Source organism: Chlorocebus sabaeus, chromosome 7, assembly GCF_047675955.1.
Source record: "Chlorocebus sabaeus isolate Y175 chromosome 7, mChlSab1.0.hap1, whole genome shotgun sequence".
Taxonomy (NCBI): Eukaryota; Metazoa; Chordata; class Mammalia; order Primates; family Cercopithecidae; genus Chlorocebus; species Chlorocebus sabaeus.
In genome coordinates this window covers 83300635-83372723 of record NC_132910.1, presented here as the reverse complement: position 1 = coordinate 83372723, position 72089 = coordinate 83300635, and the positions used below count along the sequence as shown (strand labels likewise).

General features: G+C 35.9%; 1 pseudogene; it reads left to right on the top strand.

The window, feature by feature from the left end:
- Positions 1–15751: 15751 nt before the first annotated feature.
- On the top strand, positions 15752–32594 carry LOC140712129 (uncharacterized; annotated as a pseudogene).
- Positions 32595–72089: the final 39495 nt, after the last annotated feature.

Genomic DNA, 72089 nt, shown 5'->3' with positions numbered 1-72089 from the left:
TCCAATTAAACCTCTTTACTTTATTAATTACTCAGTCTCAGATATGTCCTATAGCACTGTGAGAATGAACTAACACAAGTATATTTTGATGCAATCTCAATTTCAAGCCACCTATGTGTCTTAAATCTCACTTTAAACCTTTTTATCTATTAAATTTTGTGTTTTATTTTTCTAGGTCATTCAGCCTGTTCCCAAACTCTGACAATTTTTAACCTCCACCAGCACCTTCAATCCATTATCTTACATTTTCACTTTCTTTATACTCCTCACTCTCTCTGCTACATTTTTCTGTCATTATTAGAATAAAAGTATTTAGAAATACTTTAAAACTCACTGTGCATTTTCTTTTATGATGTCTCTTAATTCAAGCCTACCTAGTATTCACCCCATGGTCATTCTACCACACAATGTTTTTGTTAGGATAACCACAACAACAAAAAAAAACCCTCCACATTGGAAAATTCATAGCTTCTTTTCAGTTTGAAGCTTACTCAAACTTTTAGCAACATTTAGCATTGCACGTCACTTCTTCCTCCTTGAATCACTGTCTTCTCTTAGCTTCTAACACAGCATTTCAGTATTTCTCTTTCATTTATTACAAGTGTACACACTGTTTTATTCTTATCTCTCTAAATTCTAAATATTAAAGCACCCAGGATTCAGTTTTTTGCCTTCTTCTCTTTTCTCACTACAATTATTGCTGTCAAGTTTGTTTCATTATTTCAAATATGCCACCTCCATGGTGATAATCTGCAAATTTATCACTTAAGCCTGGACCAATTTCATGAATCCCAGACTCACATATACAGCATCTGCAACTGATGTCTACACTGAATGTGTAACAAACATGACTTTAATTAAAATATTGGTCCTTCCCTCCAAACCTGCTTTTCTGTTTCTTTCTTTCTTTCTTTCTTTCTTTTTTTTTTTTAACCTAGAATCTCTAAGTTATCTTTGACTACTCTCTTTTTCTCATATTAAATATCCCATTTAAACAGGAATCCTCTTGTTCACACTTTCAAAATATTTCTGGAATAAAAAAAAAAAAGAAAAGAAAAGAAACATGCTTTTCTTCTAACTACATTTACAATATTCTACTTCCAAATATTGAATCATAAGCCAATCTAGTATTAGTCAACTATCTGGATAATTAAAATCACTGAGAATGATATCCATCTCTCTTTGCTCCTCAATTCTCTCTCTCTCTCTTTTTTTTTTTTTTTTTTTTTTTCTTTTTTGAGACGGAGTCTCACTCTGTCACCCAGGCTGGAGTGCAGTGGCACAATCTCGGCTCACTGCAAGCTCCACCTCCTAGGTTCACATCTTCCTCCTGCCTCAGGCTCCTAAGTAGCTGGGACTACAGGCGCCCACCACCACACTCGGCTAATTTTTTTCTACTTTTAGTGAAGACGGGGTTTCACTCTGTTAGCCAGGATGGCCTTGATTTCCTGACCTCATGATCCTACTGCCTCAGCCTCTCAAAGTGCTGGGATTACAGCTCAAATAATTGTTTCAGAAATCTCCAACCCATGGTTCTCATAAAACTAAATTTAACAAAAATAGGCCAGGAGCAGTGATTCACACCTGTAATCTCAGCTCTTTGGGAGGCCAACGTGAGCAGATCACTTGAGGTCAAGAGCTTGAGAATAGCCTGGCAAACATAGTCAAACCCTCTCTCTACTGAAAATCAAATAATAATAACAACTTCAGTCCATATTTAATATCTTAAACTATCTTTCTTAACAAAATGTTTTGTTCATTAAAATATTTTATGTGAAACTTCAATGTATATAAATGTAATTATGATGTACAAATTTTCTCCTTTCTATGAGACTTTGCCCTTCCCATGGTCTTAAAAAAAAACTAGTACACCCAGAGACTTAGAATTTTCAAGATGGTCATAAGTGTGTATATTTATTAAACATAACTTCACTCTTTGTTTTTTTCCTTTGTACAAATTAATAACCAAGGGCAGAAACCTGGTGAAAGCAGAATTCTTGCTCTGGAATTTGTAACTGGATCAACCAGTGAACGACCAATGATATTTGGACTGGATTGCTGTAGTGACCTGTCAGATCAAAGAGAATTGAGAAGTCTGAAAACCAAAGCTATTTTCAAGTTAGTTTTGAAGAAGTAGCAACAAAGAGGCTTGATGAGTAACACTGGCCTTCAAAGAGAAGTGTGCATCAGTTGTATAGGAAAACACAAAAATAATAAACTATAGAGCAGCTAAGACGAAATAATTAGTTGCCTGATTTTCCATTTTCCATTTGGCCTGGCTAAACTTCCTGATTTGGATTTTATAAGATTTCTGTGTATGGTATATTACAAATTTCTATTTATTTTGGCAAATTTAAGTGAATTTGTGACCTTTGATTTAGAATCTATTGGGTTTTTTTTTTTCTCTCTGTCATTTTACTTAAGGCAAACTTCAACAGAACCTTACTGCACGCTTCTTACAGTAGGTTTCTTGTCATCTACTCTGAAGTTTTCTTGTGATGCTGAATAGAGGGGCTTGATGGTAGACTCTTGGCAGACATTCATTCATATAGCTCACCTGAACAGACATAAATTCTATGGCTTTCACTATGGAGGCCTCTACTGTCGTATTTAGATATCAGTTTACAGTCAGATGTTAGGAAAACCAGACTAGAACTTCTAGAGGTGCAGGGGACTTATGACCCAATGGGTCCTGACCAATGGAGAATTGGTAGCAGTGTATAGGTTCTTATTTTTGTCTCCATAATCCATGGACTATTTCAAGAAGCAAAAGATAATACTGCCTCCTTAAAGACCTCCAATGAGATCAAACTTGTTACAAAGCTATATTCTGTGTTCACCATTTCCTGGCTTTATTTTCTTCATCCTCTCCTCCTGCTTCTTTGGGACTGTATTATTCAATGAAGTGCTAACAGATACGATTTTGCTTCAAGCTGTCTTTTCTACGGAAACAGGAAAAGTATATTAATCAAAATTAATATCACATTAGTGAACCCTAATGTAATAATGTAAACTGTAGATTTAGGGGTATAATGAATTATCAGGGTAGGTTCATCAGTTGCAATGAATACGCCACTCCGGTGGGAAATGTTGATATTGCGGGAGGGTATGCGTGTGTAGGGGCAGGTGGTATATATAAAATTTCTGTGTGTTTTTCTGAGTTTTGCTGTGAGCCCAATACTACTCTAAAAAATAAAGTGTATTTTAAAAAGCATATCCTTGAGATAGTTAATTGAATGTATAGTCACCATTATTGCTGCCACTCCATGAGGATTATTATATATTTTCACTTTGCTGAACTCTGGAATGTCCATGATTTGCTTTTCCATTGAAATGTAAGTAAAAATAAAATATGCACTTTCAGGAAGAAGCTGTGAAAGCCAGCAAATGCTTTGATGTTTTCTCCTTTCTCTCTGCCATGATAATGACAATTCTTCAGATAAAGGCTGTTTTGTCAGCCTGGGTCCAGAAAGAAAGGCATTAGACAGATCAGAACAATGGCCAAACTGCAATAAATCTCCAATACGAGAAAGAGACAAACTTTTTTTTTTTTTTTTTTCAGCCCCTGATATTTTTGCACATATAATCTAGTTTATATGGGCATAAATTAATATCGTAAATCTTTTTTACCTTAATCTAAACATGTAAACCAAAGAAAATAGAACTGGCTTCGGAGAAAAGTAGAAGGTAATGAGGAAACTGTTATTGGAGGATAGAAGGAGGACAATTCATGTTATTCTATGGTTTTAATGTAGTAAAGCCGATGTGCTATGTAATTTGGAAGGTAAACAGTGTATCTATTAAGTGCATAACTTAAAATGAAGTGTAGGAAACAGAACAGTGAAAGGAATGAAAGGAGCACATTTTAGATGAGCAAAAATTCTTGTAAGAGGAGAAGCAACTAATTTTATCTCACAATCAATAAAAAATAACATTGAGAAATTTATTAAATATTAAAGGCATACCAAACTCAGTCTTGTGGTAAAGACTAAATTATGCCATGCCCATTTTACACATGATTAGAATATCATAAAAAAATAAATACTTTCAATTAGACAAAAATGCCTTATGAAAACTTGCCTCTTCTGAGGAAGCTACGTAATCTCAAGTTATCTGAATATACGTTTAGAGAGAAAGGCCTATCTTCCAGAGCATTGGTAGTAGGAATTTTGGAACATAAACCTTATTGAAATAATTTTGTAAAGGCTACAAAATGAGTGAGACTGTACATTGAAAAGAGCGAGCTCAGGCCAGGCGCGGTGGCTCATACCTGTAATCCCAGCAATTTGGGAGGCCGAGACGGGCGGATCACGAGGTCAGGATAGCGAGACCATCCTGGCTTACACGGTGAAACCTCCTCTCTACTAAAAATACAAAAAATTAGCCGGGTGCAGTGGCGGGCGCCTGTAGTCCCATCTACCCGGGAGGCTGAGGCAGGAGAATGGCGTGAACCCGGGAGGCGGAGCTTGCAGTGAGCCGAGATTGCGCCACTGCACTCCAGCCTGGGAGAAAGAGCGAGACTCCGTCTAAAAAAATAAAAAACAAGAAAGAAAAAGAAAAGAGCCAGCTCTTGGACTAACAGACTGACCATTTGATTTCTAAAACAATTTTTGGGTCCCAAACTTTCTATGATAAGAGGAAAGAAAAGGAGCTGTTTGACCACCAACAAGAGTGAATTATCCAGTGCTTTCTTCAGATATAACCCAGACAGAAAGTGAAACAAAGAAAACTTCCAGAGGGTGGAGCTAAGAATGGCAGGAAAAAAAAAAAAAAAAAAAAAAAAAAAAAAAGAGTGGGAAAAATATTTCCAGGTAGTGATATTAGACTTTAATCAAGGAGCATTTCCTATTACTGAAGGTGGATTACGGGACAACAAAATTCTGAACAACAAAATTTTAGTATTTTTATAAACAGAGGAATACTGTGTGCCTTCCATTCCTTCTTTGAGAATGGGTTTGTTAATTGTGATTATCTTATCCTGGTCCCGCTCTTGTTTATTAAAAGTGTGGGGTGGAGCAAATAGCTTTGCTTTTTCTCTTATAGAATTATGTATCCAAAATTCACTCCCAAACCTGAACAAATTACTCTATCTACCCTTATATCATATGCTTTTAGAATAAAGCATTCCACCTAGATGGAATCATGGTTATAGGGAATGAAGATGTAGGGATTATAATCGGTCGGTGGGAGGGGGAAGGAACCAAATATTTGGAGACCAGAGGTATGCACTTTTATAAACTGTATATTCTTCACTAATATTCCATTCCCCCTTCAATAGGAGGAATATACATCGCTACCGTGTTAAACTCAGACTGTCCATGAAAATGGCATGTGTCACTTCTAGCCAGAAACTTTAATGTCCAGTGCATGGTTTCCATTTCATTTTTTTCTGCTGCTATGATTATGGAAGCATTTGATAAGATTTAATATTCTTGGCCCTCATTGGTGACAGTCCAAGATAAACAGAGGCCCATGTATTGACATGTCACATAAGAAAGAGACAAACTTCACTGCTGAGATGTTTCAGGTGGCTTCTTACCGTAACACAGTCTAACCAATTCTAAGTCACTCCATCCCTCCCCTCCCCTGTGTTCCTTATTAAAAATAATAAAAGTCATTTATATTTAATAAACCCTCTTTAGAGGATGTCATTAAAGTCTGGTCGGGATAAATTTAATTATTATAAGACAAGCATAGTGATCCTATTACTCTCATCAATTATTGCTTTTTTCTTGGGCGTTTGATGACATTCTAGTTAATGACTTACAAGGAAAACTGGCTCAGGGTTCTCAAAATGTTGCCTGTTTTAAAAATGAGACACATATGGTCTGGATACACGCTGGGTGTTCTACTATGGTATCCTTCTAGATACATTTCCACATCTTGCCCCCACCCCCCCACCCCCCAGGTAAGTTGCTAAGAAATCTGGCAGTAATCTTGCACACATAAGTGAAGTTAATAAAAATTTAAAGTCAGTAGCACTGATGAGCATGGTAGAGCGAAAGGTGGAAGGATATACTTGCTACTTTATAATCTTGTTGACCCATTGCACTGATTAACCAACTCAATAGCTGTTGTACCATGACCCTTTTTCTTGTGTTAGTCAAAAGGTATGTGTTAATTAAACCAGGTAGATTAGGATTTAGTTTATTTTGACTGATACAAAGTGATGAGATTAAAAAGAGCCCTTCCACTGTATTATAAAAAAATTAAAAGTGAAAATTGTTTTAGGTATCCTTTGTGGTCTTATAAATGATAAATGCATGAATCTTATTGATCTATAAAAATAGTATAGAAATTCATTTCTACTATCATACAATTAAAGGTAAATTCATACTTGAAACTAGGAACCACTAAATTATTGGTAAGTAAGAACTACATTAAACATAATAGTTTATACCCTCTAATAATTTTGAAAACAATTATCATTATTGTTTGATAATTATTATTTAATAATTTGATAATTACCATTGTTTTACTGTTTGAGAATTTTTAATTATAAATTCCATGAAATCATAGGTTTCCTGGTGAGAAAAAAATATATGTGTTTTAAGTACAGGGAACAATTTTTGCTGTTTAACAACTAAACAATCTGGGTTAGCTCTAGTGTTTTCATTAACATTGGTGTCTGTCAGCAGTGCTTTGATTATTTAACTGTTAAGAGATGAGAAGAAAGGTAGAACACATTTGGTTAGCTAGCCTATTGAGGGGGTTGTATTCGATCAATAGAGATAAAAAATAAACATAAATAAAGTACAAAAATATCACACTATTTCTCTCTCTTTCGCTCTCTATATTTATATGTGTGATATAGGTACTGTCTCTTTGTGGTGTGGTGTGTGTGTGGTGTGATGTGCTGTGGTGCACGTGTGTGTGAGAGAGAGTGTGTATGTGTGAGTGTGTGTGTGAGTAGAGAAAAGGAGTGAGGAGGAAGAAAGCAGAGCTAGTTCTTGCAGGTTCTGTCGATGGACTATTACATAAACTGCCAGCTAGTTGACTCTGGCCAATGGGAGACCCTAAGAGAAGCTTTGAGTGTGCACTGCAGGGAGAAGCCAAAATACTTCTTTGTTCCCCTCTACTTCAGGAAGCCTCTCTTGAAGCAGCACTGCCCTTTCCTTTCTTTGTTAAAACCTGGATAAATCCAGCTACAGCCTGGAAATAGTAATAGTCAGATCAGATAATATAGCTTCTTCATCTTTGCTCCACATCCTTGGGATAGTGACTCCCTCCTGTTGTTGATGTCTAGATTGCTTCCTAGTCTCAAGTTTGCTTAACTAATTAGTTAATGATTAAAATTCCTGTAATTCAATCCCATCGTTTGATATACACAGAGTGGTTTCTGTTTTTCTGGTTAGGCTCTGACTGACATCCATGACTTACAAAACTACACATGGTGGAGGTTCTGTGTACTGATCTGACTTATCGCTTGCTATTGTTTTCTTAACATAACATATTCTTCTCACCATAGTCTTATCATTTTTTCCTTTTTTCTCCTTTTCTTCCTTCCTTTATTTTTTATTTAATTTTCCCTGTTGCTGACTATACTGAGCATATTCCTACCATAGAGACTTTTAATTTGATAATTTCATGGCTTCAAATAATCTTCCGAAATTTGTTTTGCCATTCATATTATCTCTTAAATCTCAGATCAAATAGTAACCTCAAAAAGACTTCCTCTCAATGCTGTATCTAATGCCCCACACCAACACATGATTGAGGGTCATCCTACTTTGATATATCTTCCTAATATATTGCTATACATAATGCACTACTTTGATTAGAGATGTAAGACTATTATGACAGAAATATATCTCTTAACTTTGGTATCCCAAGTGCGCGGAAGAATGCTTAGCACACCATAAGTGTCACCAGTAGAGGGTTGTATCAGAAAGACCAGTAGGGTGACTATAGTTAACAATAATCTATTATGCATTTCTAAAATAGCTTGAAAAGAATAATTTTAATGTTCCTAGCATAAAGAAAACTATTTAAGATAATGGATATCCCAATTACCTAATTTAATCTTTACACATTATATGAACTTTATCAAAATACCACATGTACCCCAAAAATATATATGTGTGTATATATATGAGAATTTTAAAAAATGATATTAAAAAAATGTGGAAACTAAATCAAGTAAGAATAAGTTACAACTTGTTTAACATGCCCAAGAAAGATGAGTCATAAGTTATTGATAGAAAAAGCTGATAAAACAGCAAAACTTCACATATGTAAATCTAATTAAAAAAAAAAAAAAAGTACTTCTGGAAACAGAGGCAGTGAAGAGGAAGATGGAACTAAAATATTGTTTGTTTGTCTATTTAAAAAAATAAATTAGTCCCCTATGACTCCATAATCACCTGGTGATCGATTGTAACCTTGGCAAAAACTTAAGCAACTGGATGAAAATGAGGTTAGGTCACAGAAGCTTTACCAGGAAGTAGAAGAAGAAGTGGGATCAGGGACCTTAGGATGGAGGCAGGGCCATCAAGGCCTTCGGAGGGCAGCACCTGCTGTGAGTGAACCAGACAACAACACCTTAATCCATGTGAAGCTCACCAAGACAGTGAGCCAAGTGCTCCAAATTTACCAGAGCCACAAAATGTAATTCCTTTGCAGTCTTCAATTCAGTTCTAGGGGTCAAAGGACATGTCTAAATTCCCCCAAAGTGACCCCTTTAGAGAAGTAAATCACTTTAACCACTATTTGTCAAATAAGGGTAAAGATAACCCTCAGAGAAGCTTTGCTTCCATCGGTATTCTTAAACTCTAGAGATGCAAAGCTTAATCGCCTGAGAATTTATGCAAGATAAAATTGGTGTGGGCAACCAATGACTTGTATCAGCTGAGATGAAAAGAGAATAAATTGCCCACAGAGAAGAAGAATTCTGCAATAGAAACAAGCAAAAATCATTAAGCCTAATGGGTTATATGTATGGTAAATAATTCAAATTGGAAAAAAAAAAATCAAAAACTTGTTTCAGACAAGGTAAACCTGTAATGAAAAGTTTAATTCCCACAAACTCTACAAATACAATTAAAACAAAAAAACAAAACAAAACAAAAAACCACATGCCAACAGCAGTGCTTCACAGTGGTTTTATATAAACAGGGTTATTTGCTTACCAGCACTTAAGTCTGATAAGAAAAATGAGCTGCTTGAAGCCTGACCATGTGGTAGAAAAGAAAAAAAACATTTTCTGGGGAGGAATTTAAGCCAGCTGCAGAAATTTGCATAAGTAAAGAGGAGTCAAATGTTGATAGGCAAGACAATGGGAAAAATTCCTCAAAGACATTTCAAATACCTTTACAGCAGCCCCTGCCATCAAAGGCCTGGAGGCATAGGAGGGAAGAATGATTTTTTGGGCCAGTCCCGAGGACCAGTTTCTCTGTGCAGCCTAGGGACATGGCACCCTGCATCACAACCACTCCAGCTCTAGCCATGGCTAAAATGGACCAAAGTACAGCTAAAACATTTGCTTCAGAGGATGCAGGCCGTAAGCCCTAGTGTCTTCCAGGTAGTATTAAGGTCTGTGGGCATGCAGATTGTGAGAATTGAGGCTTGGGAACCTCCACCTAGATTTCAAAGGATGTGTGGAAACACCTGGATGTCCAGGCAGAAGTCTGCTGCAGGGGTGGAGCACTCATGGAGAACCTCTACTAGGGCAGCATGGAGGGAAAATGTGGGATTGTAGTCCCCACACAGAATCCACACTAGGGAACTGCCTAATGGAGCTATGAGAAGAGGGCCACCATCATTCTGACCCCAGAGTGATAGATTCACCAACATCTTGCATCATGCACCTGGAAAAGCCTCAATCACTCAACACCAGGACACCAGCTGCTGAAAGCAGCTGCAGGGGCTGTACCCTGCAGAGCCACAGTGGTGGAACTGCCCAAGGTCTTAGAAGTCCACCCCTTGCATCAGTGTTTCCTGGATGTGAAGCATGAAGTCAAAGAGATTATTTTGGAACTTTAAGTTTTAATGACTGGGTTTCAGACTTTCATGGTGCCTGTAACCCCTTAGTTTTGGCTGATTTCTCCCTTTTGGAACAATAATATTTGGCCAATGTCTGTACCCCCATGATATGTTGGAAGTCACTAACTAGTTTTGATTTCACAGGCTCACAAATAGAAGGGACTTGCCTTGTCTCAGATGTGACTTTGGACTGTTGTCTTTTGAGTTAATGTTGAAATTAGTTAAGACTTGGGTGGCTATTGAGAAGGCTTGAATGAATTTTGAAATGTGAGAAGAACATGAGATTCGGGAGAGGTCTGGTACAGAGTGATTCGGTTTGGATTTGTGTCCCAGCCCATGTCTTATATTGAACTGTCATCCTCAATGTTGAAGGAGGGGCCTGGTGGGAAGTGATTAGATCATGGGGGTGGATATCTCCTTTACTGTTCTCATGATATGAGTGAGTTTTCACAAGATCCAGTTGCTTAAAAGTTTGTAGCACCTCCCCGTTTACTCTCTTCCTCCTGCTCTGACCATGTAAGATGTGCCAGATTTCTCTTCACCTTCTGCCATGATTGTAGTCTTCCCAAGACCTCCCTAGAAGGAAAAGCCTATGTAGCCTGCAGAACCATGAGCCAATTAAACCTCTTTTCTTTATAAATTACCAAATCTCAGGTAGTTCCTTATAGAAATTTGAGAATAGACTAATACAGATTGTGTCCACACCCAGGAGCAATTCTGCAACAGGTAGCTAATCTGAATCTTATAAAATATGTTGTGCCTTGAAGCTGCCAAGGAAAGACTCTATGGATATGAAATAGATGAACAAGATGGAGCAGAATTAAGAGGAGGAGAAAGAGGACGTTAGCAGGAGGAGGTAAAACAGGAGAAAATCCCAACTTTAAGAGTATTAAAACTGACTTTCTCTATAAAATAAACTGGAAAAATTTAAATTTCACTTTTAAAACTTATGTATTGTGTGAGATGGACTATATTACGATAACTACACACTCAGTGTAAAGATTAACAAGGAAAAAACATACTCCCAAAAGGGAAGTAAGAAAAAGCACTTTTGTTTATCTTGGTATTGATGAAGAAAAAGAAACAAACAAAAATATAACTTAGAATTTGCAAATCAAAACCAGCTACCCGTAAGTTTTAGGCCCAAGTGCATACTATTGTGTCATGGAAGACCACAAACAGAATATGTAATATAAAATGATGCCAAATCGATAATATCCTTAAGTGTCTGGCAGAAGAAAATGCAAATCTAATTAGAAAGAATACAGCTTCAATTCAAGCAGCAAAACGTTTATATAGATGAAAATCTCACAGTCAAAATATCACAAACACACAAAGAAATGTAATAAGTTAGAGTAAAATCAGAAGAAACTATATGATAAGACTCATACATCTTTCTGTATTGCCATAATCAGATATAGCAAATAAAATAACTGTGCTTAATGTTTCATAATGCAATAGAGAGAACTGAATATATGTCAAGTGAAAGTAACTGTAAAAAAAAAAAAAATCAAGTTGATTGGAAAACAGACATAAAACCTCTCAAAGTTAAAGAAACAATTAAAATAAAAACGCAATCAATTGGCTAAATAATCAGATTAGACAGGGTTGGGAAGCTTATTAGTTAACTAAAAGATCAGAAATTATCAAAGCATGCAACACAGAGAGGCATCAACATTAAACTTATGAAAGACTGATTAAGATAAACGGCAGAGCCAGTTGGTAGAATATTAAAAAGAAATCAAGTTGGCCAGGTATGGTGACTCACACCTGTAATCCCAGCATTTTGAGAGGCTGAGGTGGGCAGATCACCTGAGGTCAGGAGTTCGAGACCAGCCTGACCAACTTGGTGAAACCCTATGCGTACTAAAAATACAAAAAAAAAAAAAAAAATTAGCTGGGCATGGTGGCACGTACTTGTAGTCCCAGCTACATGGGAGACTGAGTCATAAGAATCACTTGAACCAGGGAAGTGGCAGTTGCAGTGAGCCAAGATTGTGCCACTCCACACCAGCCTAGGTGGCAGAGTGAGATTTTGTCTTAGAAAAAAAAAAAAAAAAAAGGAAATCAAGTCCTAATTTAGATTTATCAGAATGAGAACATGGAAAACAAACAGATCTTTGAAAAGCTTATATGGTTGTACAAGGAACAAGCAGACAAAAACATAGATTGACAGACAAATGATGCACGCACATATGCCTATCATTGTTTATTAAAAAACACAACATAAAAAGCTTTACTTACAGAAGAGACAGGAAAAAATGGAAGAAACTAGAACTATAATATTTTATCTATTGTACTTTTACTCTAAATTTAGCATTGAAAACAAATATTTAATATTTTAAAAATAAAATTTAAAAACTAAAATTTAACTGTACATAAGCTTTTGATACAGCCACATGTATTAGTTTTCTGGTTCTGTTGTAATAAATTACTGGTTTAAAACAGCACAAATTCATTATTTTATAGTTCTATAGTTCTGAAGTCTAGTATAGGTATCACTAGAATAAAGTCAAGATGACAGCATGTTTTGTTCCTCTCTGAAGTGTTTAAGATATAATTCTTGGCCTGATTATTTTTGTTGTTAGCCAAATTCACTTCCTTGCAGTGATAAGAATAAAGTCTCTTGTGTTTTTTGCTGTCTGTACCAGAGGGCTGTTTCCAGTATCTAGAAGTGTCAGATTTTTTGACATATGGACTCATTCACCCATCTTCAACTTCAGTTGAGTTCTGCTCATCACACATGTTTCTACCCAGTGTTCTGCACCCTCTTCTTATTCTAAGAACTCATAGGATTGCATTGGGACCATCCACATAATACAGAATATCTCCCAATTTCAAAGTTTTTAATGTTGACTGCTTATCAACCTTAATTTTAATTGCTACTTTAATTCCATTTCACAATGTAAGGTAATATATTCACAAGTTATTAGAATTACAATACAGACATCTTTGAGACTCTGTTATTCTGTCTAACATACTACACAAAGAGGAATTTATTTTACCTTACTGTAGAACACAGCATTTTGATTATTTCTACTTGGAGTGACATATTCTAAAAACAAATAATAGAAATGAATTTGAAGTTTTATTCTTTCTTTGTATTGTTATTAGTGATAATGCTATTATTTTCAAACAATTTTACATAAATACATATTAGTATTTATACATATATACATGATAGATTAACAATACATTTATGTTGTTAGCTACAAGATTTTTGGTAAAACAGAAAACTATGCAGAAAACTATAATAATCTAAGAAGTTACATTACAAACACTGTAATGTTATTAATTGGAAATAATGTAAACATTATTTTTAGTATTATAATACAAACTTATGAATGCACACACAGGCACAAATACTTATAAACTGCTAAGTATGTGGCATTCTTATAAACTGCTAAACAATAAAAAATCCAAAGAGCAATGATTATCTTATTCTTAAATAATGATTACAAAATATCACTATCCATGAAAAAGCAAACAGAAAGAAAACCGGGTTTCTTGAAAGAAGTTGCTGATTCTAAGTCATGTACAGAATGTTGACAGTAAGGAACTTAGGATGTTTTGTGACATAAAATATTAAAGAAGTTATTAAAAATATTTTGGCTTTATCAAAAGAACACAAAAACAATATAAAAGGGATCCCACTGAACTTTAAAAAATACTTCTCCAGTTGGACTGATTGAAATATATATATTTACAAAAATGAGTTCTTAATGTTATGAGAGGCAGAGAGTGGGAATAAAACCAGAATAAATTGGATACCTGTTGATGTAATTAGTCTCATTGTTTGAAAAATAATTAGAAATTTCTCACATTTTTTGTATGAGTTGTATTTCAGATTAAATATATGACTAGTTCATGAGAGAAAATAATCATTATAGATAAATTTTAATTAACAGTTTTACAAGTAAATATTGTACCAGAAAATCACTGTTTTTCAACCTTTAAATAATTTGTTGATTCAAGGTAAGATTATCCATGGATTAAACCACTAGATGTACAGTTGATGAAATTTAATGTAGTCACAAGGCTGTCATTACTTGAACCACTCATTTATTCACAACAGATATTATATGTGCTTCTAGATATGACATAATATGAAGTTCAAATAGACCATGTATGAATATTCTAATGGAAAGGAACACAATTAAATCCAATTAAGCCTTTGGAGTTAATATCTTATTTTACAGGATATACAAAAGCAACAGAACAAGTTAAGTGGCAATACAAGTAAAGAATGTAGAGAGTGGGACATTCAACAGGGTGAATGACCAAATTTCTTCAAAAAGTCAATGGCATTATTAAAATACAAGTAGATGGCCAGACATCGTGGCTCACGCCTGTGATCTCAGCACTTCGGGAGGCCAAGGCAGGTAGATCACTTGAGGTCAGGAGTCTGATATATGCCTGGTTAACATGGCAAAACCCCCTTTACTAAAAACACAAAAATTAGCATAGTGGTGTGTACTTGTAATTCCAGCTACTCAGGAGGCTGAGGCACGAGAATCGCTTGGACCTGAGAGGTGGAGGTTGCAGTGAGACAAGATTGTACCACTGCACTACAGCCTGGGTGACAGAGTGAGATTCTGTCTCAACAATAATAATAATAATAATAATAATAATGATAATAATAATAATAATACAAGTAGGGGCTGTTTATTTAGGAGAGACTTAAAAGATATAACAAGTAAATGAAACATGAATATGAACTACATATTATAAGGTATTAAGAAAAGTATTGTTAATGGAATTGTGTTTAATTATTAAAAAAAAAAAAAAAGGACAAATTGCTCAGAAATGCCTACTAAAGTGTAGTAAAATGAAGTGACATAAGATTTGGGCCTTGATTTAAAATAATATACAAAAGAAATAAAGTGGTTTCGGCAAATTTTTGATAAAATTTTGAATTTAAATTATGGGTATGTGGTGTCCAGTTATATTACCTATGTTTATGCATATATTTACAATTTTTATAATTAAAATAAAACATACAAGCATGATATGAATATTGTGTTAGTTAGTCCTTGTGTTGCTATAGAGACCTGGGGCTGGGTGATTCATTAAAAAAAAGAGAGATTTATTGGCTCACAGTTCTGTAGTCTGTTGGGAGCAGGCCCCCCAAAATCTGTCCATAAACTTGCCCCAAAACTGGCCATAAACAAAATATTTGCAGCACTGTAACATGTTCATAATGGCCCTAACGCCCAAGCTGGAAGGTTGTGGATTTACGGGAATGAGGTCAAGGAACACCTGGCCCGCCCAGGGCAGAAAACCACTTAAAGGCATTCTTAAACTACAAACAATAACATGAGCGATCTGTGCCTTAAGGACATGCTCCTGCTGCAGTTAACTAGCCAAACATATTCCTTCGATTTGGCCCATCCCTTGGTTTCCCATAAGGGACACTTTTAGTTAATTTCATATATATAGAAACAATGCTAATTACTGGTTTGCTGTTAATAAATATGTGGGTAAATCTCTGTTTAGGGCTCTCAGCTCTGAAGGCTATAAGACCCCTGATTTCCACTTCATACCTCTATATTTCTGTGTGTGTGTCTTTAATTCCTCTGGTGCCACTGGGTTAGGGTCTCCCTGACTGAGCTGATCTCGGCAAGTGGCATCCGGGGTGGGGGCTCGAATCCAGGTCAGAGGGTCACTGGAATGACAATGGGAACGAAAAACTAGCTGGAGGACACCTGAGTACTCTTAAAGCAATTCCCGTGGTGAGTAAGAAGAGGAGCTCAGAAGCGTCAGGGTTACAATGGGACAAGTTTGGGGTCTGGTTCGTTTCACCTTGGAACTTTTTCAAACTGATGATGAGGAGGAACGAGAGTATGATGAAGTAACAGAAGAAGTTACAGACCAGGTTTATTTGCCAGCTAAAGCTAAAGCAGCAAAGGAGGGAGAGGTTCATCCTTACCCTTCTGCATCCCCTCGTTATTATTTTGAAGAAAAAGACCCTCTAAATCTTTCTTTTCTGGAGGACACTGGGTGAAAATTGGTTTCCCCAGTGACTGTTCGAGCAGCATCTCGTGCGACTGCTCTTAGTTTTATTCAGACAGGAATTCAGCAAGTTGGACGAGAAAGTGATTTAGAGGCTTGGCAGTTCCCTGTTAGAATATATCCCCCAGATCAACAGGGAAATATTACAGCTACTTTTGAGCCTTTTCCTTTTAAATTACTCAAAGAATTTAAACAAGCTATAAATCAGTATGGACCAGGTTCTCCTTTTGTAATAGGACTGTTAAAGAATGATGCTGTTTTCAGTCAGATGATTCCTACTGACTGGGACGCTCTTACTCGAGCTTGTCTAACTCCTGCTCAGTTCTTACAATTTAAAACTTAGTGGGCAGAAGAAGCTTCCATTCAGGCTGCTCGCAATGCCCAGGCTCAACCCCAAATTAATATAACTGCAGACAAGCTCTTGGGGGTTGGCAGCTGAGTTGGTTTAGATACACAAGTGGTTATGCAGGATGATACCATAGAACAGCTTAGAGGAGTGTGCATTAGTGCTTGGGAAAATATCACTTCAGGAGGAGAACAACACCCTTCTTTTAGTGCTATAAAACAGGGATCAAGATAACCATAGGTTGATTTTATAGCTCGGTTACAGGAGTTTCTCTTAAAAAGATGATTGCAGATTCAACTGCTCAGGATATAGTGTTGCAGTTATTAGCTTTCAACAATGCTAATCCCAATTGCTAGACTTCTCTGTGACCTATTAGAGGGAAAGCACATTTAGTTGATTATATCAAGGTCTGTGATGGTATCAGAGGTGATCTGCATAAAGCTGCCATGTTGGCACAGACAATGGCAGGACTGAGAGTGGATAAAGGGAAATACTCCATTTCCTGGAACTTGTTTTAACTGTGGGAAGCATGGTCATACTAAAAATTAATGTAGAAAAAATCAGCAAGCCAGGCCGCCAGATAGAGGAAAAAAGAAAACCGTTGAGCCTGAAATATGTCCAAAATGGAAAAAAGCAAAACATTGGGCTAATCAATGTCACTCTAAGTTTGATAAAGAGGGGAACCTGATTTTGGGAAATGCCATGAGGGGCCCGTCCTGGACCCTGTTCCAAACTGGGACATTTCCATCTCAGGCCATTCCCTCATCCCTGTACAATGTCTGTTCACTGCCACATCTGGCAGTGCCACAGTAGATTTATGTGGCACAAAAGCTGTGAGCCTTCTGCCTGGGGAATCCCTGCAAAATGTCCCAACAGGAGTCTGTGGACCCTTGCCAGTGGGGACAATAGAATTACTTTTAGGAAGGTCTAGTTTAGGTTTAAAAGGGGTACAAATACATGCAGGAGTCATTGATTCAGATTGCAATGGGGAAATTCAAATTGTTATATCTACTTCTGTTCCCTGGAAAGCAGAGCCAGGAGAGCGCATAGCACAGCTCCTGATTGTGCCGTATGTGGGAATGGGGAAAAGTGAAATTAAACGAACAGGAGGATTTGGAAGCACAAATAAACAAGGCAAAGCAGCTTATTGGGTAAATGAAATTACTGATAAAGGCCCTACCTGTGAAATAACTATTCCGAGAAAGAAATTTAAAGGTTTGGTAGATACAGGAGTGGACATTACAGTCATTTATCTACAGCACTGGCTCTCTGTGTTGCCAATTCAACCTGCTCAAGTTAACATAGTTGGAGTTGGTAAAGCCTCTGAAGTATATCAAAATAGTTATATTTTGCATTGTGAAGGACCTGATGGACAACCTGGGACTATTCAACCAATTATAACTTTTGTACCTATAAATTTATGGGAAGGAGATTTATTACAACAATGGGGAGCACAAGTTCTAATTCCAGAACAATTATATAGCTCTCAAAGTCAACATACAATGCATTAAATGGGATATGTCCCTGGTATGGGACTAGAAAAAAAAATTGCAAGGTTTGAAATAACCACTTCAAGCTGAAAAACAAAATTCCCGTCAAAGATTAGGAAATAATTTTTGATGGTGGCCATTGTTAAGCCTCCAGAACCTATACCTTTAAAATGGTTAACAAATAAGCCAATTTGGATAGAATAATGACCACTAAGTAAAGAGAAACTGGATGCTTTAGAGAGATTAGTTACTGAGCAATTAGAAAATGGGCACATACCTCCAACATTTTCCCCTTGAAATTCTCATATTCGTAATTAAGAAAAAATCAGGTAAATGGAGAATGTTAACTGACCTAAGAACCGTCAATTCAGTTATACAACCTATGAGAGCATTACAGCCAAGATTGCCTTCTCCTGCTATAATTCCAAAAACTGGCCTTTAACAGTCATAGATTTAAAACACTGTTTCTTTACTATCCCTTTAGCTGAGCAGAACCATAAATGGTTTGCATTTACAATTCCTGCAGTAAACAACTGGCAGCCTGCTAAGTATTTTCATTGTTTTACAGATGAGTCTAGTAATGGTAAAGCTTCTTATTTTGGTTTGAAAATTAAAGTTTTCCAGATGTCTTATAATGCAGCTCAAAAAGTGGAGCCTGTAGCGGTAATTGATATAATTTTGATATGCCTATTAATGTGATTTCTGCTTCTTCATACATGGTTCATTCCACACAGTTAATTGAAAATGCTCAGTTACAATTTCATACAGATGAATAACTGATGACTTTATTTACCCAATTGCAAACAGCAGTTAGGAGGAGAATGCCTCCTTTTTACATCACTCACATTAGATCTCATACACCTCTTCCAGGACCTTTGACTGCAAGGAATCAAATGGCTGATAACTTAGTTGCTACCACAATATCTAATGCTAGACACTTTCACAATTTAACCCATGTTAATGTCTCTGGTGTCACATGCAGATACAGCATTACCTGGAAAGAAGTTAGCGCTATTATCCAACAATGCCCAACTTGCCAAGTGGTACATTATTCATCTTTTACAGGAGGAGTTAATCCTCGAGAATTGGAACACAACTCTCTTTGGCAAATGGATGTCACACATCTTGTCTCATTTGGGAGACTAGCTTATGTACATGTATGTGTGGGCACCTTTTCTCACTTTGTCTGGGCTACATGCCAATCAGGAGAGTCTTCTGCCTGTGTTAAACATCATCTTTTGCAGTGTTTTGCAGTGATGGGCATTCCAGTTTCTATTAAAGCAGATAATGCCCCAGGCTATACTAGCCAAGCTCTAGCTATATTTTTCTCTATGTGGAATATTGAGCACATTACTGGTATCCCATACAATTATCAAGGACAAACCACAGTGGAAAGAATGAATCTCTCCCTAGAACAGCAGTTGCAAAAGCAGAAAAGGGGAGACCGAAAATATGGAACACTTCGGATACAACTGAATCTAGCATTATTAACGTTAAATTTTTTGAGCCTGCCCAAAAGCCAGATGTTATCAGCAGCTGAACAGCATCTACAGAAACCAGATGCAAAGATAGAAACAGAAAAACTGATTTGGTGGAGATATCTAATAACAAAAAGTTTGGAAAAAGGTAAAATAATAACTTGGGGTAGAGGTTATGCTTGTGTTTCTCCAGACCAAAATCAATAGCCTATTTGGATACCATCAAGACACCTGAAACCTTATCAGGAGCCAGATGCTGAGGAAGAGACTGCAGGAGGATCCTGAGGACCCCCCGGTTGCAGCCATGTCGAGGCTGATGCTGAGGAGGACCCCAACTGTCACAAACAACACCCATCGAACACAGCCACCCCTCTGGGGACAGATCAAGAAGCTGTCACAGATGGCGGAAGAAAACCTGAGGAAAGTGGGACAGTCTGTCACAATGAGTAATTTAATGGTAGCTACGATCATGGTTATCACCACTGCCAGGAGTATTCCTTCAATAAAGGCTGAAACAGAGAACAATTATACTTTTTGGGCATATTGATCAATCATGGCTGACAATAATGTCTAGATGCAATCACTTTATGACACAATTACACATGCTTTCTGATCTCAGTATTTACCATAATAAATCTGCTCCTATAATTGAGAAATACTGCCCTCAAAAACCTATTTGTAAGCAGGATTGGACCCAGTTAGAAAAAATGAACCTACTTGTTTAGGAAGATTGCATTGCAGAAGAGGCAGAGGTGCTGCACGCTTCCTATGGAATCATTATTAATTGGTCCCCTAAGGGGATGTTTAGCTTAAATTGCACCTCTCTGTCTGTGTGCCACTGTCACATTAAGTTCAGATGATCTGAACGAAACGGTCACATGGTAGAAATAAGAAGTGTGGCAAAAGTTCCTGTTTTCTGGAACCATGACAGTATATTGGCACCTCAATCTCAAATGATATTGCCCATATCATTTGAGGAGCTAAACACAAGGATTTGTGGAAACTATTAATCGCTCTTAATAAGATCAAAATTTGGGAAAGAATAAAAAAGCATCCAGAAGGACATTCTACAAACTTGTCTTTGGATACTGCAAAATTAAAGAACAAATATTTAAAGTTTCCCAGACACATGTAACATTAATGCCAGGAACTCGAGTGCTAAAAGGAGCTGAAAATGGATAAAAACACTTGGAAGCTCTGTGATTTCAATGACGATTGTGCTTTTAATCTGTGTTGTTTGTCTTTGTATAGTCTGCAGATGTGGATCCTGACTCCTGCAAGAAGTAGCTCGCTGTGACAAAGCTGCCTTTGTTTTTTCAATTTGCAAATCAGAGAAGGGGGACATGTTGGGATTAGGCCCCCAAAATCTGGATATAAACTGGCCCAAAAACTGGCCATAAACAAAATCTTTGCAGCACTGTAACATGTTCATAATGGCCCTAACACCCACGCTGGAAGGTTGTGGGTTTACGGGAATGAGGGCAAGGAATACCTGGCCTGCCCAGGGCAGAAAACCACTTAAATACATTCTTAAGCCACAAACAATAGCATGAGCGATCTGTGCCTTAAGGACATACTCCTGCTGCAGTTAGCTAGCCCAACCTATTCCTTTAATTCAGCCCATCACTTCGTTTCCCACAAAGGATACTTTTAGTTAATTTCATATATATAGAAACAATGCTAATGACTGGTTTGCTGTTAATAAATATGTGGGTAAATCTCTGTTTGGGTCTCTCAGCTCTGAAGGCTATGAGACCCCTGATTTCCCACTTCACACCTCTATATTTCTCTGTGTCTTTAATTCCTTTAGCACTGTTGGGTTAGGGTCTCGCTGACCAAGCAGGTCTTGGCACAGGCTGTATAGGAAACATGGTACCAGGCATCTGCTGTGCTTCTAGGGAGGCCTCAGGAAGCTGACAATTATGGCAGAAGGCAAAAGAGGGAGCTGACATATACCTTGGCAAAGCAGGAGCAAGAGAGAGGGAGGAGGGTGATGTCACACGCTTTTAAACAGTCAAATATCCAGATGTTCCAAGAACTCACTAATGCAAGGGCAGCACCAATGGGATGGCACTAAACCATTCATGAGAAATCCACCATGATCCAATCACCTCCCACCAGGCCTGACCTCTAACATTGGGAATTAAAACTCAGTATGAGATTTAGAGGAAACTAGATTCAAACTATAATAAACATACTATTTTAATAGATTTGAGAAGGTGCGTGATAAGTTCCTATAAAAATACAATTTCTCAAGTAAGACACACAAATAAATAGAAAACCTGCATGTCCTATAACCACCAAATATACCTGAATTGAAAGTGAGAGTCTTCCCACAGAGAAAGCAACAGGTTTAGACCATTTTCCTGGTGAGTTCTATAAAATATTCAAGAAATATATAACTTTGATTTACACAAAACCTTTCACAGAAGAGAATAAGATGGAATACAATCTTTTTGTTTATGATGCTGGCCATACTTTGAAAGCAACAAAGCAAGAAGAGTATAAAAAATGAAAATTATGAGTCAGTCTCATTTACAAATATATGTGTAAAAACTGTAAACAAACATTTATAAACCAAATTTGTCAATCCACGAAATAATTATCTAAACTCCTTAGACTCTATATTTTAGGAAAACTGGGCTAAGTTTCTACCTTACACTACACAGAAAACAAACACTATTTTATTAGACTTAAATGTAGATGAAAAAAACTATTTTAAAATATGTAATGAAATAATTATAATGTAATTTTATAATAGTTTGTGGCTGGGCAAGGTGGCTCATGGCTGTGATCCCAAAACTTTTGGATGCCAAGGTATGAATCACTTGAGCCTGGGTGTTCAAGACCTGCATGAGCAACACAGACAGATCCCATCTCTACAAAAAATAAAAACAAAAATAACCTGGAGTGGTGGCACACACTTGAGAAAAGGTTGAGGTGGAGAATTGCTTCAGTTTGGAAGATTGAAGCTGAAACAAGCCATAGTTGTGCCACATTCCAGTCTGGGTGACAGAACAAGTCCCTGTCTAAAAGAAAAAATAAAGGAAAGGAAAATATATGTGAATATTTCAAGATTAATTAATATAATATTTTAATATTAACTCAGCATATAAGATATCTCTTAAACAAGATAAAATAACAAAAATTATAAAAGAAAACACATGTTTCCATATGGATTTAGAATGAAACCTAGTCATCAAACAATATAAGACGATGAGAGCACCTAAAAACTTGTAGAAGACATCTTAAACACACAAATACACTGAATTATTAGTTTTTAGAATCTTCAAAGAAAGTTTAAAGCCAAAAGTAAAACAATAATTAATAAATGAGCAAAATACCTGAAAAACACATCAAAGAGAAGAAATGCTAAATATATAAAACATGTTAAGCTAATATTCAGAGTATGCAAATTAAATTACCATTTTTTTTTTTAACAATCAAGACAATAAAAGTAAATTTCTGATAATATCAAGTATTAAAGGTCATGTGAAACAACTAAAATGCTTATACAACATTAGGAAGTGTGTACAGTTTGAAAACACCTAAAATTATGTAATACAGTGAAATAGATTCAGATCCTAAAATTTTACTCCAAGACATAAGCCTGTCAACACTGTTGTTTATGACACAAAGAGACAAGTAAAAGGACGGTAAGAGTTGCATAATTTTTAATTCTGAAAACCTGTCACCTGTGTCTTTCAGCATGGAAATAAATTATTTGTGGTACATTTATAAAATTGATTAGTATATGGCAATTGAAATTAGGTGTCTTGGAGATTTTTCTGATAGGATGATCAAATGGGGACACAAAGTCTGTGACAAATTAAAATAAGAAATTAGATAATAATTTGAGGGATCACCAAAGTCAAGATAAGTTATTTTATATATACACATATGTATATATATACACATGTATATATATGTTCAGTTCAGCTGAACATATAAGCTGAAGAAAGCATCATAGTGAAATGGAGAGATTCTAGAATGTATGTAATATACAAAATACTTTCATAAGATTAAGGAAGGCTATATATTTATTAGAATGTCTTTCTCTCAAAAACTTGATTTCTCTTTGAACATTTATTTCTTAATAGTTCAATTGTTTTCATGTTCAAGTATTGACTTTTTTCCAAAAACTAGATGAATAATGTGTGAAATTGTTTTTATTTCTTTTTCTTTCTTTTTTTTTTTTTTTTTTTTTTTTTAAATGTAGAGACAGGATCTCCCTCTGTCACCCAGGCTGGAATGCAGTGGTGTGATCATATTTCACGGTAGCCTCAACCTTCGGTGCTGAAGCGATCCCCCCACCTTAGCCTCTCCAGCAGCTGGGACTACAGGTACATACTGCCATGCCCAGCTATTTATTTTTGTTTTTGTAGAAAAAATGTATTTCTATGTTGCCTAGACTGCTCCCAAACTTATGGCCTTAAGTGATCCTGCCACCTAGGTGATCCTCCTGCCTTGATCTTTCAAAGTGTTGGGATTACAGACATGAGACACTACATCAAGCCTGTGCTAAATTGTTTTAATGATTGTATTTTTTATATTTCTGTAAGTTTTTCTTTCTCCTAAGTATAATCAAATATTTAAATATTTCTATTAAGTTTCTACATGGAAATTTACATTGCTGTGAATATAAATACAAAATGCATAAAGCAGTGCAATGCACCAAAAGTTAATATGAAAGCAACTTTTATTACATTTCTTCTTGCATTCCACCATTCAGTCTCTAATCCTTTTTAAGCATTGAACCGCCCAAGGCTCATTGCCTCAGGAAACCATGCAAATTTCTCCCTTTGGTGTACCTAAACAATATGCTTTAGGTAAAAGAGGGAATTTGAGATCCATAAGTAAAAATACTAGAGGAAAGATCATAAACAACTTTATGTCTTTCTTATATACTCTTTCTTTTTTTTTTTTTTTTTTTTTTTTTTTTTTTGAGACGGAGTCTCGCTCTGTCGCCCAGGCTGGAGTGCAGTGGCGCAATCTCAGCTCACTGCAAGCTCCGCCTCCCGGGTTCACGCCATTCTCCTGCCTCAGCCTCCCGAGTAGCTGGGACTACAGGCCCCCGCCACTGCGCCCGGCTAATTTTTTCTATTTTTAGTAGAGACGGGGTTTCACCGTGTTAGCCAGGATGGTCTCGATCTCCTGACCTTGTGATCCGCCCGCCTCGGCCTCCCAAAGTGCTGGGATTACAGGCGTGAGCCACCGCGCCCGGCTACTCTTTCTATAATAAGTAGATTTTTGTGAGTTGGGGGACGGGGCAGTGGTGCGATATTGGTAAACAGAGAGAAGTGATGAGAGGAAAAATACTGGTAAGTTCCAGGGTGAAAGCCCTCATGATCTTATGATTCCCAGGTTAAAGTTTGTGAGATGGTAAAATCCCTGAGTGAGAAAAATGCTCCTCCATTCTCTATCTGGACAAAAGAGGCTTTCAACAGGCTTGCAAAGATTTCTGTACCCCAACAGACACCAAAGTAGCAGGAAGATTTTTGGATACCCATGTACTGCTCCGAAACACTGGAGAAATAAAACGAATGCTATATGTACATATGAACCAATGTTATAATTTCTGACTGTTATCTCATTGGATATCTGAAAAGGGAGTTGACATGAAAACCAAATCCCAGCTATCAATGCACTGTGAAAGCCCTTCTCCTCTACAATGAGGACATAATGCTCATTAGGTTCTCATTAAAGCTGTAGAAGTGTTTTTCAAAGTGTATGAAGAGAGAAAAGCAGAGTGGCCCCATGTGATACCAAAAGCACAAGTTGCCCAACAAAGGTTTATTTAGAAAGAGAGATTTTCCCTTACCCCAAAGAAAGAGCTAATCCTGAGCTCAATTTCTCATGACATACAGGAAAAGGGAACTTCTTATTTCCCTGGAGCCAGAATTCAACTCCAACAAAAGCCCTCTGCTCAATTTCTCTCTCCCCTCCCCCACCAACCACATGCACATAAAAGAATTGGAAATTTGTATTGGTATACTCAAGCATATGAAGGTATCATGTTACTGCTTTTGTTGCTGGAGTGTGCAATTTTCACTTATCACGAAATAATCTTCTTTTGAATTTTCCTGCAACTATTTTAAAATGCAAAACTCCGCCGGGCGTGGTGGCTCACGCCTGTAATCCCAGCACTTTGGGAGGCTGAGGTGGGTGGATCACAAGGTCAGGAGATCCAGATCATCCTGGCTAACACGGTGAAACCCCATCTCTACTAAAAATATAAAAAATTAACCGGGCGTGGTGGCGCATGCCTGTAGTCTCAGCTACTCAGGAGGCTGAGGCAGGAGAACGGGGTGAACCCGGGAGGCGGAGCTTGCAGTGAGCTGAGATTTTGCCACTGCACTCCAGCCTGGGCAACAGAATGAGACTCCGTCTCAAAAAAAAAAAAAAAAAAAAAAAAGCAAAACTCATTCTTAGTCCATGGACCATATAAAAAAGGGTGGTTTGCCGAATTTGGCCTATGGACCTTAGTTAATTGACCTTTGGTAAACCCCAAGAGTCTCAAACTTTGTGATCTCAGTGTCTGTCTGTGATGGCTAATACTGAGTGTCAACTTGATTGAATTGAAGGATGCAAAGTATTAATCCTGGATGTGTCTGTGAGGGTGTTGTCAAAGGAGATTAACATTTGAGTCAGTGGTATGGGGAAGACAGACCCGCTCTCAATCCAGTGGGCACAATCTAATCAGCTGCCAGCAAATATAAAGCAGGCAGGAAAACGTGAAAAGGTGAGACTGGCCTAGCCTCCAAGCCTACATCTTTCTCCCACACTGGATATTTCCTGGCCTCAAACATCAGACTCCAAATTCTTCAGTTTTGAGACTCAGACTGACTCTCCTTGCTCCTACAGCTTGCAGACAGTCTCTTGTGGGACTTTGTGATCATGTAAAGTACACTTAATAAATTCTAATTCATTCATATATATATATATATATATATATATATATATATATATTTTATTACTTCTGTTCCTCTAGAGGACCCTGACTAATACAGATTTTGGTACCAGGAGTGGTTCTAGAGGAACAGAATATTAAGGTTGGAGGTTTTATTTGCTGGTGTTGGGGTTTCTTGAGTTGGCTGCTTAATATCATTAGACCTACAAATGCTAAATATTTTACTTCTACTAGTATGGAGAACACTGATAGTCCTTGGCATGAACGATTTAAAGAGTTATGCAAAATAAATTCATTCAACACTCCTGATTCACCACTTATGAGAGACAAGGAGTTTAGAGACTCTACACATAATAGGAACATAATGAAGCTGGTTGGTTGCTCCTAAATTCAGTGAACAAAGTGATGAAAGAAAACAATAAACTCAGGGATTCTGTTTCCCAGCTTCAGAAGCAGACACTGAGCCTCAAATCTGTTAAGATTGCCCTAAGTAAGAGTCTTATCTCCTGTAGAGAAAGAGCTGAAATTGTGGAAAAACAGACACAAGCTCTTATCATACAAGTCACTAACCTGCAATGAAAGGTGCATGTACAGTCTCACCAGGTGTGTACTGTTAAAGTGAGGACCCTGCAACTTGGAATGGGGAAATGTGAGAGGAGCCTGATGAAAGTGGGGATGCAGAGTTTGTAAACTCTGATGAACCATTTTTGCCAGAAGGAACAGCTTCCCCATCCCCAAAAGTGGCAACATCTCCTCCTTGACCTATGCTTGCATGGGCCTTTCCACCTTTGTCAGAGGAGACAAATACTTAATTGCCTGAGGCAACAATGATGGTTTCTCCTGAGGCAGTTGCCAGGCAAAATAATATTGATTCTCCTCAGAAGCCACCTCCAATGCCCCTGTTTACTTCTAGACCTGTAACTAGACTAAAGTCCTGGCAGGACCCTAGAGGTGAGGTTGAGAGTGTGACCCATGAGGAGGTACACTACACTTGAAAAGAACGACACTAGTTATCTAATTTATATAAACAGAAATCTGGAGAACAGGCATGGGAATGGATATTAAGAGTATAGGATAATGGTGGAAGGCTCAGAGTTTGATCAGGCTGAATTTATTCATTTTGATCCACTAAGTAGAAACTCTGCATTTAATGTTGCAAATCAGGGAGTCCAAAAGTTTATAATAGTTTATTTGCTTGGTTAGCTGAAATGTAGATTAAAAGATGACCCACCATGAGGGAGATGGAAATGCCAGCTCTCCCTCAGTTTAATGTAGAAGGGATCCAAAGGCTTAGGGAGTTTGGGATAGTGGAGTTGATTAGTCACTTTAGACCTACTCATCCCAGCTGGGAGGGCCCAGAAGATATACCCTTGACTAATGCCTTATGAAATAAATTTGTGAGGGCAGCACCTGAATCTTTTAAGAGCCCCGTAATTGCCCTTCTCTGTATGGCAGGTCTAAGAGTGGGAACCACAGTCACTCAACTATACAATTTAAATACAATGGGAATAGTTGGATCCCAAGGTGGCAGGGGCAAAGTAGCAGCACTCAATTGTCAAAGGCAAGGCAGATGTAGCAATCATAATGGACAGCAGAGACAAAGCAGTAATCAGAATATTCTGACTCATATAGAGTTCTGGATTGGCTAATTAATCATGGTATTCTTAGAAGTGAAGTTGATAGAAAGCATACCAAATTTCTACTTAATTTATATAAGGAAAAAACTCCTTGTTTGAATTGACAAAAGAGTAATTTGAATTATAGAAACAGAATCATGGCCCCTCAAACAATTTCCAGACTTGAGTCAATTTACAGACCCAGAATCCCTTGAATAAAGGGGAGGCCAGGTCCCCTTAAGGAAGGTCCCCACCACATTACCTACATTTTATGCAGTTACTCCTTCTCCCATCCATCCCTAAGGATACCTCTGGCCTTTTACCATGGTAACTGTGTACTAGGGATAGGGAAATAATCAGACCTTTCAGGGACTACTGGACACTGGCTCTATTGCAGGAAGTTAGAGACCCTGAATGGAGGGACCAGCTGGAGCTGCAGCAGAGGAACATAAATTATGAAGATTTCGTGGCCATTTACCAGTTCTCAAATAATAATTTCATAATTTCTTATGCCTGTCTTACTTTAATCTCTTAATCCTGTTATTTTCATAAGCTGAGAATGTACGTCATCTCAGGACTACTATGATATTTGTGTTAACTGTACAAATTTATTGTAAGACATGTGTGTTTGAACAATATGAAATCAGTGCACCTTGAAAAAGAACAGAATAACCACAATTTTAGGGAACAAAAGAAGACAACCATAAAGTCTGACTGCCTCAGGGGTTGGGCAGAATAGAGCCATATTTTTCTTCTTGCAGATAGCCTATAAACATACATGCAAGTAGGGAAGATTAAATTCTTCGCTAAATTCTTTCCCTAGCAAGGAATATTAATAATTAAGACCCCAGGAAAGGAATGCATTACTGGGAGGAGGTCTATAAATTGCCTCTCTGAGAGTGTCTGTCTTATATGGTTGAGATAAGGACTGAAATACTCCCTGGTTTCCTGCAGTACCCTCAGACTTATTAGGTTTGGGAGACTTCACCCTGGTAAATTTGAAGTCAGACCGGTTCTCTACTCTCAAACCCTGTTTTCTGTTGTTTAAGATGTTTATGAAGACAATGTGTGCACAGCTGAACATAAACCCTTATCAGTAATTCTGCTTTGTCTTTGTCCTGTTCCCTCAAAAAAAAAATGTGATCTCTCTTCTCCTTTTTGCCCTTTGAAACATGTGATCTTTGTGACCTATTCCCTGTTCTTACACCCCCTCCCCTTTTGAAATCCTTAATAAAAACTTGCTGGTTTTGCAGCTCAGGTCCTACGGATATGTGATGTCACCCCCAGAGGCCCAGCTGTAAAATTCCTCTCTTTGTGCTCTTTCTCTTTGTTTCTCAGCTAGCTGACACTTATGGAAAATAGAAAGAACCTACGTTGAAATATTGGGGGCTGGTTCCCCCGATAGGCTCTGAGACAATGTTGTTTCTAGGGGACCCAAGATATCATTGTGGTCTTCCATTTAAAGTAGAGGCTTATGGTGGTCATGTAATTGATGGATATTAATTAAGTTCAGTTCCCACTTACAGTGGGACCAGTTGGTCCCCAGACTTATGCTGTGGTAATTTCCCCAGTACCAGAATGTATAATTGGCATATGCATACATATCAACTAGCAGAACACCCCACATTGGCTCCCTGACTGGTAGGGCGATGTTTATTATGGTGGTAAAGGCCAAATGAAAGCCATTAGAGCTGCCTCTACCTAGAAAAGTAGTAAATCAAAAACAACATCACATTTCTTGAGAGATTGTGGAGATTAGAGCCACTATCGAGGACTTGAAAGATGAAGAGGTGGCAATTCCCCCTGCATCTCCATTCAACTCTCCCATTTGGCCTGTGCAGAAGACAGATGGGGAGAATAACAGTGAATTTTCTTCAGTTTAACCAAGTGGTGACTCCAATTTCAGCTGCAGTACCAGATGTGGTTTCATTACTTGAACAAATTAACACGTCCTGGCACATAGTGTGCAGCCACTAACTTGACAAATGCCGTTTTCTCCATTCCTGTCCATAAGACCCACCAGAAGCAATTTGCCTTCAGCTGGCAAAGTCAGCAATATACCTTTACTGTCCTATCTCAGGAGCATATCAACTCTCCATATTTGTGTCATAATCTTATGTGGAGAGAGCTTGATTGTTTTTCACTTACACTGGTCCATTACATTGATGACATTATACTGACTGAATCTGGTGAGAAAAAAACAAACACACTGGACTTATTAGTGAGACATTTGCATGCCAGAGAATGGGAAATAAATCTGACTAAAATTCAAGGACTTTCTGCCTCAGTAAAATTTCTAGATGTCCAGTGATGTGGGACCTGTCAAGTTATTCCTTCTAAAGATAATTTGCTGCATTTGGCCCCTCTTACAACCAAGAAAGAGGTAGAAACCCTAGTGGGCCTATTTGGATTTTGGAGGCAACACTTTTCTCATGTGGGTGTGTTACTCTGGCCCATTTATTGAGTGACCTAAAAGGCTGCCAGTTTTGAGTGGGGTCCAGAACAGAAGAAAGCTCTGCAGCAGGTCCAGGCTACTGTGCATGCTGCCCTGCCACTTGGGCCATATGACTCAGCAGATCCAATGGTGCTTGAGATGTCAGTGTCAGATAGTGATGCAGTTTGGAGCCTTTGGCAGGCTCCCATAAGTGAATCACAGCAGAGGGCTGTAGGATTTTGGAGCAAGGTCCTGCCATCTTCTGCAGATAACTACTTTCCTTTTGAGAGACAGCTTTTGGCCTGTTACTGGGCCTCAGTGGAAACTGAACGTTTGACTATGGGTCATCAAGTTTCCATGTGATCCGAATTGCCTGTCATGAACTGGGTACTTTCTGACCCATCTAGCCATAAAGTGGGTTGTGCGCAGCAGCATTCCATCATCAAATGCAAGTGGTATATACTTGATCAGGCTTGAGAAGGTCCTGAAAGTGCAAGTAAGTTACATAAGGAAGTGGCTCAAATGCCCATGGTTTCCACTCCTGCCACCCTGCCTTCTGCTGCCCAGCCTGCAACTGATGGCCTCATGGGGAGTTCACTAGGATTAGTTGACAGAGAAAGAGAAGACTAGGGCCTCATTCCCTGATGATTCTGCAGGATATGCAGGCACCACCCAAAAGTGGACAACTACAGCACTACAGTCCCTTTTTAGGACATTCCTGAAGGACAGTGGTGAAGAGAAATCTTCCCATTGGGCAGGACTTTGAGCAGTGAACCTGGTGGTGCACTTTGCATGGAAGAAAAAATGGCCAGATATGCAATTAAATACTGATTCATAGACCATAGCCAATGATTTGGCTGGATGGTCAAGGACTTAGAAGAAGCATGATTGGAAAATTGGTGACAAAGAAATTTGGGGAATAGGCGTGTGGATGGACCTCTCTGAGTGTTCAAAAACTGTGAAGATATTTGTTTCCCATGTGAGTGTTCGCCAACAGGTGACCTCAGCAGATGAGGATTTTAATAATTGAGTAGATAGGACAAGCCATTCTGTGGACCCCACTCAGTCTCTTTTCCCAGCCACCCGTCTTCGCCCAGTGAACTCATGAACAAAGTGGCCATGGTGGCAGGGATGGAGGTTATTCAAGGGCTCAGAAAAATGGACTTCCACTCACCAACGCTAACCTTGCTATGACCACTGCTGAGTGCCCAATTTGCCAGCAGCAGAGACCAACACTAAGCCATCAATATGGCACCATTTCTCTGGGTGATCAGCCAGCTACCTGGTGGCAGGTTGATTATACTGGACCTCTTGAATCATTGAAAGGACTGAGGTTTGTCCTCACTGGAATAAGCACTTACTCTGGATATAAGTTTGCCTATTCTGCATGCAATGCTTCTGCCAAGACTACCATCCGTGGACTCACAGAATGCCTTATCCACTGTCAGGGTATTCCATATAGCATTGCCACTGACCAAGGCACTCACTTTATGACTAAAGCAGTGCAGCAGTGGGCTCATGCTCATGAAATTCACTGGTCTTACTATGTCCCATCCTCCTTAAGCAGCTGAATTGACAGAATGGTGGAATGGCCTTTTGAAGTCAAGTCACAATTACAATGACAACTAAATGACAATACTTTGCAGGGCTGGGGCAAAGTTCTCCAGAAGACCATGTATGCTCTGGATCAGCATCCAATATATGGTACTGTTTCTCCCATAGCCAGGATTCATGGATCCGAAAATCAAGGAGTGGAAGTGGAAGTGGTACCACTCACCATCACCCCTAGTGATCCACTAATAAAATTTTTGCTTCTTGTTCCTGCGCCATTACATTCTGCTGGCCTAGAGGTCTTAGTTCCAGAGGGAGCTGGAACCAGGAGACACAACAATTTCATTAAACTGGAAGTTAAGATTGCCACCTGGACACTTTGAGCTTCTTCTACCTTTAATTCAACAGGCTAAGAAGGCAGGTACAGCACTGACTGAGGTGGCTGACCTGGACTATCAAGATAAAATCAGTCTACTACTCCATAATGGAGGTACGGAAGAGTATGCATGGAATACAGGAGATCCATTAGGATGTCTCTTAGTATTACCATGCCCTGTGATTAATGTCAATGGGAAAGTACAACAGTTCAATCCAGGCAGGACTACAAATGGGCCAGACCCCTCAGGAATGAAGGTTTGGGTCACTCCACCAGGAAAAATCCACGACTTGGTGAGGTGCTTACTGAAGGCAAAGGGAATACAGAATGGGCAGTAGAATGAGGTAGTCATCAATACCAACTATGACCACGTGACCAGCTGCAGAAACGAGCAGTGTAGCTCTCATGAGTATTTCCTCCCTCTTTTGTTAAAAACATGTTTGTGCATGTTTACACTTGTACTAAGAAAATGTCTTCATCATATTTCCTTTCCCTTTATCATGTGACATAAGATTTATTAACTTTATGTCAGCATTTAGGTACTGTTAACTTTATGTAATAGTATTTGGGTTAGGGATTGGTGTGTTTCTGGTTGTAAGAAGGATAGTTATATTATGTTAGGCACAATTATGACCTTATTGTTGTCTTTATTTGAAAATTATGTATGATCTCAAGAGATGTGTATGGTTTCAAGTTGACAAGGGGTGGACTTGTGATGATTAATACCAAGTGTCAATTTGATTGGATTGAAGGATGCAAAGTATTTATCCTGGGTGTATCTACAAGGGTGTGGCCAAAGGAGATTCACATTTGAGTCAGTAGGCTAGGGAAGACAAACCCACCCTTAATCTGGTGGGCACAATCTGATCAACTGCCAGTGAATATAAGGGAGGCAGAAAAACGTGAAACGGTGAGATTGGCTTAGCCTCTCAGCCTACATCTTTCTCCCATACTGGATGTTTCCTGCCCTCAAACATTGGACTCCAAGTTCTTCAGTTTTGAGACTCAGATTGGCTCTCCTTGCTCCTAAAGCTTGCAGACAGCTTATTGTGAGACCTTGTGATCACGTAAGTTAATACTTAATAAACTTCCCTTTATATATACATATATATATCTTTATATATATATATCTCATATATATGAGAGAGATATATAAAATAATATATTAAATTAAATAATACATATATTTTGTAATATATTATATATTACATAATGTAAATATATATTAGTTCTGTCCCCCTTGGGAACCCCAACTAATACACCATTTATACTTTTAAAAACTGCTAATGATCTCCAAATAACTGTTTATGTGATGTTTAATTAAAATTAAAGCAGATTCTAAAATATTTTATTAATTCATTGAAAAATTGCAATAATAAAACCATTCCATGTTAACATATTGGTACTTTTTAATTAAGCATTATATTTTCTAAAACATAACAAACAATGGGGGTGACATTGTTTCATAATTTTGCAAATTTCTTTGAAATCTGACTTACTAGAAGACAGCTGGATTCTTATATCTGTTTCTGCATTCTGTTAAGCTATCTCATACCACGTATCCTCCATAAAATTGAGCTGTACACTCATGAGAGAATGAAAGGGAAAATGGTGAATAACATATAACGTTATTGTGAAAATGATTTTGATGCTGTGGTTCTCTTGAAAGCACACAATATATACTGGACTGCCTTGGCAAAAACAAAAGAGTAAATGTTAATGTTGAAAACAATAATCTTGCCAAATTAAAATTTGTCTTTCATTCTTCCTTTATTTTGTATTACTTAGGACTGATATTTTTCTCAGAGGCCAACACATTTAACACTGACTCTCAGTCAAGGTAGCCCTTCTCCCACTTATTGCATTCTCCATAGTCTTCTAAATAATTTGCTACACTCCACCTTATACACATTCTACTTTATTGAGAAATGGATGTCACATGATAGAATATCCCTAACCTTTTAAACCATGGCCTGACATCCTTCTCACCTTCTCACTGCCTCAAAATTGTGATTCAACCATCTTTCCATTTCTTTCCCTCATTTTGAGTAAAAAAAGTGATTTTCTCATTTCGGAGATCAAGCCTTTCAGGTTTACATGAAGATCTTATCCTGTATGTATTTTTGTTCTTCAAAATTTTTCTCCCTCCTTTACAGGTTTTTAATCATATGTAAGCTAACTTTCTGTAATTTTTTTCTTTTACAACCAGGTGTATTAAAAAAAAAACCAACAAATAACAAGCATCTCTTTTGTATCACATTTTCCTTAACATCTGTTTTTATACACATTTCATAACTTTCAACTAATATTTCAAAAACCATCAAACATTCCCTACTCATCAGTTAAGGCAATAAATATTTAGTGATTGTCAATTGTGCACTGGTTAATTCCCAGTCAGTGGAGATGGAGCATCAAAAACAATAATCCTATCATTTATAAATTTGGAGCCTAGTTAAGATAAAGTTTTTAAAAAGTTAATTTATTTGGGAAGTGCAACAATAGAGATATCTCAGGTATATATATTGACAACATAGTCTTCCTTCAAACTCCTTATTTGACTTTCCAGGATGAAGTATCCTGATTTATCTCCTATTGCTGTTCTGTTTTTTGTTGTTGTTGTTTTTTGTTTTTTGCTATTCTGTATTTTCTCTGCTATTTGTTAATTCTGGTGTCTTCCTTCAGGCTTCCCAAGCCTTCCCTACAGACTTTTAAAAATTTCTCTTTAACTTTTCCTGCAAATTGACTTAAATAGGTTTGGAATTTTTGCAATTATCAGTTCTGTGGGTAAATAATGATAGTCTCCAACAATCAGAGTTAAGTGGAAGTTGGAAAAACTTTCTCTTACAACTTTGCTCACTGATAGTGAGTGTAGACTAACAGAAAGAAATCTTAGATTAAAATCTGCCAAATGTAACACAAAACATTTATTAGAAAAAGGGAGATGGAGGAAACACAACTATACAATCTGTTCTCTAACTTAAGGAAAATACCGGTTCTCAGGCATGCAAAACATACTACATAAACTCTGAGGTTCTTGCAAAGGTTAACCTGAGACAGATCAGCCAATCTCCTAGTTAACTAAGAAATTTAGACTTTGGATAGTGAAGGAGACAGAGGAGCATAGCTCTGGACTAGAGCCTCAGAGTATAACACTAATTTGAAGATAGTAGGACAATGGGTTTGCCAAAATATATATAACATATTCATACTTACATGCATTGAATGCCTCCTTTACTTCAATATTAAAATAGGTCTAAAATTCTTTACGCTAATTGATGAGTTTTCTGTGGAGTCTTTGAAATATTTCAATTATTTACAAAGCTATTTCTGGAGTGTGGGTTGCTATTTGTAATGTTTAGTATAATAAGTAGTTATTAATAGAATGTGGACTGCTGATTAGTCTATTTCAAATATTATCTATTAAATATACTTAATAGTTTTAATGCATACATTTTATATGCATATATATTTCTATCACATCATTTATGATGCCATATTTGACTGTAAATTATGTTCCATACCTTAAAGCAATGTATTTGGATATATTTCTAATTTTTAAAAAGATTTCAAGATCTCAATGTGTATTGAATTCAGTTTCACTTTACATGTAAATAATGTCATTTAATACTTTACTTACAAGTTAGTAGTCAGAGACTGTGGAATCAAACATACTGAATTGAATCCCAGCTCATTTATAAACTTGTGTTTTATAAACATCTTTTTTTAAAATTATTATACTTTAAGTTCTAGGGTACATGTACATAACCTGCAAGTTTGTTACATATGTATACATGTGTCACGTTGGTGTGCTGCACCCATTAACTCATCATTTACATTAGGTATATCTCCTAATGCTATCCCTCCCCACTCCCCCGCACCCCATAACAGGTCCCAGTGTGTGATGTTCCCCTTCCTGTGTCAAAGTGTTCTCATTGTTCAATTTCCACCTGTGAGTGAGAACATGCAGTGTTTAGTTTCTTGTCCTTGCAACAGTTTGCTGAGAATGATGGTTTCCAGCTTCATCCATGTCCCTATAAAGGACATGAACTCATCCGTTTTTATGGCTGCATAGTATTCCATGGTGTATATGTGCCACATTTTCTTAATCCAGTCTATCATTGATGGACATTTTGGTTGATTCCAAGTCTTTGCTATTGTGAATAGTGCCGCAGTAAACATACGTGTGCATGTGTCTTTATAGCAATATGATTTATAATCCTTTGGGTATATACCCAGTAATGGGATGGCTGGGTCAAATGGTATTTCTAGTTCTAGATCCTTGAGGAATCGCCACACTGTCTTCCACAACAGTTGAACTAGTTTATAGTCCCACCAACAGTGTAAAACTGTTCCTATTTCTCCACATCCTCTCCAGTGCCTGTTGTTTCCTGACTTTTTAATAAACATCTTAAATCTCTATTTTTTATAAATTGTCTAATAACAGCTATTTATATTATTGTAAAATGTGTCTATTAAAAGGTAACTCTTATGAACTATATTTTTAAACGAAATATCCCATATTAACATTGTAGTAGTATGTTAAATTAAATTAAATACAAAGAGCAGATGTAAATAAGTCCTAAGATTACTTCCCTATAAATGAGCAAAGAGTTTTGTTTCTGGCTAATAAAAAAGACTTATTTAATTATTTATGTATTTATCCATCTATTTTTAGTTTGAGAGTAATAGAGATTGAACAACATTTTAAGAAAGCATAAATAATTTTTGCTTTGAATTTATGTATCCTTTCTGAAAATAGTGTATTTACAGTTAACAAATTACAACAGTTCACAACAGTTTTAGATGATAATGTGTACCTATATAAAGTAGACTCTATTTAGAAAGGAGGAAATGTAATGAAAGAGGTTTCACTCTGTTATTTATAAGACCTGACTTTTCATCTCATTTATAATCTTATGATAACTTTCATAAGGGAATTAATCTCTCTGATCTATGAAGTAAATATATCATGTTATAAATATAAATATTATGCAGTGATCCAAAAAAGCAGATGATCTATGAAAGCTATATTTCCTTTTCAGATGAAAATTTAGGGCATACAAGAAGAATTAGAATGCAGTATGTTTTGCTCTCCCAAATGTACTTTATGCTATTCATTTTGATATGAATAACAAACCTTCTTGTAGTTTCAAATAATTCCTTCTGGGATATGTTCCATGATGGTTATGTAAAATATTTTGCAGATGCTTTATTCCTTTAACATTTGCAAAATTTGGGTTTCATCCTCATGGGTCTTCTGTTTTGTTTAAGGCTGGATAGGGTAAATGTTGGTGCAGTCGTATTAGCATCAAAAAATACCAAGTTGATCAGAGAGTAATTCAAAAGCAAATACACATGGTCTTCTTATAGAGTTAACTAGATTTTACTGTAATGCTCAATAGATGAAAAACATGTCCTACAATTATGTGTTCGGGTCAGCTTTCTTAACTCTGTTTAATATCACACAATTCTTTTATTTTTTAATAATTCTTATATATAATAATTTATTTCACACATTGCCAGTAACTTACATTTAATTTGGGAGTGTTCTCTGGTTTCTGCTTTCCAAGTAGCATATGTCTTGTTATTGAAGAGCTTTAAATACTAGTAACTCTTAGCAGTTAAGTGTTTTCATTATGTCTATTTTATTATTATCAACTTGATGAAAGGAAAAGAATAAAGTAATCTTTTTATCTCAATATAAATAATAGAACAGTGTTCCTTTGATCTTTTGCCTCCTCTGAGTATATTTTTTATTTGGCACCAGAAAACACCTCAATTTTTTATTTATTTATTTATTTATTTATTTATTTATTTATTTTTTTTTTTTGAGACACAGTTTCACTCCGCAGCCCAGGCTGGAGTGCAGTGGCGCAATCTCGGCTCACTGCAACTTCTGCTGCCCCGGGTTCAAGCGATTCTCCTGCCTTCAGCCTTTCGAGTAGCAGGGATTACAGATGCCCACCACCATGCTTGACAACTTTTTGTATTTTTAGTGGAGATGGGGTTTCACCATGGTGACTGGGCTGGTCTCGAACTCCTGACCTCAAATAATCCACCCACCTCAGCCTCCCAAAGTGCTGGGGTTACAGATATGAGCCACGGTGCCCAGCCAACACCTTAAATCTTTCTAATTCACAATTCTAATTTTACATGTCACCAAGAGGAACATTACATTAAATACCAAGATAAATATATAACTGTATTTAGTGTCTTTAAACCCAGTTATTTCTACTTATATCTGCAAATGCATCTTGATGGAACATAGAATTGAATTTTTTGAGCATCACTTTTTTTTTTTAAATGGTAAAGAAACACAAAGTCCTATATTTCTTTCTTTTCATATAAAAGCAATTACTTTTCAAATATACATGTGAACTTTTAATTATTTTGTGTGCATTTTTACCTTTTCAAAGATTTCTGACAGAATACTATAATACCAGGTACATGCCAATAAAAAGAAAACATAGTATACCATACATAGTATACTGTACTATGCTATGTAATTATAGCAATATTAGTGTAAATTATTTTTAGTGTAATACACTATACTAAGAGATGGAATGTGCTTTTTTCATTTACTTATTTTTTAAATTTTATTTATTTATTTATTTGAGACTGAGTCTTGTTCTGCCACTCAGGCTGGAGTGCAGTGGTGTAATCTCGACTCACTGCAACGTATGCCTCCACGGTTCAAGCAATTCTCTGTCTCAACCTCCCTGGTAGCTAGGATTACAGGCACCAGCCACCACATCCGGCTAAATTTTTGTGTTTTTAGTAGAGACAGGGTTTGACCATCTTGGCCAGGCTGGTCTCAAACTCTTGACCTCGTGATCCACTCACCTTGGCCTCCCAAAGTGCTGGGATTACAGCTGTGAGCCACCAGGCCTGGTCTTTTTTTAAGTTTTAAGTTCAAGGGTATATGTGCAGGATTGTTATATAGGCAAATTATGTGTCACGGGTTTGAAGTACAGATTATTTCACCACCCAGTTAATAAGCATAGTACCTGATACACAGTTTCTCAATCCTCACCCTCCTTCCACTGTCAACCCTCAAGCAGGCCCTGGTGTCTTTTCCCTTCTTTGTGTTGATATGTACTCAATTTTTAGCTTCCACTTATAAGAAAAAGTGCAGTATTTGATTTTCTGTTACTGTATTAGTTCACTTAGGATAATGGCATCCAGCTCCATCCATGTTCCTGCAAAGGATACAATCTCATTCGTTTTTATGGCTGCATAGTATTCCATGGTGAATATGTACCATATTTTCTTTATCTAGTCTACTTGTGATGAACATTTAGGTTGATTCTTTATTTTCGCTATTGTGAATAGTGCTGCAATGAACATACACGTGCATGGGTCTTGATTGTAGAACAATTTATATCCCTTTGGGTATACAGCCAATGATAGTATTGCTGGGTCAAATGGTCGTTCTGCTTTGAGATCTTTGAGAAATGGTCAAATTGTTTTCCATAATGACTGAACTAATTTTCATACTCACGAGCAGTGTATAAGTATTCTCTTTTCTTTGCAATTCCGTCAGCATCTACTTTCTGACTTTTAAATAATAGCCATTCTGACTGGTGGGAAATGGTACTTTTTTTTTTTTTTTTTTTTTTTTTTTTAAAATTTATTTTAGAGACAGGGTTTCATTCTGCTGCCCAGGCAGGAGTGCAGTGACATGATCATAGATCACTGCAGCCTGAAACTCCTGTGCTCACGAAAGTCCTATATTTCTGAATTTGTACACTGGTTCTGTTGATCACTGTCTGCGTAAAGTTCAAATATAGATTGAGGCAGCCAAGATGGCCGAATAGCAGCAGCTCCACTCTGAGGCTCCCACCGAGAAGGAAGGAAACAGCGGGTGGACTCTGAATCTTCAACTGAGGTACCAAAGTTCTCTCACTGGGGCTGATTAGGTGGTTGGCATGACCAACGGAGGGGGAGCAAACACAGGGTGGAGCAAGGTCCCACTCAGGAGCTGAATGAGGCAAAAGGAACTTCCTCCCACAGCAAAGGGAGATGGTGAAGGTTGTGCTTCACCTCCTTGAAAACCAGGCTTTTCCCACAGATAATTGCAACCTGTGGATCGGTAGGTCCCTTCCTGAGCCCACGCTACCAGAGCCTTGGGTCCCAAGCACAAAGCTGTGGAGAATCACAGAGGCTACTCAGGTGCGCAGCCGCTTTAAGCAGGCACTGAGGCGCAGGAGTATTTACATACTCTGACTCTGGGAACTCTCATGAGACAGGAGATCTGTCTACTCTGCTGGGGAGGGGGCTGATCCAGGGAGCCAAGCGGCCTCGCTCCCAGGGAACTCCACAAGCTAAAACCTACTGGCTTGGAATCCTCCCGCCAGTGCACTCAGCTAGAAACTGCCTAAGAAGACCGAGTTCCTGCGAGGGAGGGGCGGCGAACTTCAAGATGGCTCCAGTCTGCTGCTTTTCCTGCGGGTAGTGTCAAGCGAGATGGGGCGGTCCAGACCTAATGCAGCGCAGCGCCAGCGCAACAACCACAGCACCGCACAACACCTGGATCTGTTTGTGGCCAGCACAGCACAGCACAGCACAGCACAGCAGCTGCATCAGTTTGTGGCCAGACTGCTTCTTTAAGCCCATCTGAATCCACTCCTCACTGGGGAGGGACTCCCCATTGGAATCTCAGCTTCCTCAGCCAGGGGTTTATAGACAGAACACTGATAACCCTGAGAGGAACGTCTAGGAGGAGGGGTGCCTGCGGTATTGTGGGTCAGCCATGTTAGTCTTTTCTTCCTGCTGGCTCTGGAGAGTTAGGGCAGCCCAGAGGAGGAGAATTATTTCCCCAAGCACAGCACACCCGCCCTGCCAAGGGGCAGACAGACTGCTTATTTAAGCGAGTCTCTGAACTGCTTCTCCTGACTGAGATCTCCCAACAAGAGTTTCCAGATAGGAGCGTTCCCGTTAGCATTAGGTCAGTTCCCCTCTGGGACAGAGTTCCCGGAGGAAGGAGTAGGTTGCCATCTTTGCTGGTCTGCAGCCTCCAGTTGTGATATGTCCAGGGATGGGAGGAACCCAGGTGAACAGGGTCTGGAGGGGGCCCCAAACAAACCGCAGCAGCCCTACAGAAGAGGGGCCTGACTATTAAAAGAAAAACAAACAGAAAGCAATAGCATCAACAAAAAAGACCCCCCTCTCCCCTAAAAAAAATCAAAGAGTTGGAAGCATCAAAGATCAAAGGTAGATAAATCCATGAAAATGAGAAATAATCAACTCAAAAATGCTGAAAGCTCAAAATTCAGAGTGCCTCTTCTCCAAATGATCACAACAAGCCTCCAGAAAGGGCACAGAACTGGGTTGAGGTTGAGATGGATGAATTGATAGAAGTAGGCTTCAGAAGATGGGTAATAACAAACTTTGCTGAGCTAAAGAATTCTGTTCTAATTCACTGCAAAGAAGCTAAGAACCATGATAAAACATTACAGGAGCTGTTAACCATAATAAGCAGTTTAGAGAGGAACATAAATGATCTTATGAAGCTGAAAAACGCATTATGACAACTTCATAATGCAAACACAATTATCAATAGCCGAATAGACCAAGTGGAAGAAAGGATATAAGAGCTTGAAGACTATCTTGCTGAAATAAGGCAGGCAGACAAAATTAGAGAAAAAAAAGAATGAAAAGAAATGAACAAAATCTTAGAGAACTATGAGATTATGTTAAAATATCAAATGCACAACTGATAGGGCTACCTAAAAGAAATGGGGAAAACAGAAAAAAAGTTGGAAAAGACACTTAGGATAGCATCCAGGAGAACCTCCCCAACCTAGAAAGACAGGCCAACATTCAAATTCAGGAAATCTAGAGACCCTCAGTAAAATACCCCATGAGAAGATCAACCACAAGACACATAATCATCAGGTTCTCCAAAGTTGAAATGAAGGAAAAAATGTTAAGGACAGCCAGAGAGAAGGGCCGGTCACCTATAAAGGGAAGCCCTTTAGACTAACAGCAGACCTCTCAGCAGAAAACCTACAAGCCAGAAGAAATTTGGGGCCAATTTTCTATATTTTTAAAGAAAATAATTTTCAACCTAGAATTTTACTTCAGGCTAAACTAAGCTTTGTAATTGAAGGAGAAATAAAATCTTTTTCATACAAGTCAATGCAGAGAGAATTGTCGCAACCAAGCCTGCCTTGCAAGAGCTCCTGAAGGAAGCCCTAAATATGGAAAGGAAAAACCATTACCAGCTGCTACAAAAAAACACACTGTTGTACACAGACCAGGGACACTATAAAGCAAATACATAAATAAGTCTGCAAAATAACCAATTACAATCATGATAACAAGATCAGATTCACACATAACAATATCAATTTTAACTGCAAATGGGCTAAATGCCCTAATTAAAAGATACAGAGTGGCAAACTGGATGAAGAGCCAAAAATCCATCAGTGTACGTATATGCTATTTTATTATGCTTTGTGGGCCTGCTTGCACGGGGAACCCTGGGAGTGTGTGGGCCTGTTTGGAAAATATATATTACAGCTGGAGGAAGCTAGGAGAGTCTTTTTTCTCTTGAGGATACTGAAGAAACTATGTCGTGCACCTGTGTTTTGATTATAGCCCATCACATGAAGACAGGAGTGGAATTTTCCATTTGTGGTGTCATATTTACACTATGAAAATTTCAGAATTTAGAACATTTTTGATTTCACATTTTTTGATTAAGGATGTTCAAACTGTATCCCTGAATCTTGGTGACCTCATCTAAAAAAATAGATAAGTACTACCTTGATGAATTGTTTTTAATGTTTAATTTGCAAAATTTAGATGAAATGTCTATTACAATGCTTGCTAAATAGGATGTACTCTATAATATTAAATAGTAGCATTAACACATTTTTTTCTGTTCAAACTCTTCAATTTTTATAGTGAAAAATCAGCAAATAGTATCCAGAAAATTTAGAAAGTAACGTGTTTTGCTGGTAACATACACTTCTAGTGTTCTTTTTTTCCCTCTGCATATTGTACTTAGCTTTACATATAGTATGCATACAGTTTATACACTATTCAAAATTTTACTTTTTGTCAGAGGAATTTCTCCATGCTTGGATACAGTTGTATTTTCACAAGTCCACAGTATTTTTTCTTTTTTTTTTTTTTTTTTTTGAGGCGGAGTTTCGCTCTGTCGCCCAGGCTGGAGTGCAGTGGCCGGATCTCAGCTCACTGCAAGCTCCGCCTCCCGGGTTCACGCCATTCTCCTGCCTCAGCCTCCCGAGTAGCTGGAACTACAGGCGCCCGCCACCTCGCCCGGCTAGCTTTTTGTATTTTTTTTAGTAGAGACGGGGTTTCACCGGGTTAGCCAGGATGGTCTTGATCTCCTGACCTCGTGATCCGCCCGTCTCGGCCTCCCAAAGTGCTGGGATTACAGGCTTGAGCCACCGCGCCCGGCCTCACAGTATTTTTTCAAATGGGGAAATGAAAATTTAATTTATGTGATATGAAAAGAGAGTGGCATGTACATAGGTGTTTTGCATCACTAATATTGAAAACATCTAAATAAATACAAATAAAAATGATCAAATGTATATAAAAGACAAGGTGATTAAATCCATTGGAAGAAACCTGAATATAGTACCACATGTGAAACATTCCTATTAGAAATACTGAGGATATATTTATTGGCAAAAAGTTGTCATATATTAAGAGGTAATACAGAAATACAGTCGAGAATCTGCAACTCCCTAATTTGGAGAGTCAAGAGTTGTAGGAGAAACTAGAATGTTGGAGGACCTTTAAATGTATTAGGAAAGGGGCCCTATCATGTGTGTGTCTGTGCCTAAAAACAGATACACTGGGCCTGTTAGCTTGTGACTTCATTGACCTGAATTGACCCTAATATCTGGACTTATTCTGGACTGACAGAGCACTTTCCTGAAAGAAGAGGAAATTTCAATAATGACAGATATTGAAATATCAGCATAAATATCTGCAAAGTAATGGATCAAATGCTACAGCATTGAGACTAAGCATAGTTACATATGAAACTGACCAAATAAAAATTGAATTTAGAAATACAGTCATCAGCACAGTAGATTCATGAAACACAGAAAAGTAATCAAGCAGAGGAAAAATTCCATCAAGTCACCTCCCGAATCAATTTGTATGTTGAGTCACCGAAAGGAAAATATTTGTATCACCTTGTTTCAGCTAAAAATAACAGAGTTTTTTTGTTTGTTTCTCATATATTAATAATTGGAAGATATAATAGAATCCACATATAATTACTGTATAAGTTTCTGACCAAGAAATGCCTCTCCATTTGACAATGAATATAAGGAAACAACACATTCCCTAAAACTTTTGAAATAAACAGATTAAGTGAAATATATGTGTATGTGTGTGTGTATGTGTATATATTTTGTGTGTGTGTGTGTGTATATATATATATATGTAGACAGAGAGAGAGAGAGAGAGAGAGAGAGAGAGTCTCCCTCTGTTGCCTTGCCCAGGCTGGAGTGTAGTGGCATGATCTCAGCTCTCTGCAGACTCCGCCTACCAGGTTCAACTGATTCTCTTGTCCCAGCCTCCAGAGTAAGTGGGATTATAGGTGCGTACCGCCACCCTCCCCTAATTTTGTATTTTTAGTAGAGACAGGGTTTCACCCTGTTGGCCAGGCTGGTCTAGAACTCCTGACCTCAAGTGATCCACCTGCTTCAGTCTCCCAAAGTGCTGTGATTATAGGCCTGAGCCATTGCGCTCGGCCTATATTTTGGAGCATGACTGTATTACATAGATTCAAAGAACACAATCACATTATATGTGTAGAATGTATTACATTATTTGTGTAGAACTTAATACTTTAAATTCTCAAATTATCCAATAATTTTAGTAATTTTGGACATGATTTTCTAGTAATTTAGGTTTGCACTAAATATATGTGGATAAATACTTACATACATGCACTTGAGTTAACTGAAGACGTGTTAAAAACTTAAACGCATGACTTGAAACTATAAAAATACTAGAAGAAAACCTAGAGAAAGCTCTTCAGGACATTGGCCTAGGAAAATAGTTATGGTTAATATCTCAAAAGCAAATGCAGCAAAAACAAAATAGACACTTGAGGCTCAATTAAACTGAAAAGCTTCTGCACAGGAAAAGAAATAATCAACAGAATAAACGGATAGTCTACATATGAAAGAAAATATTTGCAAACCTCACATCCAAGAAAGGTCTAATATCCAGAATTGACAAGGAACTCAAATAACAAGAAAAAAAAAAAAAAAAAAAAAACAAATAAACCCATTAAAAAGTGGATAAAGGACGTAAACAAACATTTCTTTTTAATTTTATTTTTAATTACATATAATGTATATACATGTATATAAATTTTGTTGTTGTTGTTTTGAGACAGGCTCTCACTCTGTAACCCTGGCTGCAGTGCAATGGCACGATCTCGGTTCACTACATGGGTTCAAGTGATTCTGCCTCATGGGTTCAAGTGATTCTCATGGGTTCAAGTGATTCTTCTGCCTCAGCCTCCTGAGTAACTGGGACTACAGGCATGCACCACTGCACCTAGCTAAATATTGTATTTTTAGTAGAGCCAGGTTTTCACCATGTTGGCCAGGCTGGTCTCAAGCTCCTGACCTCAAGTGATCCAAGTGATCTGCCCACCTTGGCCTCCTACGTTGCTGGGATTACCTGCATGAGCCACCATGCCAAGCCTGAACAAACATTTCTTAAAAGAAAATATATAAGCAGCAAACAAACATACAAAATTACTCAACATCACTAATCAACAGATAAATACAAATTAAAACCACAACGAGATCTGTCTCCTACCAGTCAGAATGGCTATTATTATAAAGTCAAGGATGCATAGAAAAGGGAATGCTTATTTACTGTTGGTATTAATGTATGTTAATGCAATCTCTGTGGAAAACAGTAGGGAGATTTATTAAATAGCATTTTATTAAATAACTAGACATAGAAACACCATTTGACCAGCAACACTACAACTGGGTATCTACTTAAAGGAAAGGAAAACTTTATATCAAAAAGACACTGGTACTTATGTATGTATCACAGCACTATTTACAATGGCAAAGCCACAGTATCAACCTACGTATTCATCAATGGATGATTGGATAAGGAAAAGGTGGTGTATATATAAACTATGGAATACCATGCAGCCATAAAAAATGAGGTCGTGTCTCTTGCAGCAACATGGGTGGAGGCAGAGGCCATTTTCCTAAGTGAAATAACTCAGAAACAGTAAGTCAAATATCATATGTTCTCACTTATAAGTGGGAGCTAAACAATGTGTACATATAGACTTAGAGAGGAGAATAATAGAAACTTGGGATTCCAAAATGTGAGGGTGCTTAGGGTGAGTGTTAAAAAACTACCTATTGGATATGATGTCTACTATTCAGATGATGAGTACAATGAAGCTCAAACCCCACCACTAACCGATATGTCCATGTAACAAACCTTCACATGTACTCCTTGGATCTATTAAACAAGTAAAAAAAAAAAAAAAAGCAAAGAAATTAAAAAAAAAATACACATCTTTTTAAGGTACCCTTTAAAATATCTTATTAGAACATGTAACAATAATACTCATGTACATTTATAAAATATTTGTGTTTGATTTATTGTTCCCAGAAGTTCTTATGAAACCAAGTGGTTTCAGTTAATTTCTCATATACGTTATACTCTTAAATATACTCATAAACAATGCTGCATTCAACAAACATTTTCGTCCAATTAATATACGGTTTAAGATGACTCCTGAGGTTTTTGGTATTTTCCTTCCCAGATAGGGTCTCGTTCTTTCATCCAGGCTGGAGGGCAGTAATGTGATCATGGCTCACTGCAGCCTCAATCTTCTGGACTCAAGTCATCCTCCCACATCAGTCTCCAGAGTGGCTGAGACTACAGGCATTTGCCATCAAACCAAGCTAATTTTTTTTTTTTTAATATAGGATATTGCCATATTGCCCAGGCTTGTCTTGAACTCCTGACTTCAAGAAATCTTCCCACATAGGCCTCCCAAAATTGGGACTACAGGCATGCAACAATATGCCCAGTATCTCCCTCCCTCCCTCCCTTCCTTCCTTCCTTCCTTCCTTCCTTCCTTCCTTCCTTCCTTCCTTCCTTCCTTCCTTCCTTCCTTCCTTCCTTCCTTCTTCCCTTTCTTTTGTTCTTTCTTTTTTTTTCCTCCCACCTTATCCTGAGTTTTCTAGAAAACAAGACAAGGAGCAGGGAGGGAAAATTGTATTTAAAGGAAATAATTTTAACACAAGAATACATAGACATTTTCTTAAGATGATGTATCCCAAACCTGCTTGTAGTCCACTCACATGATCCTACCAAAATAATCATCTTTAGCTGTATTAACTGTATTAATTTACTAGGATTGCAATAACAAAGTATCACAAACCAGGTTGCTTAAAAAATGTAAGAAATTTATCCATCTCCCAAATCAATTTGTATGTTATACCACGATTCAGGAGGCTAGAAGTCTGAAATCAAGATTTTGTCATAATTAGTTCTTCTGAGATCCCTGAGAGAGAGTTTGTTCCATGCCTCTCTGCTAACTTTAAGTTAGGATTGGAAATTTTCGATGTTATTTGACTTATGGATGCATCTCTCCATCTGACTCCGTCTTTACTTGGCATTCTCACTGTGTTCCTTTACCTTCATGTAGCCATCTACTTGTAAGGATACCAGTCATTGGATTTGAGGTCCACCCTATTCCAATGTGACTTCATCTTAACTAACTATGTCTGTAATGCCCTATTGGCGAATAAGGTCATATTCTGAGGTATTGAGGGTTAGGATGTCAACTTTTTTTTTTTTTTTTTTTTTGAGGAACAATTGAACCTATAACCATAACCACACTTTTAGAGCTTTAATAGAGTAATAAGGAGGTAATGGATCAAATCCTCAATCTTACTGAAATACTCATACTCCAGCTCAAATTCACTTCTTTGTGAGAAATTTGCTTGGCTATAGAACAGATGATAATGACTTCAGTCGTGGCTTGTCTATTACGAGGTCCACAGCAACACTTTTCTTTTACAATGAAAAATTTAAATGTACAGAAGCTCACCACAAAAAATTCAGCAAAATATTTAAAATCCCAAGAAACAACAGTTTTATATGGATTAATAAGATGAACAGGTATTCTAAAAGACAAAGCTCCTTAAAAACTTTCCTTAATTTAAACATTACCATAAGAGTTTAGATCATGAACTCAAATATGAATTTTAAAATAATCATTGCATTTTCAAGTGTTAAAAGTGTGCATTAGTAAAGATGTTTTTGGTGATTGTTATACGTACAAATGCATCTTTCTCTGCATTACCATGTAGAATCAAAATATAACATCTTCAAAATTATTGGGGGGCAGGGCATAGTGGCTCATGCCTGTAATCCCAGCACTTTGGGAGGTTGAGGCAGGTGGATCACTTGAACTCAAGAGTTTGAGATCAGACTGGCAACACAGCAAAATTCCATCTCTATGGAAAAGTAAAAAATAAATAAATAAATAAGTAGCTGGGACTGGTAACTCACTCCTGTGGTCCCAGCTATTTGGGAGGCTGAGGCAGGAGGATCACTTGAGTCATGGAGGCAGAGGTTGCAGTGAGCCAAGATCATGCCACAGCATCCTAGCCTGGGAAAAAGAATAAGACCCTGTCTCAAGAAAAAAGGAAAGGAAAAAAGACAAAAGTTATTAGGGTATACAGGTAACAGTTTTTAAATGTCAAGTGATTTTGTGGGAAAAAGTTCAATAATAAACATAATGAATTTTTATTAGGAATGTAGCAATATCTATCTATTTCTTGAGAATTACATTTTGATTATTGACCTATTACTTAAGTAACACCATGGTTTCACTTTCTACTAGCAGTTTTTTCAGTATTTAGTTTATAATAGATAGCTCATAAATGCAGAGGCAATGCCATATTTATCTGTACACTATGAATATGGGTAAATTCAGTTGTTATCGATGGCAGTTTCAGTCTGGAGATTGCATAACAATGGCCTAAAATATATACTGTTTACATGCTTCAATTAAAATGAAGAAAAATTGTTGTCTTGTCATTACAAAATAAATTGCTGGGATATAACACCTACATCTTCATGGAGTCTACTAGAATTGTTTACTTTAAACCTGACAGAAGAAACATATCTTTTCATTATAGTAATATGCACTGGATTTGACATTGAGCATCTTGTTTTTATTGTTTTTGAAACAGGGTCTCTTTCTGTTGCCCAGGCTTGAATGCAATGGTGTGAACACGGCTCACTTCAGTGGCCTTGACCTCCTGGATTCAAGATATCCTCCTCCATCAGCCTCCCTAAGTAACCAAGACTACAGGTATGGACCACCATACTTTTTGTAGAGACAGGGTCTCATTTTGTTACCTAGAATTCCTGGACTCAAGCAATCCTCCCATCTCAGCCCCCCAAAGTGCTTGAATTACAGATGTGAGCCACCACACCCAGCCCAGCATCTTTCCTTTAAAAAATTGTCAATATATATTTCTTGAAGTGTCTATAATTTTCTATATACAGGGAAATGCCATCTCATAGACTGTTCTTTTAGCTGACTTCTAAGTTGTTTCTTGAAAGTTCCAAAGACCACATTTAATGGAAATTATTTGTTCATTTGTTTTATTTATTAATTGAAGTTCAAGCATTTAAGTATATTTTGGTTTACTTGAGAACTTTAGATGTGCTTTTAATAAAAAATAAGAATTTATATTTTATAAAGAAAAGGCTTACCTAATAGCTACTTTAATTTATTGATTATATATTATTGTTGAGTGTACTTGATAACATTCTTGACATAATTCCAAAGTTTAATGGGCATTAAAATTAATGGTCGAGCTACTAAAAATTCTGTTAGGGTAATTTGGTCTAAAAAGCATTGTATCCAAGTTCACGATTAAATGAACCACAAAATTATTGAGGGCATTTGTGGATTACTGAAATGGAGTAATATTTATAAACATCTAAAATAATGAGTATGACCTTCAACAACATGACATCTTGTGAATACCAACCAATAGAAAGTAAAGCAAACAAACAAAACAATACTTTTTTTCTGTTCATAAAGACCTTTAACCTCTTTCTGCTGACTTAAATTTAAAATCATATTGGCTCTCAGGCCAGCTAGTTCATTGATTATACACACAGCTCATCTCCCTTTTACCATGAAGAAAATAAAGTATCACATTTTAAGAGGGTTATGAGTAGTACTCTTAAAGGGATAGTATCATAAGTTCAGCATTCTTTGCACACTATTTTAAAAGTGTTTCAGTTTCTGTTATGGTAAACACTTTCAGTGGTCTTTCTCTTTTTTGAACAAATATGATAAATTAGACACTGTTTATAAACATCCATCTCTGCCTCAAGACCATAATACCAAGTTCCTATTTGAGTTTCTAGCCTGCTGACCTGCCTTATAGATCTAACTGCCCCCTCAATTCTTAGCCAATTGCTTAAAATAAATTTTATCTATCTGTGTATCTACTTTATCTATCTATCTATCTATCTATCTATCTATCTATCTATCTATCTATCTATATCTGTCTATCTTTTATCTATCATCCATCCATCCATCCTATTTGTTATGTTACTCTAGAGAACCCTCAGTAATAAACTCAGTAACATAACATTTTTTTCAGGTTTCTCATCTGCTTTATTAGAAAGTCATGCTATTCGTATTATTTATTTTAATTAACAAAATTGCTGAAGCCTTGATGCCAAATAGCACAACAACAAATGTCTGCTCCACTATCACCCTCAAAGGTTTTGCATGGTGAATCACATTCCTTATTCATCCTTCCAACATGAAGACCTAAATTGATGTGGAAATTTCATTTAAAAACTTCCATGCTTCCTGCACATTACTCCATGAATTTTAAAAGAGAGGATTTACTTTTTTTATGCTTAGTATTTTTTGGATTGTCGCTTTTTAAAAAATCTTGCTCAAGGTTTGTATATATCCTTGAATCATATATTTACTCAGAGATACCCTCATATTGAACTATCTTCCCTGAACTTAGTATTTATTGGCTTACATTTCAGGACTTTGTTTTTGACATATGCTCATTTTCTCTGTGAACTGTAATAATAGGAAAAAGATATCCTATCTTTCCTCAGTCAGTGGAATACCACCAGATTAGACCTGGTATCCCTCTAAATCCTAATGGAAAAAACATGACAGAGACACATGACTCACAGCACATTGCTAAATCCTTGCAAATTTTTTCACTGTGCCTCTTAATTGACCTGTCTAAGAAATTTGACATTGCTAAACATTCTTTTCTTTTGTACAATTTTCCCTTCTTGATATACATTGGACGACCATGTTGTGCTGCATTAGATCTTTTAAGACTTCTCTTTTATGCCTCTGAAATACTCACATACTTTCTTTAATACCGTGACAAATTTATGCATAAACATCAACTAAAATACTATTTATATCCCACTGTCTCCAGACAAATTTGAAACTGAATTACTTGTCTCAATATGGGACTGCCCAATTCTATAGCTTACACAACTATACAGCTCACTAATGAATACATACTTGTTACCAGTTATTTTCCAGTGATCCAAAGTCACGTAATATTAATGTGTGAAAAAATGAATTCGTCGTCTCTGCCACCCATCTCTATCCTATTCCAATCTTGCTGTCTGCCATACATCAGTAAATCCATATTATCTACCCAATATCATAAGATGTAAATCTAAGAAGTAGAATTGTCTTCATACCCAGTAATCCTCACACCTATTGAATCACGTAATCTTATAAATGTACATCCTAATTATTTATCAATTCTGTTTCAATTCCTCTTTGGCCACTGTCCTTATTCTAGTCTAAGTATTTATCATATCATGACTGGAGCTTTACAAAATTCCTTGTGTCAATTTCACATTCTCTAGTCACATCCCTCTATCCTTGTCTTCTCCTCAACTGCCCCTAATGGTCATCCTAACATGATTATATCAACTCCCAACTTTATTTTTTTTTATTGTTTTTTTATTTTTTATTATTATTATACTTTAAGTTCTAGGGTACATGTGCATAACGTGCAGGTTTGTTATATATGTATACTTGTGCCATGTTGCTGTGCTGCACCCATCAACTCGTCAGCACCCATCATCTCGTCATTTACATCAGGTATAACTCCCAATGCAATCCCTCCCCCCTCCCCATGATAGGCCCCGGTGTGTGATGGTCCCCTTCCCGAGTCCAAGTGATCTCATTGTTCAGTTCCCACCTATGAGTGAGAACATGCAGTGTTTGGTTTTCTGTTCTTGTGATAGTTTGCTAAGAATGATGGTTTCCAGCTACATCCATGTCCCTACAAAGGATACAAACTCATCCTTTTTTATGGCTGCATAGTATTCCATGGTGTATATGTGCCACATTTTCTTAATCCAGTCTGTCACTGATGGAAAACACCAAAAGCAACGGCAACAAAAGCCAAAATTGACAAATGGGATCTCATTAAACTAAAGAGCTTCTGCACAGCAAAAGAAACTACCATCAGAGTGAACGGGCAACCTACAGAATGGGAGAAAATTTTTGCAATCTACTCATCTGACAAAGGGCTAATATCCAGAACCTACAAAGAACTCAAATAAATTTACAAGAAAAAAACAACCCCATCAAAAAGTGGGCAAAGGATATGAACAGACATTTCTCAAAAGAAGACATTCATACAGCCAACAGACACATGAAAAAATGCTCATCATCACTGGCCATCAGAGAAATGCAAATCAAAACCACAATGAGATACCATCTCACACCAGTTAGAATGGCAATCATTAAAAAGTCAAGAAACAACAGGTGCTGGAGAGGATGTGGAGAAATAGGAACACTTTTACACTGTTGGTGGGATTGTAAACTAGTTCAACCATTATGGAAAACAGTATGGCGATTCCTCAAGGATCTAGAACTAGATGTACCATATGACCCAGCCATCCCATTACTGGGTATATACCCAAAGGATTATAAATCATGCTGCTATAAAGACACATGCACACGTATGTTTATTGTGGCACTATTCACAACTCCCAACTTTTTGATAGCTCCTCAGCAGCTACAGAATAACATTTAAACACAAGATAAAATATCAAATCAAAAAGTTACATCATCTCAATTCCTTCTCCCTTGGTCTGATTCTTCACTTGTTTCTTGGTCTTGATACTCAAGTGATGCTATAGTTCATAGTGTATATTAGTTTTGTGTTACTGCTGTAACAAATCATACCAAATTTGGTTTCTTACAATAATATACATTAGTTATCTCATAGTTTTATAGGTCAGAAGTCTAAGTTGACCTGGCTCTTTCCTGTGCTCTAGGTTTCATAAGACTGAAATCAAGGTGTCAGTCAGCTGGGTTTTTATTGAAAGACTCTGCAAAGAATATGCTTCCAAATACACTTCAGTTGTTGTTGCAATCCAGTTTCTTGTGGTTTCATGACTGAGGTCCCCATTTCCTTGCTGGTTGTTAAAGTCTGCCCTTAGCTCCTGGATCCCCATCATTGTTATTACCTCTCACTGTGTATGAATACCTACATCTCAGAGCCTGCAATGTTGCTTCAAATCCTTCTCACACTTGGAATTTCTTTGACTTTTCTTCCTGACACATTTATCTGACTTCTGCCACTGCTCTCATCGGTCTCCATTTGGAGAAAGTTATCTGCTTGTAATGGCTCATGTAATTAGGTGGACTCAACCTTGACAACAGAGAGTAATCTCCCTCTCTTAAGGTTCTTAACCTTAATTCTACCTTCAAAACCCCTTTGCCATGTAGCATAACATATTCACAGGTTTCAGGGATTAGTGCATAGACATCTTAGGGAGACCATTATTCAGTCTACAATATTTCTTATTTCTTCATACTTATATTCATACCCTTGCACCACATGATAACATATGTACCTTTTTACCAGTCTGGAATACTGCTCTACATCCTTCATAACTCAGCTTAAAAGCTGCCCCTTCTGAGAAAACAGAACTGCTTTGATGAAACTTCTACAATGTCACCCTTTCTCATTTTCTTCTACCTCTCTTGTGTGATTAACTTATTTTACTGAACCTGTGCATATCTGTATGTTTACTAGAAAGTAAAACATGTGAAAATAGAGATGACACATTTTATTTATTTATTTACTTTTATTTTTGAGATTGAATCTCGCTAGTCACCCAGCCTGGAGTGCAGGGGTGCAATTTCGGCTCATTGCAACCTCCATCGCCTGGGTTCAAGAGATTTTCCTGCCTCATCCTCCTGACTAGCTGGGATTACAGGTGTCCGCCAACCACACCCAGCTAATTTTTGTATTTTTAATAGAGAAAGGGTTTCACCATGTTGGCCAGGCTGGTCTGGAACTCCTCACTTCAGGTGATTTGCCTGCCTCGGGCTTCCAAAATGTTGGGATTACAGGCGTGAGCCACCGCGTCCGGCCTGCATTTTATTTTTATATCACCATAGGAAGTCCATCATAAAAATGTAAAAAGTAAATTAAAAAATGATTTATTAGTATGACATCCATATAAACAAATCTTTTCTCATAACTTTTTGTTATTCTAATTGAGTTAGCATGCATTGTATTACTCAGTTACTTCTCTTAAGACCCTGTCTGTAAATATAGTTACATTCGGCAGTAGGACTTAAACATATGAATGACGGAGTGGGGAGTGCAATTAAATTCAAAGCAATATACATGTGTTAATGCCTGTCTCATTGAAAGAATTTTGTACTTAAGCTTTTAATATTACAGTGACTCAAACACATGAACTTCTAGTGCCACATGATATGGAGAAGTTTATTGGAGAAAAACTTACAGTCAAAGAACTAGTAGAAACAAGTCATATTCAAAATCTCTTTATTCCACGGCTTAGGCTAGACACAAATGGTTTCTGTGTCTCCATGACTAATAATTGATAGAGAAGGGCCCTCTTCTTAATAATGCTCTCTGTGTTTATAAAGTCAGGGGGCAGAAGTATCTAGGTGACCTCGTTGTGGAAGGCTTAGTAAAGGAGAACTTCTAGAGACTACTGGCTGGTATCAACTTCTTCTTCTGCTGAGCTAACTTGGAACTTCAGTGTAAACTCAGCTACAAGAGGTAGACAGTGAGCCTCCAGGACTATCCATATGTGTCACTTATCAGCTTTTAAGTGAAAAATTATTTTCAAAAGGCAATATGGCATAGTGGAATAACATAACTAATGATCTTTTAAGTCAGACAGACATTTATAGGAATCACAGATGTGTCACGTGTGAGCTGTGGTTTTTAAATTCTTTTGGAAAAAGGAGTTTAAAATTATTTTTATGATATAGACCATTAGTATTATTGAGTATATGAATTTAAAACATATGTATTAGCACAATGTGTACAAAACCTCCTGTATTCAGTGATGATTAGCTTTTCAAACCACAACCCTTCCGTTTTAAAATTAACTTTCAGAAATGAACTTACCATGGCCACTGAAAATATAAGGTTTTATTTATTATTTTGTGTGCTTCATGCTGAATAAAAGTTACCAGAAACCAAGCTTTACTTACTGAGAATTAAATTATAGTAGAAATGACTGATTCTCTGGTTATTTATCTGATTATTTATGTCACTTTCTCATTATTTGGAAACTGGATATACATAGAATTCTTGACATTCCTGTCTTTTTAATGTGCTAGGAAATTATTACTATTTGGCCTTTTTTTTTTTTAATAATTCAACACTTTTCAAACATATGACCAATTTACCTGACAGAGGAAATCAGTGGACAAGACATTAGTTGATAGGTTGAGGAGAGAAAGCTCCTCTAATTTAGAGTGATGATAGGTAATTGTAAGTCTGGAAGTTCTTATATTAGTTATTATGAAAACTGACAAGAGAATGGGGCTTCTGATGCACTCTTTATTAGTGTGATAAAGAAGTCTAAAACAGAGAATAATTTACTAGTTAGTTCATCCATTTAAGGAAGAAAACTTCTCTTAGAGGGAGCAAAAATGTATTTATACATGAAAAATCTAATGCAATGATGCTGAGGTTTTAAGAAAATGAAAATACTAAATATAATAATATCAACCTCTCCTATAAAAGTCCAGAATATACAGATTTTTATATTTGAAAATATTTATAAAAATGATTGGATAAACTTTACTAGAGGCTAATATGCCCTCAAGGCCAAGATTCTTTGATGGTCAATACAAGTTAAAAGCTATTGTTATGATGAACTCTGATGACTAAAGACCTTCAAGAACTCAAGGCTTTTCAGATATAATTTTTCAAAGAAGATAAAAATAAAATTGTAATGGTAATTTGGGAAAACGTACAGAAGTATTTTTTCTCCTTATGTTTTTATCTACTTCATTTTATTACAAAAATTTAAAGAACAATATATACTTTATTGTAAATACTTCCAACATTTTATCTTTGAAAACAATGACTACTTTTAGTACCAGTACTAAATCTAGGACTGATGATATGTAGCAAATGTATTTGAAAGGTATCTTAATATATATTTATAGAAAATAATATGAGAAAAATGTTATTTCCATATGGCCAGATTTTTTTTTAATTCACCCAAACTTGAGTTTATAATAGTAATTGCAGTGTATAAAAATATGTTGTTCTTTTGATATAGAATTATATACTCCAAATGTAAACGAGTTGCCTTAAAACCAGTCAGTCTTTATCAAAAGCTAAATAAATAATAATGTGTTTCTGTAGAAAAATTTTAGGTACACTTTTGTAGCTCATCAGTAAAATAATTGACTTTAAATTTGAGACATTACTTGGCATTTCAAAATCTTACAATAAAATTAAAGAGAATTCAGGTCTCAATTAAAAAAAAAATGAAAAACATGAAAGGAGGGTCCCATCAGTGACCACAGCATAGTAATTGATTTACATATTTGTTTTTGGCAGCTGTGAAAAAACATTTGTTTAATAGTTCAGAATTTGTTAAAACACTGTAGAGAGGCCTTGCTTTTTCTTCTTTGAACTCTTAAATATTTGGTAGCTGCCATCTCATTAATAACGTAAATGATGGCTTCTAAGAATGTGTCGTTTTTCCATTTCTTAAACTGCGCTATTTTCAAGCTGCTATTCAGAATATTATTTGCTAGGTACATTACTACAAATTTCTCAGGATTAAGTTACTCTTCCTTCTCTGTTTTACATTTTCTATGACTCATAGTGTATCATGTTTACATGCCCCACCCATTGTTATCTTACAGTAGATATTCTATAATTATCCAACTGATGGATATTTTATGCTTCTCAAAACAGATACTTCTGAATGAAAATGGGAAGAAGGTTAGCACTTTCTTGTTCTTAAAATAAATTTTATTTACAAATTAATATTTCAAGTTATTTATTATACATTGGTTTTATAAAATAGTAATTCAAAAGTTATCTGATAGATTGAGTTATTTGATTATAAATGCAGTTCAAAATTCTATACATTAAGATTAAAAATGTCAATGATGGAGTACAAATTATATTCCCAGTTTGCAACCTTCAACACTGTAGTTGCTAAGTGAGTACATTAATTAAAATCACTTCCACAACCTAATATAAACTATAGTATAATCCAGCTTTGAATTTTCTTTCTGTGCTTCTCAAAAATTTTACTCTAAGATTCTGTGACAGTCAATTTTGTTTTTCATAGAAAAAAAAATGTGGCAAGAACTTAAAATGTGGCAAGAAATTTTAAGTTTAAGAAGATAAAAATCGCCTATAGCTGTAAGAGTTAAAGAAAGAGGAAAGAAACACAAAATGTGGATAAGGAGCCAAGGACAGTTTTATTTTAGAGAAATAACCTGAGAGGGGTTTCTGGCTGATTTTAGTCAGGAGCACTCTCTCTTACAGACTAAGAGTATATACTGGTTTTAGGGTGAGGGGATTTATCACAAGCTTGGAAGGTTTCTGTGTCAGGGAATTTTATGACGTTGTTGGAATGTCTCTGGGCAGAGGGGAGGTTATCTTGGGACTGATACTTTCCAGAGGTGAGATTATCTCAGGGCTGGCATCTTCCTGGCTGTAGTGGGATTATCTCGGGGCTGGCATGTCTCTGGTTGAGGAGGGCTTTGGAATGTTTCTAATTGGTGATGTTATTTGTGGTTTATGGTCATGCTAACCTTAGCAATAAGGCTGATGCCCTTTGGATTTAGGCAGTTTTTTGATTAAAGTGAACTTTAGAATGGCAGTGCTTGCCCAAGGTGGTGGTGTTCCTGCTCTGTCAATAGCTGTTCCTTCTTACTTGCCTTTTGAGGTTTGGATGGCATGGCTTTCTCACTCTGGTAGTAATGAATTGTTTAATCCTATGAAAGAAATAGCACAATAACAGTATAATCATATTAAACATCATTGAAATAATACTTATTATATTATTCCAGGGATATTTTTGTGCTTTGTTGATATAAAGGACTACAATTAGATTTTTCATGTCAATTTGAAAAAGGAAAAGTTAAATATGGTATATGTATAAAGTAACTGCATAACAGTGAAGCACAACATAAAAGGTAAGCAAAATAGTATATCAGCCTTGAATGTTAGACATAGTAATTATTTTAAAAAATCGATTAATTGCCTTACATGTTTATTTTTATTAGCATAGACTTTAACTTCAGTTTTATAATCACACATAAAAAAAATGATAACTCTCATATGCATATCTTTCTCACAATCTTCTTAAAAATTAATTCAAACTTAATACAACTCTCTTCAAATATAAAATTATAAAAAGTAATTTCTGTTTTCTCAATAGTGGATCATTTCATTATATCAATATTCAAGTATAAGACATAGACATAATTCTGCTATTCATTAGTTCTTTTATAATCTTAGTCTGTTTTGATTGTTTATGATTTTAATTTTACATCTTGTCCCCAGATTTTCTTGAAGATTTTTTCTAAAAATATTGTATGTTCTGATTAGCACTATGCTCAAACAGATTTAATTTTCTATACATAAAGCAACAAATTATTTGCCTAAGTAAAAATTGTTATTTGTTCTTATTCTTCATTGCCCTTTTACTTAGGCAAACCTTTTAAGGTTTTCTTTTTATGCTTACACCATGTGCTTTTATGACAATATAAATCAAATTTGTTTTCCATCTAGTTTAAGTAATTTAATTCCTTTATTTTTGTAAATTTTTGAAATATCTGTTATTCTGAGTTTTGTGTATTTCTGCTTTCTAATATGAGGTTTTTGTTTTACCTAACTAGACTGAGATTACCTTCTTTGTAATAGGATATTGGTTTTTGCCACAAATAACTTCATAAGACACTGTAAACATACACACAGGTCAGAATTCTAACATAAATATATTTTATCATTTTTCATAAAACTAGTGAAAAGAGTATTTTATTACCCTGAAAATGATGATCTTGCTTATCCCATTAGCTACCTCAAAGAAGATTTTGATTGTCCATCCTGAAAATTTACATTTTAGAAAGTTTCTGAATTAAACCCTAAGAGAATCCTTTTCTCTGCAATTATCCTTGTTTATCATCCCTTTGATTTTATTTAACACATTATCTGACAACAAGAAAAGATCCATGACCTTAATCTTGCTGATCCTCCTATATCTATTAGGCAAATGCCTAATTTAACAAATGACTCTTCTGCTTTGTCCTAAAGCCAGAAAACTCATTTTTCCTCAAACTAATCAATGAAACCAGTTTAGAAAATCAGTTTTTCTTTTCTCGAGGGAAGAAATGTAACAAGGAAAAACAAGAAAGAAAAAACATAACTTAAAGGCATTGTTGAAACATGAAAACCACATTTTAAAACTGTGAATCTAGATTGCATACATACTTCAAATAACAGTAGAGGAATTAGCACAGCAGTACCTGCGGTTGGAGCTTCACCTCACCATTGCCTGAACTTTATTATTATTATTATTATTATTATTATTATTATTATTATTGAGATGGAGTCTTTACTGTTACCTGGGCTAGCCTCAAATTCCTGGGCTCAAGTGATTCTCCTGCCTCGGTCTCTTGAGTGTAAGCCCTATTTTTGTTATTTGAAGATTGACATACCAGTCGACAGTATACACACAGTGTTATTTGAGATATTGTACAATTTTCATAAATGTGTGTTAAATTAATATGACATCATGTCACCTTGATGTTATATTCATGATATGTGCTGATAAAATCTTTCTTCCTTCTGCTCTTTCAATTTTAAAAATACAGAATAAATTTCTTTTGGTTATACCCTGAATGACAATCACATTTCAATTTTATTTATATTCTCTAAGTAAGCAGTGAGTTCACTGTTTTACAAACACCCTAACTATTCACAGGTTTAAATTTAAACAGCTACCAAACAAAAACACTGAAGCACTATGCAAAAGACCTCGCCTAGGATGTTATTAACCAATGTCATGGTCCTACTTTTCATGAACTTTATTGTGCTGTTTAAGTTTGTGAGGATATGTACAAGTTACTGTTAAATAAGCAAAATCATAGTTTCAGTCAATAATTTAAAACAAGTTTTCTAGAACTCTTATAAATTCATAGACTTAAATTTCAGATAAATAGTGCTTTCCAAAAATTTATGTATATCTTCTCAATATTCTGTATTGTCTCCATAGCTATACTTAATCATCTTTTCTTTCATAAAGTTTTTTCCTACATTCATAAGACACTTTTGGTTGTTCAACTAATTAGTAATAGGAGGGGCATTAATTTTACTGATAAACACTGGAAGATGAAAAACCAGAATTTCTTTGATAAGACTAAACTTCACTAATTATTAACAATGGCAGAAAATATACAACACTAAGAGGAGGAATTGTGATATACTGGGTCTTATAGAGATTAGAACTGAAATCTTATTCATGATACAAAGCAGTCCAATGGAGTAAGCTATTATTTTAGTGACATGTTTTGTTATCATGCATAATAATTTTAAGAACAGTTATAATAATCTATAACAAAAAATGGTAATTTATGAATTTCTGTTATGGGGCTTCATCTTTTCAAAGCACTCTCTACATTTCTACTCCCTCACAAATCAAAATACAGTCATGGGTGACTTATCCCAGTTGTGTATTGAGAAATATATTTAATCACTGTACAAACATCATAGGGTATAGCTACACAAACCTAGATGTCATAGCCTACTACTTACCCAGGCTATATGGTATAGACTGTTACCACTAGGTTACAAACCTGTGCAGCATATTACTGTACTGAATATTGTAAATAATTGTAACTCAATAAGTATTTGTATATCTAAATGTATCTAAACATTAAAAGAGGTACAGTAAAAATACAATATTACAATCTTATGGGACCAATTTTATCTATGTAGTCTGTTATTGACATCATGTGGTTCATGACTACACAACAATTACAACAACAAATATTACTCATTTTCTCTTTGAGTTTTATGTTGACACTTTAGAAGAAATTGATTGATCTCTTTCTTTTCATTGAAGCTTCCATTGTCTTTGTTGGGTAAGTATCTTGCAACACAGCACAAAATGAGTCATTATCAAACTATGGACTGAGACTGATCAGTCAGGTCACTTCTAATAATCCATGCTGAATACATGTGAAGGGTTCATGTGGTGGAGAAAATTTTAGAACATGGACACAATGAATTGACAAAAGGATTTGAATCAAAGTTTGTCTCCTACCAGTGCCCAGACTTTTAAATGTTATGCCATAGTATGTCTCTATGAATGGTGATCTTAGTTACAATCAAGTTTCTACCTAGTAATTGGAATAATATGATTCCTAAAACAATCATCCTGAGCTCTTTCACACAGTATTTCTTTACATATTCTGTAAGGCTGTTTTTAGATGCTCCCATAATTTACTATTTATAAATGTTTTAAAATTCTAACTTTTAAAAAGTGTCTGTTTACATTTAATTCTTCCAATAGCCTGCTCCCTGAAGGGAGTTAGTTCTAAAATATATTTGTAATTTCTATATTTACATCTCTAATATTTAGCCTAAATCTGATATATAGCAGTTACCATTTAAATGCTTGTTGAGTGAATTAAAATGGATGTTAAGGAGAAAATATTTTAATAAAACATCTTCAAAATAAATAATACACTTATCTTATAATTTTATAATTTTATTCATAAATAGTGACTCCTGCTATGCTTGAGTATATCTTTCAGATGCATTGGTAAGCCAATGTACTGAGCATGGTCGCTACTGAAGGAAAAACAAAAAACAAAACAAAAAAAACACATATTTTATGTTGTATCAATTTACTTAAAAATTTTATAGTAATCATGATTTAAATATTTGCCTTTATAGCTTTCTGTATTTAGGAGGCTGTACATTGGCATTGTGTCACCTAATATAGCAGGTATTCTTCCTAGGATAAGTGTCAGACATACTTCTTAGGTTATTTTATTCAAAAAAAATAAAATGATAATGAATTCAGATGTATGATTCCTAATATTTCCCAAAATATTTGTTAACTTTAGTGTCTCTGAATTTTGATGAAAAATTTTAAAGATTTATATACATGATTTTTATTCATTTATCATATTGAAATCGTATTCTAATACATTAAAAATAAATTCATTGAAAATAAATGTTGATACATAGAGCCTTCGTGGTTTTATAACTAAAGATTATGGCCTTGAACTTAATATTTAATGGGTCTTTGATTTTTCTATGACAAACAATGTTATTTTACTTTTCATCAAAATATTTAAATTGATTTTGTGTATCTGTTCAAGTTTTCCAAATGGATCACAGTTCTTTGAACCTAGAGTCTACATGTTTAATATACTTCCCATTCATGCCAACTCATCCTCTCTCTATATTGGATATTCAAAATAAAATAAGCATTCAATTATTTATTGCTATTGGCAATGTTTTCATCTGTACATCACTAAGGTGGGAAGAAATACATTCTGTTTTTGAGATGGAGTGTCACCCTGTCACCCAGGCTGGAGTGCAGTGGCACAATCTCGGCCTACTGCAGCCTCTGCTTCCCAGATTCAAGCGATTCTCCTGCCTCAGACACCCAAGTAGCTGGGATCACAGATGCACACCACCATGCTGGCTAATTTTTGTATTTTTAGTGGAGATGGGATTTTGCCATATTGCTCAGGCTGGTATTGAACTCCTGTCCTCAGGTTATCTGCCCATCTAGGCCTCCTAAAGTACTGAGGTTACAGGCGTGAGCCATCATGCCCGGCCAAGAAATATATTCTTTTTTTTTTTTTTTTTGAGCCAGAGTCTCGCTCTGTCGCCCAGGCTGGAGTGCAGTGGCGCAATCTTGGCTCACTGCAAGCTCTGTCGCCTCCCGGTTTCAGGCCATTTCCCTGCCTCAGCCTCCCGAGAAACTGGGACTACAGGCACCTGCCACCACGCCTGGCTAATTTTTTTGTATTTTTAGTAGAGACAGGGTTTCACCGTCTTCGCCAGGATGGTCTCGATCTCCTGACCTTGTGATCCACCTGTCTCGGCCTCCCAAAGTGCTGGGATTACAGGCGTGAGCCACCGCGCCCGGCAATAAATATATTCTTATATAATTTTCAGAGAAAATTTATATTTGAAACTTTAAACAGTTGGTTACACACTTTCTGTTTTATATTCCTTAAAATATGTCAACCACAAATAATAACATTAAAACACATGTTTTCAGGTAGTATATAGTTTTATAAATTAAATATTTTTACTATTGTATGTTATTTAAGAATAGTTAAGAAAAAAGATTGTTATATATGGTAGCCAACTCTGGCAAGAGATATCTTAATAAAATATCAACTAAAAACAAATTGTATAATGCTGATCAAGATTTATATTATTTATATCAATGATATTGTAACTATATAAAATTTTAGTATAAATGTAGGTATTTAGTCTTCTTGAAGTTAAATACTTCTGAGGAAGTTTTACATAGTCTACATTTTTTCTATAAAAAATATATATGTGGCCGGGTGCCGTGGCTCACTCCTGTAATCCTAGCATTTTGGGAGGCTGAGATGGGTGGATTGCCTGAGCTCAGGAGTTCGAGACCAGCCTGTCAACACAGTGAAACCCATTTTCTACTAAAATACAAAAAATTAGCTAGGCATGACAGTGTGCACCTGGAATTCCAGACACTCGGGAGCGTGAGGCAGGAGAATTGCTAGAACCCGGGTGGCAGAGGTTGAGTGAGCCGAGATCATGCTACTGCACTCCAGACTGGGTGACAGAGTGAGACTCCATCTTAAAAAAAAAAAAAAAAAAAAAAAAAAAAAGTGCTATTTTATTGTAATTATCTCTTCAAATATTCTATATTCCCTAGATGGAAAGATAGCGAATATGTCTGTAACTCTCATACTGTCAATAGTTACTATATTGACTGTCAACATAGTTCACTGGTCTGATGGTTTCATCATCGCTAAGAAAAAACAATGGAAAAACACTGCTAATTGATCTATGACCTGGTAGGTATTTCAGGCATGTTAAGATGTAGAAAATGTGTGCTCAGAACCAATGAATTCAGTAATAGTTGAACAATAAATGTGTTAAAATAAATGTTTGCAATATCGTAAAGCATTAGGTTATTATTTTGAGAGAATTAACACAGTACAAATAATACTATGTATTTGCATAAAATTTAATTTATTGAGCCAGTTTTGAAATTATTATTTGCATGTAAAACACAAAATTTAAAATTTTCCAAACATACTATATTTTTAAATGTTCACATGAGTCAAAATTAGAGAATTGTAAAACAAAATGTTCATCTGTTTATACAGCAGTTAAGACCTGATATTTATAATATGGAGAAAGGAGCTTAAAATCTAGATATTTCTAAATATTTGAAGTTACCATAACAAATAAACTCATTCAGTTTCAAAAAATAAATTTATTACAATTTTATTATTTCATATTGATAAAATGCCTTACTTTTATTTTTGAATAAAAGCTTCTCTGAGCTACCATAACAGCAATTATTCTTCTAAAACCAACTGGAAAAGTTGTATAATTGTCCAGTGAAGGTCTGACCCCCCAAAAAAGCAATCTAAAAGGTCATTAATTTCATTCACCCCAAAATATTTTACCTGTCTTTTAGTCTAAGAAATTAATTTCATGATGATAATGGTTAAGAGTTCTTTAAGTAAACACTTCAGGGTTATAACCACAATTCACTCATACTGGATGATTTAAAAAGTAAAACACTAAACAAAATCTTTTCAATAATAGGTGTGTTTAAAACAGATATTTTATAGAAAATAATATATGAGCCTCTGAATTGCTGAAGTGACTTCAATCTGGGAGGCTTATATGTTTTATATTTCATGTATATATATATATATATATACACTTTAAATTCTGAATGTACAAGTTTGTTACATAGGTATACACGTGCCATGGAGGCTTGCTGCAATTTCTATCAGCATTTAAGTATCTTTATTAAAAAGCCACAAGAAAAATGTTTATTCATCAAATATATATGTTTATCCTAATCTATATTTAAAGAAAATTAGGCAAAATGTTCTGAAGATGTGTCAGAAGCTTAACATGCCTAGCTTAAAGTTTCACCATCTGTTGTCTTTTTAAATATTTAAGCAAGTATCACTATGCTTCATACAAAGGAAGACAAATTCTACGTTTGGCTGCTTTTGATGACAACCGTATATCTCATTCTTCATGTGAGAAAATGCCAACACTCAAAGACTATAGTATCAGCATTAATACCCATTTTGAAAAAGAAATAACGTATTCAGGGCACCATTGTGTATTATTTTTTCTTAACATTCTAACTATTTTTTCTAAAATTATCCACTTATTATTTTCATGAAATGTATAATCCTTGAATTTAGATACTAAAATCAGTCTTCATTCATTTTAGGAAATCACAATGGGATCTGGAAGGTAGTTTCTCACCAATAAACTATGAGAAATTATTATTTCAGAGTTCAACCCAGGGCTTGAAATTGTTATCCCCCTTAAGTTCCTATATATTAAAATAATTAAGCAGAAAATGTAAAACACAGTATTTTGAACTAATATCTGTGCATTTCATATGCACATGTATATATTTCTATCTACTTTACATGAGTACATGGGCTTTAAAAATACAATGTATTTAAAAATAAAATGTATCAGTAATATCTACCTATTTTCTACTTATCAAATTACTGAGGAAAAATATTAACAAATTTCCTCCTCTCCGTCATTTAAGAATGAACAAAAATAAAAAAATATTTAATATCACTGTCAATATAATAAATCATTTAATGTGTCTACCAATGAATAATTTTCTTTCCTTTTTTGTTTCTGAATTGAAAGCAGGGAAGTATGCTGAGGGGAACAGGAGACAGAAACAGAATATAAGTCAACTTCGGAGATTAAAGGGCTCCAAAATTTGCCTCTCTGAAATCAGGAGGTCATAACCATTTAATCTTCTACAATTGCAAGCTTCCTAATTTTATAAAGACATTTTTAAGAAAAACAAAAGTATGTTTGTATATATCTTGCCAAGCTTTACTATTTCTCAATACTTTCTTCTTGTTAAAAAAAAAGCTTTTAAGCATTTTTAATACTTTAAAATTAGAGGTCAGTAATGCATTTGTAAGAATATATGTTTTTTAATTCTGCAAAAGATAGCTATAGTGACTTTCCTTCCTTATATGAGGAAGATAGTAGTGATTTGACATAAGCTGTTACTCATGGGGTGAGAAGTAATTGTTTTGACTATGATTAAACTTAATGATTCAGGGAACTTAGCTATTTTATTTTTCAAGTCCCAAAGTAAACATCATGCCACTTTTAAAACTATCAGTTATAACTTTTTTTCACATGAGAGGAGAGAAACTGATAAAGATAAGGGAAATTGTACAATTAATGCTTTTACTTTTAGTAGAAACATTTGAAAATGTTTCATCTTAAGTAAATTTAAAGAAAAATAATTTTGTGTAACAAAGAGAATGTATGGATATTTGTAAAAGCCCTGGTTTGAAAATATTTCAATAAAATAAAGATATGACTAATTGACCAATGAATTAACCAATAATACATATATATCCATGTATATTTTTAAAATTAATTAACTTATCAATTTAATAACAAAGACAAACTATACATGGATCATCTGATAATTTCAAATGTATATATTAAAATTCACCTTCCAATTTATGTGTTCTTTAAAGAAAAATAGCATTTTTATTATTGTTATAGCTGTACAATACATGGTATAAATAATATCATTGTTAAATATGAGTTGGCTTTTTAAATTATATTCCTAAAGTCAAAGTGTGACATAATTAGTTAATAATATGGAACAAAGAAATTGTCAGTAGTCAGTAAATATCCAGGGTTGTCATAAACACAGTTGTCAGAAACTAGTGGGAAAATTGCTCAATACATAGACCCCTATGAAGAGTAAATAAAGCAAACATTTTGAGAATAGAAAATAATGATTAAGAATATAAGTAGGTAATATATGTTGAGAAATAAAAACAAAATCCTAAGCCCCTCAAATGATGGAACAAAATCCCTGTTTCCCAAGGGGTCCCCAGAGTAACCTTGAAACCTGAGTTATTGGCAAGGATGAAATGGGAGGTCAGACAGGTCTCCATATACCCACTTCCTTGCCAACCACTCTTAGGCTTTCTTCCCTAAGGGCTAAACAGAAACCAGCCTTATTATAAGGCTACCATTGATGTCAACCAGCTGCCTGATGCTAACCCTCCCTTTTGTAGTTTCAACACAACAGTCAAGCAGCATTTCTTCCTAAGAGTCTATGGACCATCGGGTGGTCATGGCAAGTCTATGGAGACTGTGCGGGAAGGGTTCTCCTATCCTATGCTTCATATTTTGATGTTAGAGGGCAGAAAACTCCACACTGGGATTATGCTAACTCTGTTTTTGATCCTGAGTCCCAGGAAGGGGCATGAAACTTAATTGTGCATGTGCACATTTCTCGTCTCATAATCATGACTCCTCTTATAGTTTATTCAATATCTATATTCTGCCACCTTGTTCAGCATTTCTGTTCCATTTGTCCCTCTCTTGAAGGGTTTGGTTGGCTTCTTGCTGTGTTCTACTTTTTCCAGTGTCTGTTTCTGGCTTTTGACTGGAAGCTCCAATTCTGTCGGTCATAGTGGCCACCCTGTGGGCTGCAACCTTTTATGAGCAATAAAACTCTCCTTTTCAAATTTATGAACTTCATCATTCTTCAGTTTAAAATGTTATTGGGAAACAATGGAAGTATAGAAAAATGAGAACAATTAATACACATATGAGATCTATTGATTTAACTATGCTATCAATTATGAACTGTTTTTTATAATGAACATTAATGGACTGTTAATGATCTCAAAAATGACATATATTCAACAAAATCTGCTGGAAAAAAAATTCTAAAGCAAAATCACTTCAGAAAAAGAGTAAAATAAAAACAGTTTCTAAATTCACTGCAGTATCAGTCTTCACACTGAGGCACAATTCACCAAAATGTAGAAAACTCAAATGTGACTCAAAAAAGAAGGAAAATGAATAAAGGCTGACTGAATGAAGCTCACTGAAATGCAGCATCAATATTGACACTAAACTATACTTGGAACATATTTTATATAATTGTAAGAACTTTTATGACAATAATTATTAGGTTGGTGCAAAAGTTATTGCATTTTCTGTCATTATTTTTAATGGCAAAAACCGCAATTATTTTTGCACCAACCTAATAGATTCTCAAGAAATTTTATCAGTCCCAATTTTGAGTGATATCAATGTTTAATCTTAAATATTAAGACTGGTTTGTAATTAACCAGATATTGTAATATAATCTATAATTTTGCCTAAGATATCCTCTGTAAAATTATTGGTTAATGCTATGGTACTTATTATTTCTGTTTGTATTCTTATGCAAACTAGTTTTGTGTATAATTTTATGACTGAAGAAAATAAGACAAGGTAATGTATGCAACATAGAAGATAATATTTTTAATGCATTTCCCAGTCATTAATTTAAACTCAAAGGTAAAATGCATGTTTAATGTATGCTTTAGTGACTCAATTACCATAGAAAGAGTTTACTGATTCCTTATGCATGTTATAAAAGTTGTAATAGGATGTTACTTGTATGTCTTCAGTTTGTAGCCAAGAATTTTGACAATGTTTTAGAGTCTGAGGACAATTAAGTAGGGCCAAGTACCTGATATCCTATAGTGAGTGTCTGGATATTTATGCAGAGTATACTATAAGATTATAAAAGACAACCTGTCAAATTTAGTGAACCCTAGCTCTTAGCTTTTAACATGATCTGAGTTAAAAAAATTGGGAAAGAGAAAGATCCTTTATAAATGGTTATGAAATATCTTTCACCCTCTTGTAGGGAAGGCCAGATAATTGCTTCTCCCATACATCAGGCTGAGTGAGAGGAGATTTTATCAGGTCTACCTGAACATTGGGTAGCATAAGGAATAATGTGAGAAGCTAAAGCTGAAGCAGCCTGAAGTGTCAGAGGGTCAAAAGACAGTGGGCTGTACTGAGAGTGTAATGGTTAATTTTACATGTCAGCATGACTGGCTGCCCAATTAGCTGGCAAAACATTATTTGTTGGTATGTCTGTGAAAGCATTTCTGAAAGAGATTAGCATTTGAATCAGTGTAGTGAGTATAGATCAGCTCTCACTGATGTAGGCCGAATCATTCAATTTGCTGATAGCCAGATAAAATAAAAAAGTGGAGGAAGGGTGAATTTTTCTCTCTCTTCTGGAGCTGGGGCATCCATCTTGTCAGGTCCTTGGGCATCAGAGCTCCTGGTTCTCAGACCTTCAGACTCCTGGACTTACGGCAGTGTCCCCTACCTTACCCCAACCCAGTCCCCCTCCCAGGTCTTCAGCCTTGGACTGACAGTTATACCATTGGCTCTTCTGAATATCAGACCTTCAAACTCAGACTGAATTATGCCACTGGCTTTTCGGGCTCTCTAGCTCACAGATGACATATTGTGGGAATTCTGTCACCATAAACATGAGAGCTAATTCTCATAAAAAAAATCCTATATGTGTATATCTATATCCCATTAGTTCTGCTTCACAAAAGAACCCTGACTCATACAAGGTGCAGACTTCATATTCAAACAAAAGTTGTCACTGGGTATTAGAGAGCAAAGAGTTTGATTGCTGTAGACCAGATGTGGACAATGCAAGAGAGAGGTTAATTGGCACTGCCTTGACAGCGATATTAAACAAGACTTTACCTGGAGGGTGAAGTTACAGAGACAAAAGAAAGACTGGTAGAAGATCCAGTGCTGTAGAGAAGCTAGAAGAGGCCAGCTGGAGGAGGAAATAAGTCCACTCCTGGGAATGCATTAGTGACTTACTCTGGTAGAAATATCTATTAATCATTATGTGATCTAGGGAAAAAGAGAAGAAAACAAAACACATACCACAATAGGTAATAAAAACTACTATAATTTAATATTTAGAGAAAGCAATAGATTACCTTTTCTCTTACAGTTTCTGAGTATAAAATTCAAAACTAAAACAATTCTGAAAGTTAAGTACAGTAGGAATGTTTTATATACTCATTAAATTAGTGGATAGTTCTTAGGATAATAAGATTTTCAACAAAGCATGTAGTCATGTTTCTTCTTTGTGTCTGACATATTATATTTACTGAGAATCAGAGTCACAAGTATATGATGGAACTCACTGTATGAATGTTTGCCTTATGAGCTTAGCTAAGCATTTTGTTACTACTTTTTAAAAATAAATTCCAAATAACTAATAAATCAAGAGAACAGAGATATTATTGCATGTTTGACTCATTCACCCTTGAATGAACTAAGCAATTTGATAGCCCAGAGACATTTGACATTCAACAATCTCTGAAAAGCTATTTAACTGTTAAATGTTTTATTCTCACTAAATTTAATCCACCCAGGGCAATGCCCTTTTGATTGTCACAATCTTTACATGTTCCTCAATCAAGTTGAATAATTTTACGTTAATATCATGTTTAATGTAAATCTTCTGAGTGTTTTTATTTTTATTTTTATTAACAAGATACTAAAAGATGATTTATGCATTGGGATTTTTAATTATGTACTTTCTACGTTACTTTGCTTTCTGAAGTTCTTTTCTAAATTGCATCTTGAGTCAACCAAACTACAGTGAAGGTTTTGTAGATAATTTTATTTGAACGATATTTTAGAGTGAAATAATTTTGCTCTTGTATGTTTCATAAGCATTTCTATTACAATTTTTACAAAGATAAATTGGTGGTATTGATTTATAATTTTATAACTTATTTATATTTATTTTATAATAACAATATGCACTCCAGTTTATATTTTCTTCAAATTGAGATACATTTTACGTATATAAGAGATGGGGAAAATATCACTGAGATAATAAAAACTATTTTGTAATTCAGAGTTGCAATATAATCTAGAATATATATGATTATTTTGACTTCGAAATATTCATAAAATTTTGCTTGTTTACTTTATGAATAATAATTTATGTACTTTTTCTGGAATTTAGTCCTTTTGCTTTGAGAAAACAAAAAAAGTTATTTGGAAAGCATGTTAAAGTCTTAGTTAATTTAATAATGACAAAAATGTCATTACTTTGAAAAAATTATTTAAAATGTACTATTTTATTTTATGACAGACATATAGGAAAGTTTTACATTGTCATTAAATTTGTTTTTTATTTTAATTTTATATATTTAGGGTGTAGAAGTATAGGTTCCTTGAAAGCATATATTGCATAGTGATGAGGTCTGAGCTTTTGCTGTACCCATCCTACCCAATATTGAACACTGCACCCAACAGGCAAATTTTCAACCGTCATCATCCTCTTACTGTCCCCCCTTTTGTAATCTCCAATGTCTATTATTCTACTCTGTGGTCATTGAGTTTATTTATCTCCACTTTATGTG